This window comes from Chelonoidis abingdonii, chromosome 8 (genome assembly GCF_003597395.2).
Source record: "Chelonoidis abingdonii isolate Lonesome George chromosome 8, CheloAbing_2.0, whole genome shotgun sequence".
Classification (NCBI taxonomy): domain Eukaryota; kingdom Metazoa; phylum Chordata; order Testudines; family Testudinidae; genus Chelonoidis; species Chelonoidis abingdonii.
Window position 1 is genome coordinate 97,932,952 of NC_133776.1, and position 72,089 is coordinate 98,005,040.

A 72,089-nucleotide genomic window follows, 5' to 3' on the forward strand; every position below is an offset into this window, starting at 1 on the left:
AGTAACATGCAATAGGATGAGATAATTTCCATCTAATGTTATGATACCATATACAGAACAAAGCACTGTTGTAAGGACTCACAAAAGACACTTTCATTCTCAAAGAAAAAACTGCAAACAGTTATTGAATGAGACAGTTCAATGTTATTGTAGCCTGGAAAATTTCATTGAATTATATCTAACGAAATCTTATGCCCACAACTAAACGTGATGAGGAATAAGATCAATGGTGCAGAGATAATAAAGACATATTCTGATTTTAAGTTGAATGGATTGTAAAAATGCATTGAGATCAGTTTTAGATTCAGTTTACTAAAATAATTGAGGCCAGAGTCTGTTGGAGAAAGTTTCCTGTCATATGTAGAAGGGGGAAATGAAACAACTGGTGAAATGTACAGAAATGGTTGGTCAAGGGTGACTGAATGCATGGTTTCTTAGAATTAGTCATAAGGGAGGAGGCAGAATACTGACACACAGATTGCATCCCTATGGGTACGTCTACACTACCCGGATCGGCACGTAGCAATCGATCTATTGGAGATCGATTTATGGTGTGTAGTGTAGACATGATAAATTGATCCCCGATTGCTCTCCCATCGACTGCTGAACTCCAGCTTGGTGAGAGGCGGAAGCAAAGTCAACAGGGGAGCAGAGGCCATCAGTCCAGCATTGCGAGGATGTGAAGTAAGTGATTCTAAGTTGATCTAAGATACGTCGACTTCAGCTACTCTATTCTCATCGTTGAAGCTGCGTATCTTAGATCAATCCCCTGAACCCCCAGTGTAGACCAGGCCTTAGGCAAGAGATGACTTTCATAGCTGGCAGATGAGTGGTTTGGATTTGGATTTCTTTCACCCTCTCTTTCCTTTTTTTTCACTTCTGATCAAAGGACTCATTGATTTTTGCCTAGGTCGCAGAAAGGAAACACCTCTAAAAATGAGAAAGAAAAACATTCTTTTATACAAATAAATAACCAAGAAGTACAGCATGGTGAGGGGAATACTTAAAAACTGATGGCCGTAATTTTTTCAAGGACACGATTTTGCAAATGTTACTCTGGTAAGTAGTCACTGAAGTCAGTAGGACTCCTCAAGTGAGGAAGGATTGCCAGTGTGAGTCCACACTTTGGACTCTGCTCCAAATTCTGCTCTCAGTTTCCCAATGAATTATGCCATCTAGGTTGGGTTTTCAATGGTAGCTAGGCTGATTACATGCAGGGACATAGGAGTGGGAAGGAAAGCTCTATTAATGCATACTATATCAGTAGGTCTCTGCAGACCTAACAAGTGGACCAAAAAGTTTGTGAATTGCTTATTGTCATTAATCATTAATAATTACCAATAACCATTATGAACATTTATTTAAGTAGTACCATAGATGGTCATGGGACTTTGCAGGAGAATAGAACTCAGAAGCTACTGCCCCAAGGAGCTTATATTAATTAAATCTAAGAACAAAGCAAAACAGCTAAACACATTGATGGGAAGAGAAGATTGCTTTGGAAAGCATTATTTACCTAGGGAGAGCAGATTCTGGGTGTATCTACACTGCAATCAAAGATGTGACTGCAGCACCACTAGCAATGCTCAAGTTTGCTTTGGTCTAACTAGCTCGAATTAAAATAGCAGTGAAGTGGTGGCAGTACAGGCAGCAACATAGGTTGCACAAGCCTGCTTTGGGCCCTGGGTATGTTCTCAAGCTATTAGACCCACTCAACCTGGTGTAAATGACTGCACAAGGTAAAGAGCATTTTGGCCCTTGTGACTTCTATTCCCATCTCTAGCACAGATTTATTGTATGATCTTGGACCCTCTTTGTCTCCTTTCTCCAATCTCTACCAAGAAGATAAGAAATTCTTGCCTACCTCACAGGGATATTGTGAGACATAAACCATCCATATTTGTAAAGTGCCTGAGTTCCCTGAAGTGTCTATAAAATGGTAATTGCAAAGTCATATTTTATTATCTACTAAGTATTGTTTACATTATATAGTCTTCTATTTTATTATATAAACAGCTGTATCCCTGCCCTTGCTGACTCACAGAACAAGATATGCAGTCATAAGAACAGCCATACTGGGTCAGACCAAAGGTCCATCTAGCCCACTGTCCTGTCTTCCAACAACGGCCAATGCCAGGTGCTTCAGAGCAGAGGGAATGGAATCATCAAGGGAGCCATCTGCTGTTGCTCATTTCCAGCTTCCAGCAAACAGAGGCTAGGGACACCATCCTTCCCCTTCCTGGCTAATAGCCATTGATGGACCTATCCGCCATGAATTTATTGAGTTCTTTTTTGAATCCTGTTATAGTCTTGGCTTTCACAACATCCTCTAGCAAAGAGTTCCACAGGTTGACTGTGCATTGTGTGAAGAAATACTTCTTTTTGTTTGTTTTAAACTTGCTGCCTATTCCTATCTGTGAAAGGAACTGTTTTTCTGTGATGAACATTGCTTCTATTATACCCAGTAATTAAGTCTAGTTCCTTCAGAATGCTGTTGGTACTAGGCATAGGATCTGCTCTGCTAGGGATGCTCAAACTGTAGCCTCTTGCAAAAGTAAAAAGGTAAAGAAAACTTTTAAATGGAAGCCATTTGTAATGGCCTCTCTAAGATGGCTAGCACATCTGATCCAGTAAAGTAGTCCTATCTTCCTATGTTCTGTTGCATAAAATATTGGAAAAATTACTCCATAAACTTTGTAGGGGATGGTTGACTTTTGTTCCATAAAATGTGATCTGCTTCTATGATGCTAATAATAATATTAATAATGTAACACAACAACTGGACAACATAATTCTTCCCATTAGTATAATTCTCAGAAATTACAAGACTTCAAAATAACATTCTATGCTTAGTGCAATCCCTGGTAGAGGAATAGACGTGTGATTTTTTTTCCCAAAAAAATTTCTAGAAATTATCCATGTTCATGATTTACTGGTAGAAAAGAAACCCCATCTTTTTCTGCCCATGAATGTCTAGTGAAATGATTGTGCAAGAAATGAGTCCAGAAAGTGTCTGAGTGTAATGTAAAATACAGTATGGGCCTGGTCCAGTTCCCACTGAAATTTGTGGGAAGTGGATTAGGGTCCTATAGGATTTTGTACTTTGGTTTGCACCATCTGTGTGGTCATTAGTTCACATATATGCTATTGTGCGTAGCATCGGGATTCAAAATCAGTACTCTTCACTCTAAGAACACAGTTGTCCAATAAAGGAACAACAGCCCCATGCCATTGACCCATTATAAAAGAGGAGATCCATTATATTTCTACACAGGGAAAATCACAAGTGAACACATCACACTTCCAAAAGGGCATTCTCTTGGTAGTCCATCGATCCGATGATGACAAATTTGTGCAGATCATCTATTGTTGGTCTCATGGTGTGCCCTCTGATGACTATACAAGCCAATTCTAGAGGGGCACATTTTGCTGCAGATGGTGCATGGGAAGTTCGCGTTCAGTGGACTGCTGGTGCTCGTTCGCGTGCCTCTTGTAGATGCCTGTAGCGGTCTTCCTCAAAGGCGATGCAGGTATTCCTGGCTGTTGCACGCCACTGTGTTCTGTCACTGGTGGCATCCTCAAGGTCCTTAGGTTTGATACTGCTGTGCTGCAGATTGGCTCACCATACGGAAGCTGGTGGGGGATTCTGTTGGCATTAATAACAAACCAAATAAGACATAACAGTGACACTTTGTGACAATTCCCAGTGACATGAAGGAACATAATTACGTTATCACTTGCGAGCCCTGAAGAGACAGTGAGGTACCAGTGTATGAAGTATAAAGAAAATGCATTCATTAAAACTGTCATATAAAGGACTACAATTGCCATGGCACTGTTGTATTTTGAACATCTTGCTTTTTGAAATAGTACAAATGTTTTTAGTGACCTCTCTTTAGGGGAAGTTCCCTGTTCAATTATCGTTTCTTTGATTTCCAAGGAAATTCAAAATAATCTTCCCAAGGGACTTAAAAGGGAAAGAATGGGATAGCTGTAATTTTTAGATAGCATAGAAAGTCATTATTATGGACATTGTCTCACATTTATATAGCACTTTCCCCCCAGAGGCTCCATACCTGCTTTATAAACTGATACAAGAATACACACACTTGCACGCGCAAGTGCACACACACACATGCACACTTACATAAAGCTATTGTCCATCACTTGTAAGGAGCCAGATAGGGTGTGAAAATCCGCAGCTCTTCAACAGTACACAGTAACATTATTCTTCTATGGTTTAGAACAAGAAGTGAAAGATGCCAACTGAATCTGCCATGTAGATTCAGTTAATCAAAATGTAACTATGCAAAGTTTGAATTTGACCATGACAGCAGGCTCACAACTCCTACTTTTAAAAAAACATGGAGGGATATTTCTCAACTAATAGAGGTCAGAACATTTAGTTTTATATCTTATTTGAGGTGGCACCTCCAGCAGTGCAGCCTCATAAATCCCCTGTTGGGGCATTGGCTTAGTACTGACTCCATGGTAACAATGCGGGAACAATGACCCCACTTAGCTTGTGAGATCTCAGAGCAACAGGAAGTGATACGTCTTCAGGTGAGAAAAACAGAAGCCTGTCAGCGAGAACAGGAAGGATGTCAGGCTTAGTATTAATTTACATACATGTTTTCCCTGGATCCACATGCAGAGCTTCCATTGATGTCAATGGGAATTCTATATAGAAGAAGGGAAGGAGAGGCCCCTTTGTGTCTTCAATGTTTTAGCAGTCACAAAACCAGTACTTGTGTGATACCTGTAGCAAATGCAGTTCAAAATAAAGCAGCATCCTTTCTTTACCCAGCTAGTACTGTACTGTAGGATGGATGGATGGATTTGCTATATGGACTTGAAGAAGAGTTGCTTCAGGGCCCAGTCACGGAAGACAAAGGGTTGTGAAGGTGAAAGGCAGCTAGTGAAGCAGCACACACAGAAGAGAGTGAATTCAAGTTCTTTCTATTTGCTTGTGACTGAAGCTCGTAATTAATCTGGTGTTCAGTCTTTGACCATAGATGCCCACTCCCTAAAGCACTCAAGAGTGCCTCTCTGTAGCTCAGCACAGTACTCAAGTTGGGGATGGGAATGTAAGTAGTTATGTCAAAAAATCCCCTCTTTTCACGTCACTCCAGCCAGTAGAAAGAGGTGAAATGTTGGGAACAAATTGGGACATTCCACCACTTTGTGGGATTGGGGGAAATCTACCAACACTTTGCCCCCCAATTTGAACACTGGTTCAACAAGAACTCCTCTTAGTTAAGTCACATCATTATTAAGGTTGTGATGGACCTGCTGAAATAAACTATCAGAGTCTTCTATGTTCTTGGGGCCAGGTTCTCAAAAGTATTTAGAGGTCTAACTTCCATTGACTTTCTTCCTAAACTGAGGTTCTGTGACTTTTTCTGATCTCACTCCACTACAAATCAAGTATGCTGTAACTGTACTGAAGTCAATGGTGTTACATTGGCAGAAACGAGAGGTAAGCAGAGAATCAAGCCAGTTGTCCTAAACTGCCTCCCTCATTCAATTCAACTGAGCTAAAAGAGGCTCTGGTTCCATAGAAAAAGCCATCTAGCATGGAGTAGGGGAAAAGAAAGTCAGAAAGAGAATGACTGATATGGAAGAACTCATAAAGCTTCAGTGAGTCACATAATTAAGAAGGTGATCTACCTGAAAGGCAATCAGAAACCAGTAATAAAACCTTCCGGAGGCCAGATAGAAAGTGAAGATTAGCGATCTGCTGAACAGATGATATAGATTTTTTGATTGTAGTTTAATAAATGGATGGCTATATTTTCATCCACTTTATACAAGTGAAATAATAGGTTCAGGGCAACCTTTGCCTTCAAAGGCAATAATTTTGCTTAGTGAAAAACAAAGGCATAAACCATAAATCCATGCAGATCCTACAGAAACATCCAGCTCTGAACAAATGCAAGTGAAATTCTTAAACAAATAAAAAGCCAACAGTTTTTATTTTAAAAAACCTGAGAACAGAATATCAAACGAGAGAGGCCAAGAACATGAAGAAATGTTCACTGCTACGGGTGAGCAGGCTAGCTTGGAAAAACAACAACTGCTCAGACTTCCTTTGGCACATGTTCAGACTTGTAAGATGGTTAGTGCGTGCCAACAACTCCCATTGACTTGAGTGGAAATTGAAGATGCTCTGCACTTTGCGGGATTGAGCCTTTAATGTCTAGCTTCATCTCCTTTTCCCCACCCAGCTCCTTCCTATCTGCTATGACAAGTCTGTCTGCACAATGGGAATGCACTTGGTCCCCTTTTACTTCCAAGGTTTTAAGTGGACTCTTGCAGAATTAAACTGGCAGTTCTAATATATTTTGGGCCTTCTGCGGTCTCCAGAACTGGGAATTTTTCTCCCTAAATACATATATTTGGAGCATTTGGTTGCTTCAGGTATTAGCTGTCTGAGTTACCTGTGAGTACTGAGGTATTTCAACATACACTCATGTGCAGTACCTCATATCCAGACGCTATTGTATTGCTGTTATGAATAATTCTACCAGCATTTCATTTCCAGGGGACAGCTGATTGGTTCCATTTCTGCCCTCCAAAAACTCATCATGTCAAAATATCCTTCCAGAGGCTCTAAGAATATATGGAGATATATCATCTCATAGAACTAGAAGGGACCTTAAAAGGTCATTGAATCCAGTCCCCTACCTTCACCATCAGGACCAAGTACTGTCCCTGAGAGAGTTTTTGTTTTTTTTTTTAACTGCAGATCCCTAAATGGCCTTGTTAAGGGTTGAATTTACAACCAGGAGTTTAGCAGGCCAGTGCTCAAACCGCTGAGCTAGCCTTCCCCCCTTTAGTAGAACTATGCTGAATTAGGGCCAGATTCTCAGCTGGTTTATCCCTCTGTAAGAGGAACAAGGAAATAGTAACACATTCCACCACTTCAATATACTGGATTTTGTAACAGACTTACCTATAGCAACATGGGTGGTTGTTGTAACTCATTTTTGGTAGCTTAAGTTACAGCATTGCACTTGAACGTAAAGCAGGATAGATTCTCATTGTAAAAATCATTAAGAGACAAAAGAAATCTCTCTCTTTGGGAAATTATTTCCATAATATACAGGAAAATGCACAAATTTTAGAAATATCTGTTCTCTATATGCAGTTAAATTATTTATACAGTATATAATTGATATCTTGGGCAATTTTGGTAAAGAGGCTTAGCTTCTAATCTGTCTTTAAAGATAAGTGATCACAGGCCTGCAATGCAAATTTGAGATTTTGTTTTTTTGTTTGCACATTAATATTGGGCACTTTTCACTTTAGATGAGTGTTAAAAAAACAGCTAGACATCCGGAGATCCCTGTAGGCTAATGATTACATTATCAATGTAAGGAAATTCTTTAATGCGATGCTGGTAGAATTATTCGTAACAGCAATACAATAGTGTCTGGATATGAGGTACTGCACATGAGTGTATGTTGAAATACCTCAGTACTCACAGGTAACTCAGACAGCTAATACCTGGAACAATCAAATGCTCCAAATACATGTAGTTAGGGAGAAGTTCTGGAGACCAAAGAAGGCCCAAAATATAGTAGAACTGCCAGTTCAATTCTGCAAGAGTCCAGGGATCAGTGGAGGAGTCAAACAGACTTCAGAATCTCCTGTGCCCCATGGCAGCTCACTCTGTGGATATATGTTGGGAAGAAGCTGTGGAAGATTAATGGAGCATCGTGGTTGTGTCTCAACTGCTTGGAGGACTAAGGAAAGATCACAGTCGGCAGCCACACAATGCACAAAAGGGAAAAATTGTTTCCAGGTTGCGGAGCAAGGATTCTGTGCGACTCTCCCACATTGTGCATTGGTCCCTACGCAAAGCTCATTTACTTGGGTTGAGAATTTCATGCCGTGTTACTAAAACACACACACAATTATTCCGTCTGGTGAACATACTTCACTCGTTGAATCCTACAATTAGGAGGAACAAAGAAGCCCCCAGACCTTCAGCCATCTTTAAAATCGAGTCTCTTTCAGATTCTGAAATGTTTGCATGAATATTTTTGCTCTTCCAGTTTCTAGCTGAGTCTCAAAGGAGAAGTGTCAGATATCTTTCAAGGAAATCTTTCCATGAGGTTTCCAGACTTAATGTCCAGATGAGGGGCCCTGGTGGTTTAGATCAGCAGCAGATGTGCATTCCAATTTCTTGACGGCTTATATGAATTGTGTCTGACCTTTGAACCTTTTTAAAGTTCATTTTTATTATTATTAATCCTGTTTAATAATTAGTGGCAAAGGACTAAGAATGGGGGTCCCATTGCGCTAGGCACTGTACAAACACAGGTAGTAGATAGTCCCTGCATTTGTCATTGTGGTATTAATAACCAGTTAACTATAGTACCCAACCCACCCATATTCACTGGATTATATAATAGTTGCTTGTTTTTCCCCATTTTCTGATCATTTGAGGATAGCACTGGTTAAGCTGGACAGGAACAGGAGCATTGTACGTCCTTTTGTTAATATAGATCCATGCTTGCTCCTCTGCTCTGAGTGCACACACCCAGCTATAGGGCCTATTCTGCCCTAGAGTCACAGTGCTGTCTATTCTTACACGTGCTTTGTGAACTGCAGTTTGTATGCAGTCATACACTGTTGCACATCTAATTCCTAATCGACTTGCTGAGCTTATATTCCACAGGTTGCAATGTGTCATGTATTTGATTTTACAATTGTGATTTTCTTTGTTTAAACCTCGTAGACCTCCCTGAACTGTGAATTAGTCACTCAGTGGCAATGTTCCACTGATTAAGCCAAAAAGGTATAAAAGCAAAGCACTTGATAACTGAAGCTATTGGAACAGCTAACAGTCAGACACATGGAAGAGTGATGACCCTGTGTCCGTTTGTATTAATTTCTACATTATTAATAGTTCCACTTTCTTGGAAGAGACATTTGCAAAAGTAAATGTTTCCACAGCAAACATATGTTTCCTGATATAGAAGCACAAATCTGATGAGGAACACATGAATTACCGAGGCTTATATAGAATACATGAATTAAAAAAGACTACGGTCAGTTAACCTAAACAAGGAGAGGATATTTTTCTCCAGTTTGTCGATGTAAAAAGATTATATTGAAACATAAAGAAGATTTTGTCTCCAGATACAGTTAGCTAGTATAAGTAACTAACAGGTGAAGCTGTCCACATTTTGGCAGTCTTTGTCTGAAGAGTGTTGATGTTTATTTTTCTTGTAGTTGTCATTGTTTCACATCTCCTGCGTCTTCTTTGAGGTTCAGATTCAAACACAATGGAAAACTAAGCCTAGAATTACAGATTTGTATTTAATCTCAGGTCAAAACTCTCAACTTTCCTGAGTTTTCACCCAAATTGTTTTAGCTGCCTTAGGCTCCTTTAAGCCATTCCCATGTATATTCACTTGAGATGTGATGCAACCCCATTTCACTGTTGTTCCCATCTTGTATTGCCTTTAAATACGCTCAGTTGAAGCTTTTCAGATGTTTCTGAACATCCTTGTATTTTTCTGTACAAATTGGATCTAGTAAAAACTGCATTTGCTTTTGATGCAATATATACCTTATTTTGAACAAAATATGTTTTTCAGGTGCATAGCAACTGACCTTTTGTGTCATGTATTCATGCACTGGAGACAACTCTGCCTTTTTCACCAATCCACAGTTGTAAGTAGCTGCACTTTTTCTGTTCAATTCCTGCTCTGTGGAGACCATAAAACATGACTTGTCACAATTTCCCCCCTGATTTCTGTGAGGCTGCCAATTTGATAGTTCATTCTGAGTTCAAGAAAGCAAGTAATATCAGTGGTTGGGGATTCTGTCTGTTCCAGTACTATGTCATAAATTGTGCCTTGGTCAGTACACGGGAAGGATACCATTCATTAAGAGAGCTCTTTGTTTTTCACTTGCTCAACCAAACCGTCTTAACAACAAAGAAGTCTTTCTCTCACTAATCAAGGGTGGTGTGGTAAACGTCTGTCTCAAATCTGGACTTAGAGTTCAACATCTGAGTGTTTACCTGAACCTCCCCCAAGCTCACTACCAGCTTGGATTTTACTTCGCTGCCACCAGATAAGATTTAGGCTCTTATCAGCACTGGGTTCTCCAAATTCCTTGGGGGACCCCCTTCTCTGGCCTCCCCAACTTTCCCTGGGAGGACCCCCAGACCCAGACCCCTGGTCTCCCTACTCCATCCCCCAGCTTCCCCCCCTTCCTGGGTGAGCCTGGCGCATGCTATACTTAACTCCTTGAATGCAAAACCAAGAGAGCTATTTACCCTCTCCGAGGCTAGGCATTCAAAGCTAGTCCCAGCTAACACACCAGGAGATTCACCCCTCCCTGGTCTCGTAGCAGGAACTAAGAGAAAAACCTCAAACACAGAGAACAGAGTTGATTCTTTCTCTCTTTCCCCGGAGCCTTTTTCTGCCCTGGGAACAATAGGAAAGTCAAAACAGAATGTAATGCTTCCCTCCCCCTCTCTGTCTTCCCGTGAGGGAGACAGATACCTGGTACAAAAATTTCTATCCTTTGCCTCACTAGGAAAGAAAACTCCACAAGTTTAAAAAGAGCTTATATAAAAAGAAAGAAAATACAAAACAATAATACTGCATTAAGAGATCAATACAGTCTCTTGCTTATAGAAAATATGAATAAACAGTCTGATTTAAAAGATAGCCCCTTTAAACCAGTCCAGCACAGTACAGCACACATGTAAATACAACACAAAGCATATAACAGCCTATTTGCCTTGTTGCCTTTGTACTCACACTTGTAGGAGAATATTAGAAAGAAATAGAAGTTAGCAGGAAAGCTGTTTCCTCCATAGCCGGAGAAACAAAAGACCCAGAGTCACAATTCCTGCCCCTGACTTTTAAAAATCCAGTTCTCTGATTGTCCTCTGGTCAGGTGTTTGGTTCCCTTTGTTCACCCTTTACAGGTAAAAGAAAATTAACTCTTACCTTACCTGTCTCCTTATGACAGGTGGTTCTGGGCATCATACGTGTAAACAAGTCAACAAGATTAAAGCAAACAGTTCTTTATCACCTCTTTCACTCAGTCAGCTCAGTAAAATTTTTATAAAGTTTGATTAAATTGGCCTGGATTTCAGACTTGTATCAAAACCCCAAATCAGGTGAGTTACGGCTGATGTCAGGGATTTTAACACAAATATTGCACAGCATTGCAAACAGAACATAATTTTTCAGATATTGCTTCTCTGTCACATCGAATCTTTAACCGTGTCCAAATATCTTCAATTTATTTGTATGTATTTTAGATCCACAGTATGTGCAGTACATCTCTGAAGGTGATGGGTTCTCTCTAAGATTGTCTTTCATGAGGCCCTGAGGTTCCCACTGTTTTCCCTTAGATGACAATGACCTCTTCTTTTAGACTAATCTTTCTTCCAATCAAGCATGTCTAGATGAAACTCCCTTCAATGGACATTGAGATGTTCGCTAAAAATGGAATGAGGTGCTGTCTTAGCTACGATGAGATGGGAACTGGAATAACATGGTAGAACACCATCAGTCAATGGGATACATAAATTAGCTTTATGTCTAAGGAAGGCATATTATCAAACCATACAGCATTACGCTTAGGGCCCAATCCTGCAAAGTGCTAAGCATTGTGGAGAGGGGCTGGATAGCTTCAAATCTCATTAAAATCAATAAGCGCTGGAGGCACTCAGTTCTGCTTGGAAATACTTAGCATGTTACAAAATTGAGCCCATATGGGCATGAGTTATCTCTTTATATTGGCACAGTTAGTGCAATTATAGTACTGTGTACAAGCTGTATTGATTAACTCAAATACATAAATAAATGGGAGACGCATAGTGGCGTTTTATTCGTTGTGTCCTTTGTTTAACTCTTAAACACCAATATTAATATATTTATTTTCAACCGGGCTTTGAGCTGACAATCTCAAACAAATCTTTCAGCTAAACAGTTGTCAAATTCTAGGGGAATTCTGATTTTCCTGGACAGGCAGAAGTTAAGACTTTCTGCTCACTCAAAAGAAATGACATGTTGTGGTGAATTGACCATTGGCTTGTTACAAAACAATACTCGCTAATGGTGATTTGTCATTGTGGTGAACCCATGGAAATCATTAGCAGGGAACTTTTTATTAAAATGCTGTTTCTGCAGTATTAAAGGAATATCTGTTCTGATCCTTGCTGCCAATGGAGTCTACAATGGACAGGAGCAGACCTGGTATTATTTTGCCAGGACGATTCTACGCTGCACTGCATTTCTGTCCCTGTCAAAAGGACAGTGCTGAAATTTATACACCCTTTCTTTTCATCTGGACTTTCTGTGGTGTCCTTTGATATTCTTACAGAGGAACATCTCCTCTTTGCAATATTTTGACTGCATGTGAATAGTTTATCAAGGGTGCCTTCCCAGTACCCAGTAGTATAATGCCTCAGTTGGAGGCCACAAATAAAGGCCAATATTGCTTGAAGTGTGTGTAATTTTTCTTTTTTTGACTCTTCTTCTCTCCTAGCCACCTATGCATCTTAACGGAGGCTTTTTGCTTGCTGTGGAGAAATTGTGCAGTATTCACAAGCTTTTTGTGTGTCTTGTTATCTGTTTACTTATTTACATGCTTTTCTTATGTTGAGGCTCAAGGACATTTTTTTTTTCACTGTGTTTGAATGCCTTTGCGGTTGCTGATCATTTTGGCATTCTGCTATTCCATTTCTGGCAAGGTTTCAGTGTGTGTGTTTTTTGCAAGGGTAAGTAAAGTTACAATGCAGTTATATAACAAGAAATAAAAGTTAATTTAGTTTTTTGGCTTGGCTTTGCAGATATCAGATTTAATAGTCAAATGCCGAAAATGTAGCCTGGAATATTATGAAATAGCTGAATTAAATCAATGGACACAAATGACAGTAGTGGTTTGTGGATTACACATTCTGTTATGGTTATTTTCTAGTTCTAGCTCTGTGGCATTTTTATATTTTCTATATAGGAACCTAATTCAAATGATCATAAAAAACAAGACACCAGAATCACATAGATAGATGATGGAAAGGACTATGAGGTCATCCATTCTATTCTATTCTCCTGCCACGGCCACCTGGAGGGAGCAAGTGGGGCAATTTGCCCCAGGCCCCGAGCCCCACAGGGGCCTCACGAGCCCTGGCCCAACAGCAGTCCGGGTCCTCAATGGCATTTCGGCGGTGGGGTGGGGTATCCTTCAGTGCTGCCGAAGATGCGGAGTGACTGAAGGGCCCCCGCCGCCGAAACGCCACCGAAGACCCAGACCGCTGCTGGATGAGTACAAGAGCCGCAGCTCCCCCGCTTTTCCCCAGGCCCCCTGAATACTCTGGTGGCCCTGTCTCCTGCCAAGCTAGCATGGTTCCCTACAGGAGGTATATTTTTCAGTCTTTGGTCCAGTCTTACTTTCTAACAGGCCCAACCAACAGGACTTCCCAGTTCCACAGGCTAATAGATCTCAAGGGGTTTTCCTTAATTTCATCCTACTACTTCTAGTTATATATCCTCTTTCAACCCCTCAAAAACAACCTCTTAGCTGTCCTTTAATGTTGGTAGACCAAAAGTTTTCATGGTCCCCAGCCATGTTATATTTAGCTTCATTTATTTACATGCATTAATCTTTATCTCCACTCCTTTATTTGTATTAACTTATTTTTGTGCCTCTTCTCAGAACACACTTGAGTTTTGTGCTAAGGTGCCCAGAAATATGTGTAATAATCTATGCAGGACTTTATATAGCCTCCGTCATTGTAGCACATTCACCTGATCATGGGTAAAAAGACTGTTTCCTCTGAGCTATGCCTCAGGCATGCAAACCAAAATGTACTGGCTTCTTGTTTGGCTATCACATCACAAATTCATATCTAATTTACTGTTCACTTTTATCCCCCAATCTCTTGCAGCATTGCAGGTTTCCTCATAATTTAAAAACAGGAAAAAAATATTCAGGAAAAATATTTTTGATTTGTGTTTTCCTATTTTTGTTTTTTGTTTGATTGCTTTTTCTAAAATTGGAAATTTGGGAACCTTTCAATAGCTCTGGAAAATTTAGAAAACTTTCAATAATTGGTGGGGAAAAATGGGATGGAGAATTGGTGGTCAGATTTGTATTGGGGTTTTTTTTTCTTCTTCTTCTCCCTGGTTTTCTTGTTTGTTTTATTTTGTTTCATGAAAATTTTGAATTCCTGTGAAGTTTTTCATCAACATTTCAGAATAGGAGTCCTTTTAGCCAGCTCTTTGTATGCTTATCTGGATTTCTTCCTTTGCTTGACTGTATTTTGGTATTGGTTATTTTCCAAAGATGTGTTAATCTGCTTTTTTCCAAATTGATCTCATTTTGTTATTTCTTGCTCCTTTTTTAATCTCTCCACCTTCCTTTGTATTATGAGTCTCTCATAAAGCCCGCGACTGAGAACCACAACCCTGGGGTTCTAGTCCCAGTTTAGGTACACATTTGTGTGACTTTGGGCAAATCATTTTTCGGTGTTACAGTTTGAATGTTTGTTAGGGCTCGATCCTGTTCCCATTGAAGGGACAACAAAACTACCTACCTCAGCAGCAGCACTGAGAGTTTTAAAGTGCTTTGAGAATCTGATACAGAAACCATCACCATTTAGCTTTATAACCAGGAATTAGGGACTTTGTAAATATGCATTACCAGAAGCACAACATTTTTTCCTTTTATTCCCTGAGGGAGATGGATGCTTCTTTCCCCAACACAATCCAGACAGTAGTGCTTGTACTTTGCTGGTTTAATCGTAACTGCTGAAGTTTCATGGTTGTGCACACTGGCTAAAACTACTAACTAAATGAAGTGAAGTAATATGCAAATTATCTTCCACAAAAATTAAATACAGAACCTTAATGCACCTGAGGCCAAGATGTTGATTGAAGTGTATATAGCAATTTCACAACACAAATAATAACAACAAAGTAGTAATATCCTGTTCTTTTAAAGGGCATGGAGAAGCTGCTTTCCATGATAATATGGTCTTGTCTTTTGTCAAGACAATGTTTGAGAGCTGCACAATTTTCTGACTTTTGATAAGGAAATAGAGTACTATGGAGAGAGAAAAGGAGACAGACAGAAAAACTGTATCTGAAGTACATCCAAATCTGTTAATAGTGAAGAAGTGAAGATTGGTAGCTATATCTGACACTTGCAATTATCTGAGCGCCAGAAGTATACAAAAAGGTCAGCCAAGAGGCTGCCTGGCATACAAACCCACTAGGGTAGTGCTATAGCTAGGGAACGCAGACTGAAATCTTGGCCCTATGGGAGTTTTGACGTGGGCATCAGTGGAGCAAGGTTTCACCCTCCATTTTTTTAATAACTTCTTGAATATATGTTTAACCCTCTGGCCCAGTGCATGTGATCAGATGTCCCTGGAGTGGCTGGTCCCAATGACTAGCTAGCTGATCACCATCATCCAGTTTAGAAAGCTATCTTTCGGCTCCAGTGGTAGAGGTCTGTGTTTTTAATTCTGAATGCCTTAGGTTTAATCCCCACTACAAGTACCACGTGGCATTGGCAGCCAAAATGACCCCAAAATGACTCCACAGGTGGAACCTGAAGTTGTCTAACTTTGAAACTCAATGATAGATTGGCCCAGTAAGTATGACTATGACTCTCCAGCATCTCTTCCCATAGTATAGTGATTATACATTCTACTGCTAGACCACAGCTAAATGTGGTTATCCTTTGCTTCCGGTGGTAGGGACCTGTTGCAATCCGACAGAAATGGACCTTTCAGGCATCGACACACTTTTTGATGAGAATAATAGAGCTGTTCTTATCATGAGGAAGGGATTTTGCATTAATATCATAGGAAAATAAGGAAGGTCAGACATAAAATGGGGACCAGACTGCATGAGCAGTGAGACTAACCCAAGCGGCATGAGTGCACACTACAAAATAAATAGGGTGAATTACATTGTTGCCTGGGACGTGTCAAAATTCTCCAGTTTCTAAATGATATGGCCATTGGTCGAAATACAAGGATCTTGACTACATGTAGTGTTAGCTTGCTACCATCAATTCTTTTGCTTTTCACTAAACACAGAGGAAAACAGGATAGTGATTTTAAAGGCTCCATGCAGAATGGATGATTAGGGGGCTCCTATATGACCTTTCACCCCTAGCACACAAGTTGGAATATTATCCTAAAGATTATTGGCTTATGTGAAAGGATCTGGAGGCCTCCCGAGAAAAACAGTCACTATCACAGTTGATACTAGTGATACTAAATATCACTCTTCCTGATAGCTTCAACAAGGGCCAACCATGTAATGGACGTAGAGAATGAAATACCTTCTATTGGCTAGTGGCTGTGGGTCAGTCCTCAGCTGGTGTACATAGGCATAGAGCCACTGAATCTAGAACTCTTCCTCCAGGCTAGGGGCTGGGTCACTTTAACCGGGCAGTGTGCAGCACCCCACAGTGGCATTATTCATGCTGTACCTGTGTAGTCTTTCTGTGGCTAGAGACCCTCGGGGCTGTTGTATGGATTGCGATGGAATGTATGGACCAAAGGTATTCACATGGCCCTAACTGACTAACATGAAGCATTTTTAATCAAGGTTTGGTACACAGAGACCTCAGCCTATGTAATACCATGGCAAACACACTGTTAAACTTCCTGTAACGTTTTTTTTTAATGATGCAGGATAAGAAGGAAAAATATTTAAAATGTAAAGTATTAAGAAAGGCTTTGTTTTAACACCATTTTTGTTCCTTTTCCAGTTTTCTGAAGTCTTTAGGGGGAAAAAAAGCTTTGTTTCACCATCTCATTGATGGTATTTTAGACAGCAAGAACTGTCCTTTTGGGGACAAGAGAAGAAGTGAGTGGAGATGGGTAGGAGCAGTTCTTGCTGTTGTTGTTTAAGTCCAAGGTCATTTCCTAAAAAGACAAAACAGGACAAATGCACACTGAAGGGGAGAGAAAAGAACAGCAAAGGCGGAAAATGCAGCTTCCATCTTTGGTAGTGACCCTGACTTGCAACCTCACTGCTGGAAAAATGCCCAGCACATGGTCTTATCAGCCACGCCAAGACCTGGAAAATGTGTACCAGCTTTGGGCTGTTTAGGGCATTTCTTCTAGCTGCTTCTTTCTAGTGACAGGCCGTATTGGAAAATATATAGTCTAGGCTAGCTAAGCCATATTTATTAGACAGACGTCAAAAAGGAGTGAGATGGGAAAGAGAAGAAATAAGATCAGGAAGGGAAAAGCCTCACATCCCAGATAGTGGGTGGGTTCAGCTGGAGCTGGTAGTGATGGCAATGCATTTTGGCTTTCCGACTCTGGCCCAGTCTGGCTAAACTATCTCTCAGGAAGAGGCTGAGAAAGGCTCCGCATCCCCAGAGATGGTGGGGTATCAGCCACGACGGTGAAGCTCACTCCAGTAGTCAATTTCTCTCCTTGAAAGTCTCCTTTTTTAAGGACCCCAAAAGGGAGTGGCAGTGGAATAGCCCGTCTCCATCATTGGTTTGGCCTGTTAGTGGACAAAATAATTTTCGGTCCCATGCTATTCTCGTTCACTGGGCATGTTCGTATCCATTTTATCAGCAGGCCTTTTTATTTGTATTAATTCAATCTTTCTGTCTCCCTTCAGCAAATTTTCACTTCAACGTTTATTATTATGGGTTACTGGGACAATTTCTGAACTGTCACTCACTTTTTACAGCTGAGCTCACAATTAGGGTAAATTTGTAGGCTCAATTATCACAATGGTGCTAACAGTGGTACCTCTGGCAAGAAATAAGAAGGAAAAAGGTAGGCTGGTCTGAAAATGCAGGTTGCTATATTCTGTAAATACTCAGATCCAGTAGTGTTTGTGCAGTGTACCTGATCACTGTTTACTGCCCATGCTACATTACTTTATACTAACAATATTTTTTTATTTTACTGCAGTCCTGCGATTTTCCTTCTCGGGAGCAGGGCTATGAGGCTAGCCATTAGGCAAAGTATTGTATTCTGAGGAGAACTTGAAGGCACCCACATTCTGAAAGGAATAAATAGCCTGCTGGGAATTCTTCTTAGCAATAAGTGGAGGTGTTTGCACAGTGTTAGTGTAACTTAATTTGTGCAGTAATATTACAATCAGTGCTCTACAGCCTTTTAAGCCAGACTCAGGCAGGAAATAGCTGCAAATCTCACGTGAATAAATGCTAGAACTACTCTGTACACTCCACAAAAATGGAAGTGGAGAGAAGGCTTTATGTCAAGTTTTTGAAAATACAGAAATGTCTGCCTAACATCTCCCTTAGAAATCCCCTCAGTGTAACAACCTATTCCTCTTTCCATCCTCAACAAGATACCATAAAAGCTCCTAATTTTTTCCATTGGAGGAGCATGCTAGCTCCCACTGAAATCAATGGTATCCATAAGTGTACTCCAGGAGGCAAAACTGAGCCCTCCATGAAAAGTTCTGTATAACAGTTAGATGATATTATTATATTATTTAATTTATTTAGTCTTTGGAAAAGCTAATTAGTTACACTTAATATAGTGCATTAAATATATAAATAGGACTTCTGTTTGGGGGATTTATTAATTTCATTTTTGATGTTGTTTAGCACTTTTTGAGTTTTCTGTAGATGTCCAAAAATCAGGCGTTTGGGGGCATTCTCTTGGTATAGGCTGTAATAAATAATCTATATGCTATAGATTACATACATTTGTAATAGTCCCTTGTGCTCTTTAACATAGTACCACTGATTTCATTTTTTTTTAAATCAGCAGTGTTTTATTGGTTAAAACTGACAGTCAGAAGCCCTATATCGTATCTATAAAGCACTCTATAAATAGCATTATCTGCATTAGTACTGGGTACCTAGCAAAGCAATCCCTACAGTAAAGGTTGCCTAAAGCATTTCTGTTCTAAAGGGTCTCTTTTCTGCTCATTATAACTTTGCCAAACTTTTATCTTTCTGGGTGTGTTCTCTGGGCAAGGATGAACCTTCCCCCCCCCCACCCCCACCCCAAGGTGGGAGTATATCTGTATGGATGGAGGAGGGAGATTCAGAGGCAATTTGAATAAAACAGCTCAGCCATATTTGCATGCGCGGAAAGTAAAAAGACTAGATTTTTGCCTTAAAAAAATTCTTGACTCTTTTAGTGTTGCTCTCCTAGCACTTCAATGTTTTGGTGCAGAAACCTGGGATTTGGCCTAGAAGTAGTCCCCTCGATTAGATATAAACTTTTCTTGTGGCTTGGTAAAATCTTTTGATTTGATTAGTTTATGAGAGTTTTTTTAAAAAACATACTCCATGCATTCACAGTAACAATCACCCCATTTTCTATAGACACTGTGTGTGTGCGTATATGTGTGTGTATGTATGTATCATATTTAGTGGAATTTCTTGTTCTGGAGGATGAGTGTGGAATGTATGTGATTAGCTGCATCTGAATAACACAAGAGACAGTATAATCCTAGAGGACAATTTTATCAGAACTATGGACTCTTGCATAATACGCCTTGTTGTGACACTGACTCCTTTTTTGACCTGGGTCAAATCACTTAGATTGCAACATTCAAACTTGAATACCCACCATTTGGAAACCATAAACAGGCTCTTAAATAAGTGTCCTGATTTTCAACCTGAACACCTACTGCCCCCTCTGACTTGTGTCTTGTTGATTTCCACACCCTTATGACTAGAAGTCATGTTGGCTACTTGACTGGAAGGAAGCTTGCAGTGACCTTAGGGTCATCGGTGGTAGCCTGGGCTATAAGGAAGGGTCCTGTGGCTATAGTTTCTATGGATCCCAAGGACCAGGTATGGGGTGAAAGTGACAAACCCATGGTCATTACAAAACAAAAACAAAAAAACACTCTCAACCCTAATGTCCTGTCTGAAGCACTTAGGTTTTCAAGGATATCTTGGTAAGGAGCTGAGCTAGAAGCTGATGTGTCAAAACAATGAAAGCGAAGATTAGCTAAATCTTTAGTTGCCAGAATCAGTGTCCATGACCCCCAGGGCCAGCACTGCTTTCAAGGTGATTTAACTTGGTCTCATGCTTTCTGTGTTGATAAGAACCATAATCTCTTCCTCTGAGATACTTTAATGGATGATCTCCTGAAATATATGCCTAAATAATTATCTGTCTGGGAGACGCTTTTGCATGGTGATTCACCATTCAACATCACTATAAAGGATTTGCTCTAAATTTTGAGATATTCATTAGCATTAGAATATCAAATACACTATATGCCACCAGCAAGGCAGTCCACTTGATGTGCAACAGTAATTCTATAGTGTCAAGGGAAAATAGTCACAGGAACTCCATTGTTTTCAGTTCAGAGCAAAGACAGGGCATAGAGTTTGTAGCATCTTGAACTTAGCCCAAATGGAGGAATTTTCTTTTGCTAAATGTCTGCAAGTGAAGCTAAAAATGTTGCGAATATCAGAAATGAGCAGATCACATGATAATGCCCCATTTTTTGCAGAACCTCCATGAAAAGGAACAGGCAAGCACATCAGTTGCGAAAGACAATATTCTTACTATTTTAATCATTGCAGTGGGAGAGAAGATAGGTTGGTGACGGCAGTAGCTCTTAGAAAATGAATTATTGGTTCCTATGCAGAATAGCATGGAAGAAAAAAGGTTAAAAAAAAAAAAAAATGACCAGAATGCTGAGGTGATCTCTGGCTTGCAGAGACATCTGAAGCCAGATAACCAGCCTTTACACATGCTTTGTAATGGATTTCTTTTAAGAGACAAAAATGTAGCAGGTTAAAATTAGAAGGAAAAAAAACATCTCTTGCAACAAACAAAAGCAGAGCTTAGTATAAAGTGAGACCCCCAGGAATCAAAAAAAGAAAAAACTATCACAATGGCGAGATGCTCCTGTAATGAGGGAATATAATTATTTGCAGATAACTTCACTCACTGGTGGTCAATGGCTTCCTAACAGAGCTGGGTGAAAATGTTTAATCAAAACTGAAAACCGGGTTTTCAGTTCAACACAAGTTATCTGCTGAAAGTGTCTGCTGAAAATTTCAACTTTCGTCACAAAACTGAAATCCCCAAACATTTCGTTTTTCAGCCCCAAACATTTGCTTTTTGGCTACAATATAGGGTTTGGGGTTTTCATTTTTCTATGACAAATCTACATTTTCTGCAGAAAAAAAAATCCTTGCATCCTGCTACTTAGGACCTGATCTAAAGCATTCCCATTGATTTCAGTATTAATTTTTGAGGGTCTTTTGTTGATGCACTCTTTGGATTAATCACAGTCACTGTGGATTTTTGATATCCAGCATTTCTCTATTCGAGCTACACTGGTTAATGTGACTGGTCACATACCATCCTCCCCAATCCCTGACTGGATCAGCGTAACTCTTGTATTCTGAAGGAGGGCTTGAGTAAGTCATTGCAGGCTTTGAATCACTCAGGGGGAGGAGTTAAGGCATATCATAGTGGGAGGTGGAGGTTTAGGGAATGATAGCAAATAAACCAGGTTAGGGAATGTTAGACAATGTTAAATGTTGGGTGCCTTTTGTTCCTTACAGAACAGTCACATATGGAGGTATGGTGGGATCCAAACATCTGCGTTTACTAAATGCAAGGCTTAGCTACACATAGATGCTGCTGTTCTTGTTGGCTTCTGGAACACAGAACACAGTTAGCTCCGCTAGGGGCTCACAAGTGTTCACAGGGATACTACCCTATTCCTACACATTACATTAAGCCTTTCCCTTTCTGAGACAAAGGTGTCACTGAAAAAATGAGCACTTGTAAAATAGGCTGGCTGGATGCAAAGCTTAATTTTACTTTTCTTGTGTCATATTCACACATAGCAGTTGCGTGAGCATGCTCAGTCAAAGCTTGTCTGTGTGTGCGCTTGGCGTTCCCATGCTGCTATGAAAAAAATGCAACACATGCTAGGTTTAATCCAATTTTACCCCATGCCTTTGGTTTGGCTTGATCAGTAACTCAAATGACATCAGCAATACACAACACTCAGCTTACTCTGTCTCTGACTGCTGCTAGTGTTTCCCTCCTAAAGCCACAATTTCCTCTGCTCAAAGGGCCCCACCCATCTCTTCCAAATCTAGGGCGGTGCCCATGAACCCACCTGTCACACTGAGTCAGCAGCTATCAGCTAGCGGCTTTATCCATGACTGTCGATAGTGGGTCAACACAAGCACGGACTCTGTCACAAACAAGCTCATTTCGCTGTCTCCATGCCAGGGTTCTGGGTGGGGGCTGGGGAATCCTGACACTATTCCCATATCAGAGAAAACTGTCCTCCCACCTCACTTCCTCCTTCCCTTCAGCTCACACACCTCTCCTCTCCTTCAGCTGTCTCTATCCTCCTACCCTTCCATTTCTCTTTGCCTTCATCTCTGTTAATGTGTATGGTGTGTATATACATGTAAGTTGTTAATGAATACACAAGGTGCCAATAGGTGGCGCTCAAGAATATGCAACAATTTCTGGGTTTTGTAGGACTGACACAACTTCTTGTTGTGTGCACTGTAAGCGGCTTCCTCTCTTGCAGCTCTTTAAAGCTGCTCCTAACACTCTCCAGCTTCCCTTTTTGCTATACAGACCTCTGCCTCATTTCACCACTCTCATTTCAATAGCTCCCTTCCTCCTAATAAAAGGACTCCTGTTGTCATAAACATAGAGGATCAGATTTACCTCCACTGAAGATCTGGCCCATAGACCTCAACACTGAAGTACATTAATGATTTAAAAAAAAATCTGAAACATTTGGATTAATAGCCATGCAGTGAGCTACTGTAGTCTGCAGCACTGATCATAGCTCTGCACACTCGTGTGACACTCAAATTGCACTACAATTAATGCTATTATCAGTCTGTTCCAAGGAAGCTCTTTGAAGCACGCAATCCCGGTGATTTGTAACAAGTATCTATTTACCGTGCAGATTGTTCTCGGTCCTTATTATGCTCCTTGGTATAGATAATCAAGCCTTTGTTCTCTAGCTGCCAGTCCTATAAGGAAATTGGTAGGGCAGGTGGTTTCTTTTACATGAGAGAAATTGTACGATGGAGGTGCTAGAAGAGAGAGGCAGCAATGGGAATGCTGCAGGGGTCTCAGTGCCTTGTTTATTTAGAAATCTCATGATGTTCTTTAGTAATCGTGGCTCATCAAGGGAAGTATGAGCCTGAGTAACATGCCACAGCATCACCACCTTCTAACCAGGTGAGGACACCTCTCATCTCTCTCTGTACTCCTACACTCTGCATGTGGTCCAAGTTACAGCCATTGCACCTTCCTCAGCTTGGAGACCTTTCTCCCTCTATCACTTCTCGCTAGAGGAAGTAAGGTCCACTTTTAGTCCAAGTCTCCCGAGATTGCTGACTGCGGAGGACAGAGGATGCATCATCCTGAGACCTGTGTCCATGAGCCACCTAGCGGGCATGATCAGCCACGATTCGTTGTTCTGTACAACATGCCTTCCGAACTACAAGTCATTATGCTGCACTTTCCCCACTTGCCGCCACCAGAGTATGTCTGCTGGTAACCATTCTCCTCTGCATGTTGCATAGCAAAACATCACCGCCACTGTTGCATTAAATGGCTGGATCTTATCCTATGTGAAACATCTACCCAGTAATCTCCTTTATTCCCTGTACTTTCTCATGAGCAAAATGTCTGGCCCAGGGGTCATCACGCTTATGTGTTATTATGGTGGTGACATCGGCTCTTCAGTGGCGATTATTCTTATATCTGTTAATTATCCTGTGTATGGCAGGAAATATTTTAAATAATAATGTCTTAATTAAGCTACTGAGAATTTGAGAGCATAGATTCCTCTCCACTACCACACCATAAAGGTTTCCGGTTTCTGTGAGGTATACCAGCCAGTGTAGTCCATCTTAAATATACTATACTATAGCTTTAAGAATCCTCTACTATAGGGAAAATATGCCTCTAATTCCTCCCCCACCACCTATCTGTCATGTGTATTTAGACCTAAACTCTTTGCAGCAGGAATTGTCTTTCAATATGCATTTCTACAGTGCCTAACACAGTGGGGACCAAGATATCAGTGCGGGCCTATAGATCCTACTGTACTACACAGAAAAATGATAAAAGTCATTTTTATCCCCTTTGTCCATGGAGGTTGAAATAGGACTTCATGTTAATCAGAGTTTATTTAAAATGTTTGTGGCAAAACCCAAAACTGTGTGACGTTTGGTTGGCTTTGGGTTTCATCCAATCTTGGAACTCTCACCAGCCCTATTGAAAAGCTTGCTAAGGTTACAACAGCTTCCAGGGGAACCTGGTGAAATCATATCCAGTGAATGGTTCTTTTGAACCCCAAACTCAAAGCAAACCATAAGCAGTGCCAGATACCTGGATTGAAACTGCAGACAATGCTCATACAAACGGATGTGGAAGTTGTGCACCAGGTTTCGGAAAGCTGAAATCATTAGTTATAAAACCCATCCGAATCTGCCATTTCTCTGCATGAGCCCATAATGAAATCCAGCACTGTTATTGCTGTAGTGGCATAATATTCTACGTAAGGAAAAGCTTTGTTTAGGCTTTCTTTAATGTATTTATTGCCATAGTCCTATGTCAGGGGTAGGCAACCTGTGGCACGAGTGCCGAAGGTGGCACACGAGCTGGTTTTCAGTGGCACTCACGCTGCCTGGGTCCTGATCACCGGTCTGGGGGGTTCTGCATTTAAAGCTAATTTTAAATTAAGCTTCTTAAACATTTTAAAAACCTTACTTACTTTACATACAACAATAGTTAGTTATATATTATAGACTTATCGAAAGAGACCTTCTAAAAATGTTAAAATGTATTACTGACACGCGGAACCTTAAATTAGAGTAAATAAATGAAAACTGGGCACACCACTTCTGAAATAGGGTGACCAAAATGAGATGAAGACAATATCAGGACGCATGTGGAGGGGGGAATCCGCCGGCAGAGCAAAAAAAAACAAACAAAAAACCAGTGGTGCCGGCAGAGCGAAATATCGGGACAAATTGCATCCTGACTGAAGATTGGTCGGGACATGAGACAACCACCCAAATATCGGGACGGTCCCGATTTTATTGGGACATCTGGTCACGCTACTTCTGAAAGGTTGCTGACCCCTGTCCTATATGGAACAGAAGTGGCAAATAGACTGCCACCTGGTGGCTGAAGGAGATATTTACATACGAATTAAAAGGAATAGGCTTGATTCTCCTCTAACTCCCTTGATTTGATTGGGGTCAAATCAGGAGCGGTGCCAGGGTTTTTGGCGCCCTAGGCGGGGGTCCTTCCGCGCTCTCGGTCGTTGATGGCAATTCTTCAGCGGAGGCGGGGGGTCTTTCCACGCTCCCGGTCTTCGGGGCACTTCGGCGGCAAGTCCCGGAGTGAGTGAAGGACCCGTCGCAGAATTGCCACTGAAGACCCGGAGTGGGGAAGGCCTCCCCCACCGCCGAATTGCCGCTGAGGGCAGCAAAATGCCGCCACCCCCAAATCCTGGCGCCCTAGGAGACCGCATAGGTCGCCTAAATGGAAGTGCCGGTCCTGGCTCAAATACATCAAACTGAATACACATAGAGCTAGAGTGCATGTTAACCCCTTCCATTATGCAGGAACAATCCCTATTGGGAATGAAACTAAGAACTGTGTCAAGCCCTGACAGAATATGTTGAATCAGAGCCCTACTTATGTAATGGTAGGTGTGCAGCTTGTACTGTCTCAGCATACGTGCACATATTGCTGTATTGATATGAGACTGTTTCCAGCTGTGTGTCATTTTCTCCCTTGCTGCATGATGTTTTAGATGGCGGGTAATTAATTGCAACACTCTGGATGCTGAGAACGTCAGTCACAAGCTATGTTAGGGCGAACCTGCATGTTAATGAACATACCAAATGGTTTATTTCTAATTCAGTTTGGGGAAGGACGTGGTGACAGTGATGTCTGTCTCTTATTAGCCAATAACAAAGGTAAGGCATGTTACCATGCACCTTGCTCATACAGCCAAAAATTAGCAGAACAGGAATGGATTGTCATAGGGCGACATCCATACTCTTTATACGTACCGACACATCTCTGTCGTCACTAAATCCTTGAGTGTATGATTACATTATAGGCTGAAATCTGATCCCATGCAAGTAAACCCTTTGAAGTTAGTTGCTGGCCAGTATGAATAGTGAATACAGGACCAATGTCATCAGGTGCTAAATGAAACATCTAGCAAACACTGCTCCCTCCAAAACAAAACACTGTGCAAACAAAAATATCCTCAGCTTATCAGAGCTATCCAGCTACTTTGTTGCTGTTGTAGATTTGCTTTTAAATGAAAAGTGAAAATATATGCTAGAGCTTTGTGCATTTTATATGATTTTACACTGCAAAGTATTTAGCCTGAATGACAGCTGGGTGACACAAAGCATTCTCCAGTGCCAGATCATCTCCTTCTACGGCTATGCGGAAGGAAACTCCTCTGGTGGAGTTTCATCTGAAGTATTCTTCGGGGACAGGACAGGGAGTTTGCCCCCATTCTCTTCTCTTGCCCCAAAGTAAGAAGCAAGAGCTTGGACCCCAAACTGCTTATGAGCACATAGGCTGTGGACCCACGCTAGCTCCTCGATCTCTTTTAAAATGGGCTTCGTAGCACATAAGGAACTCTGATTTGATTGATTGTAGGGCCACGAGTGCTTCCCCCTTTCAGTACACAGATCTGGACTCAGAGAGAGCATCTCTGCAGCATCCCAGGAAAATGGAAACAGCCATGAAGACATCTAAAGCCACAGTCCCTATTCACATGGATCTGGAGGCAATTATCAGAGCTCTACTTCCTAATATGAATGTGGCAACTGTGCACTTGAATGATAAGTTGCAGATAGTTGTGCACTTGAATGATAAGTTACTCTCCTCTAAATCTAAAGTAACTCTACTGCCAAATAAGTTGTTACTCTGGATTTACACAGAGAGAAGAATCTGGACAAACAAGCCCTCTTGAATCAAGCATAAAGAGCTTGTCTAATGGCTCAGAATACCAGCACCAGTGAGCTGTTCTGCAGATTTCTGATTCCAGTGGTCATATTAACAAGTGGATTTAAAATAGGGGGCTACATTAATAGATCCTTGGTGGACTTTAAAAGTCCAGGACACTTACTCATCTTCATAAGGCTTGTGAGACATTGGCCAAACACTGCACTCAGTTTCACTGGTGCAACTCCATTAACAGCAAAGGAGTGGACAGAATTGCCCTTCAATGATTCATCAAATAACGGATTTGCAAAATATTTCAAATCGATTCTTTGATGATCAATCAGTCAGCTGTGGGTGCTGGGCCAATGTTAACTTAGAACAGAGGCTGGAGGGGTATCCTAGTGGTTTGAGCCTTTGCCTGCTAAACCCAGAGTTGTGAATTCAGTCCTTGAGGGGGCCACTTAGGGATCTGGGGAAAAAGCAGTACTTGGTCCTGCTAGTGAAGACAGAGAGCTGGCCTCAATGACCTTTCAGGGTCCCTTCCAGCTCTATGAGATAGATGTGTCTACATATGTTATTCCCTTCCCTTTCAGATCTAAATCTGCTGTCTCCACCTAGGCTTCCAAGTACATTAAAACCAATTATAATTATTATTTTTTATTTAATTAGTCCCTTTTTACAAGCTCCCAGCTAATTAACAGTGTTTGCCCTGTTTGAAAAGATTTCACTACTTCACACCAAGCAGAAGCTAAGAAATCATAGCAGGTTTCCCAGCAGTCACACAAATCTCCTATTTGCTTTAGCAATGAAGATAATTAAAAGATACAATACTATTGTCTTACTCTTCAATCAAGCTGGCGAAGCATAATGCACAACATATGTATACATCTCTTTAAAAAAATTGTTTTTTTAAATATTTCTCACTTGCAGCATATAGAAGAAGCTGTATCTAAAATTGTTAGTCTAAACTGAAGGGAACCAGCATTTTTTCCCCACAAAATATTTTTCCCAATAAACTGTATCCCCCTTTCGCCTTGTAGGGAGTTAACCGCTCTCATCCAGATCTCAGAGTCTTTCCGTTGATATTGAAGTGAGCAGGAATGGGCTTAATAACAGCAGGTCATACATATTCCTTTAGTGGGAATTACATGCATGCAGCAAGTGGAGACCAGGGTAAATTTTACAAGAGTGCCAAGACCATTTTCAAAAAAGGCTTCAGGTCTGTCTACTCAGCAATCCTGGGGTGTGACCACATCTTGGGGTGACATGCCTGAGCTAGTGTTAATCTATTAGCTTGGGGCCATAGCAGTATAGACTTCAGCGTGGGCTGGTTGCCTGAATAACCAGGGGTTCCAGGCAGCTTTGTCCAGCCTGCACTGGTAGCCATTTTGCCACAACTTCACTCCTCGGGTTTGTCTTCACAAGCTGCAATTATACCTCGTGATGGCAATGTAGACATACTATTGGGCAGTTAGTAGTCATGTTCAAAGAGGACAATGTTAACAGGAAGTAGAAACCTTTTAGTTTGTGCCCACAGCATCCACACAGGGGGGAGTTACAGTGAAGCACTTTGGTGCCCACTTCTATTCACACCCCATCGTTCAAACTGCAAGATAGACAAGCCCTTAGTCTTATTGAAAATCAATGAGATTTAGGCTTCTAATGCCCATAGGCATTTTTGAAAATCTTGCCTTAGGTCTCATAGTATATGTAAGGTCCCTAGTTTTCAGATTTTACTGATTTTTACTGAAAATTTCCCGGATTTTACAAAAGCTATTACTCAATTTTTACAGGGTTTTTATGCCTAAATTTTGGAGCACTCAGGTGCATGGAAATACTGATTATGTTAAGAAAATCCAATGCATTACATTAGGCAAATGTGTTTATGTTAATAATAAGTTAGTCCAAGTGTAAATCCAGAGCTGCCTGTTAACGTAAGGCAATGTAGTGGAAGAGACACAGACACACACACCTGTGAGCATAGGTGTTCATACCGTTTATTAAATACACCACAGCATGAAACTTCTTTTACTTTCAATACTATTACTTTTCTCTATTTATTGTTTTTTTCTGTCCTCCTGTCCGACAGTAGTAACCCTGATATTTACCCAGAAAACACTTCAGTCATTTTTGCACTGATTTTCACCCTTTTAAAAAAATTAATGAACACTGATAAACTCCTGGGGAATTGTAAACAAAATAAAAACAGAAAACCAAGGGCTTTGAGTATACGTCAGTGTTAAACTGCCATCCAACATTATGACCAACAGCCTATGCGCTAGATTTAGGAGAAAGAAATCAATAATATCCATCCCTAATATTAAATGTAACTGAAGGACGACAGACAGACATGGTAAGTGAGTAATATATTTCACTGGACCAACTCCCATTGGTGGAATGTGCAAGCTTCAAGGTGACCTGCAGAAGACCCCTGAGATGTAGCTCAATGGCTTCTACCTTCCACTAGCAGAAGATGGTCCAATAAAAGATATTCCCTCACCTACCTTGTCTCTTTCATATCCGGGGACCAACACAGCTACAACAACATTGAAGCACACAACAACTTTGTCTACACATAGAGGGTTAAGTGACTATATAGCAATTACAAAGCCCCAGATTAGAGATGTTGCTACAGGTTACCAGTACTGTAGTAGCTCAGTGGGGGGGAAGTAATCTTTGCAGAGGTGCTAGAAATTAAACCGAAGGCTAGCATGTATATATACTGAGTCTATCAAGAATCCTGAATGATCAACACCTAAGAAGGGAACCAGATGATTTTTTGGCGTGTTATTCTGTTCTCACTCACATCCGTGTAACTGAAGAATAACTCCACTGATGTCAATGTGGATGTGCAGCTGAAGAGGAGAGCCATACCCACTGTGTCTCAGTTCCGTTGTTCTCCATAGAGAGCTGAAATTCTGATAACTAGAGATGGGGCTTAACACTGGCACAAACCCATTCTTCATTTAGGAAAAGTTTGGCTCCAGAGTCAGGGTTTGTGTCTTGGCAAGTCTGCCCACAGGCCAAAAGAGAGTGCAGGAGTTGAACACAACTAAACTTGGAGGAACTTTAACTTAGGATCCACATTCAGGTCCAAATTTTGCAATGCAAAGTCATCTATAATTATCACTTTTAAAGAGTGGCTAGGCTACCAGTTTCTCCACCATGAAATGGTTCTTGTCCTTTATTGGGGCTTGAACCTACATCTTGTTCCTAATAATGGAAGTTTTAACATTAAGGAAACAAAATTGGACTCTGTGTTTCAACTTGTTAACAATAAGGACCTAGTTCAGCAAAGAGAACTATCTGGCAATGACTCTGCACAGCCTCTGGGTTGTCTTCGATTAACATATACGTAATAATAGGGGATTGCAGCTTTGTCATGGAGAAGAGAATTGGGCCTAATGAATGTTCTTATCAGTTGCTGGTCTGTGTGTCTTTGCCTCTGTATGCTTCAGACAAATGAGCTGGAGAGTAATACAACAAAGGTGCTGAAATGAAATCTAAGAAGTGTGAGTCCAATGTGTTCCAAAGAGAAGCACTGAGTCATGACGGTTTTTCAAACTACAGTCCTTTTACTTTGCCACTTGAAATGTTCTAAAGTAATTTGCAATGAATTGTGATAGGATAGGATTTAGGAGTAAGGCAAATCCCCATGTAGTCCTATAGAGGGAGCTGTGGTCTAAGCAAAAAGCCAGGGGCCTTTGAGTTAGACTCTCCACTCTGCCGCTTAAGTCCTGATCCAAAGCTCCTTTACATCCAGGGGTATCTTTCAGTTTACTTTGGATCAGGCATTAGCTCCTGTGTCTCAGTTTTTTCATCTATATAATGGGCTAGTAATAGCTATTTAACTATTTCTATAGGGAATTTTAAGGATTCCTTAAAGTTTGTAGAGAAAAATGCTACCAGTTGGGATTACTGAGATATGTATTATTTATTTGATTGTGTCTATTATCAAAGCTGGTTGAAATTTTTCAAAATTTGAAATTTTGACAATGTTCTTGTTGAAATTTCAAACAACGAAAAAAGGGTACCAAAATTGCACAAAATGTTCTTGATTTTTTCCCATTCTTTCAATCAGATCTGTTTAAACATAAAAAGAAGTAAACTTAATAAAGCCAAGAGAAAGTCGAGTTCTCCATTTACAAATGATAGCTCAATTCTACCCTAGGCTAGGAAAAAGATACCATATAGCCAGTGTGTCCATGACTCAGAGAAATAGTCTGGGCTAAATGTTCTTGCAGAAAAAAAATTCTCACTTTTACTTCCTTTGTACTGTATTTCTGCCATACTCAGCATAGGGGCATCAGCTCTGTGCAGCACTAACTATGGCTGGAAATTAGATCCTTGAAAGGATTTTTAAAAAATATATAATTATTTTTAATTAATAATAACTCAATAGGGAAATAGCATGAAATGATTAAGTGCTGGGTCGTCACTTTTCACATGATAAAGCTGTCACACAATCCAGCAGGGACCCCAAGCTGATTGTTGACTGAACGAAGATGGAAAGATTTGGTCCTAAATCTGATTGATGCATTTGGAGTGTATTGTTTCCTATTGCAAGTCGGCATGATTATGCTATGCTATGTCTTCTGAGTTCTAAAAAAAAGTCCGCCTTCCCAGATGGCTATTCATTAAATGTGTTGAACTGAGACAGTATCCTGCCAAAATATATATATAAAAAAGAAGTAATAAAACTTTAGTGGGTTGTTGCCAAGTAGGATGTGACAAAAGCACTTAAGAACGGGAGCAAAAGAGATGAGTGATCTTACTGTATCTACATATAAGGGCAGATTTTTAATGACCTGATCCTAAGCACATTGAAGTCAATGAGTCCATCCTTTTAAATGTCCAATTAAACGTGTGTGCAAAAATGGGCATAATTAATGGATGGTACAAAATTGCACCCATAATTGCACCCACAAACTTTGAGGCCAAGCTAAGATCTGTTTAAAAATGTGTGGAGCAGTTTCATTGGCACAGCATGTCGACTGAGACTGGGGTTATATTCCTGTTTGTGTGTGTGCATCTGTATACATAATCAAAGTCTTCCCTCAGTTATGCTCTTCCAAGCCCTTTGTAGGTTTTAAGCAGGTTGAACGGGGTATAATTGAAAAAAAGAATTTACCGCCAAAATGTTAGAGGTATATTTCCTTTCTGACATTATATTTCATTGTCAGCCTATCAAAACTAATAAACAGTTTGCAGAATAGTAAAAAATCAAACTGCTCTTTTTAAGCTCCAAACCTATTGGTGAAGACTGACCACTGCATGCCCTGAAGAGTTTTGTTCTTTATCTAGTTTGGGAGAGGAACAATGTCATGTGGCATTGGTTGACTGGTTTTGGCTAATTCAGTTAATGGTTGTTGTGCAGGGAATGTAAGTTTAAAAGTTGGCACAAGCATTGAAGATTGGAGCTCATGTCATAAACAAGATGCAGAAACCAGGGCAAACTTAAAATAAATACATAAGCAGATCCAATTCCCATCAAAGTCAATGGAAGGAAGCCATTGACTTCAATGGGAAATGCATTGGGCCCTGATTGCATGCTGATGTCTTGAACATCAAATTTTAGCCCCAAAGTGTTGGTTGTTAATTTACAGAACAGGCCAGGAGTCTGATTTCGGTAGGGTATTTTGGTAAGGTTTCATTCTTATGCTTTGCCATAGAGGTTGTTCTAACCCAATGAAAGCCACAGCATTGGCAACATGACTGCTGATGTGGGGTGAGGGATAGCTCAGTGGTTTGAGCATTGCGAGGCTAAACCCCAGGTTGTGAGTTCAATCTTTGAGAGTGCTGTTTAGGGATCTGGGGCAAAAATCTGTCTGGGGATTAATGCTGCTTTGAGCAGGGGGGGGTGGACTAGATGACTTTTGAGGGCCCTTCCAACCCTGATATTCTATAAAAACTTCTAATACAAAAATTCCTGGAAGGAGGGAAAATTGCAAACTGAGGGAAGTAACAACAATATCAGTATGTTCTCAGAGCAAATTGACAGAGAGAGCGAAAAAAGGAGAGTAAGGTCGCTTGGTGTCTACAGACAACAATCAGAAGGCATCACTAACAGACTCAGAGGATCCCAAGGCAAAGTAACAGTACAATCTGTAAATCTACAGCCTGTTTTGGCCTACTGAAGCAGTGCAAATAATGGAAAGTGATGCTTTCTTTTTATCTCCAGTAAAATTATTGGAGGATAACATTTTTCTTTCTCTTTTTTTCATATATATATAAAATGATTTTTTCAGTGCTCCACAATTATGGCATATTTGTGTATTATCCAGACAGAATGGAGAGAAAGGGTATTTATGACATTTCATCCAAGTGCTTTCTATTTTCAAATAATATGCTTTCTCTCCCTCTTTCTCTCTGAATTCTTCATATAAAGCATCTTAAAATAGATGACAGGTTCATTATTGGTGTCATTATTGTCAGCCTCTGTCAGCACCATTACAGGATAAAGGCCTCCAGGAGCATCACTCATGGTCTTCTAGCCAAATTCCGTGTTTCTCTACTGATCCCATATGTGCTTCTCCTTTGCCTCCTAGCTAAGACCACATTCCTTTTGCTGATCTTGCCAGACATTAGTATCTGTTCTCAAGATATTTCTGTCTGTGACCCCTCCTAAGGGGCATGTGGTCATTGCCATGATATGTCTGTCTTTTCCCCCTCTGTCATCCTCATTACTTTATTTTCTTGTCAAGCCCATTGATTTAATTTATTATTTCATAAAAATAATCCTCACTAATTTTATATCCAGATTTGTCTGGTGGGTTATAATTTTTAATATCATATCTAGAAGAAGACCCAAGGCTTTCAACTTGATGTCCTTACCAGACGCACAGACCGGTTGTGATTAAGTGACAGATTACGCTTTGCCATGTCTTTGGTTCTTCTGAATACGCTCCTCCTTGATGGAGGTAGCTCAGTTCCTGACAAGACAAGAAATCTTCTGTACATTCAATGATGTCCCCATTATGCAAGCCTCAGTTAAGACTCTGTAATTGAAGTCACTGTAGACTTTCTGTTCACTCCTTCCCCCAAACAGTGAACAGGAGTAAATGTTTCTTCTGAAGATTACTTGTGATTAAGATAAGGCAGGACAAGATGTTTTTCTTTTTAAATGTTAAAAGGCTGAGAGCCCTTTTCCAAGTAAGGAAATCCAGACATTCCACTCCCAGGGAACTCAGAAACTCTACTGGTGAAAGACGTCTGTGCAACTTTACTCAAGTAGACGTCCTCAAGTCTGCAGGAGGAGAGTTCCTCTCTTTTCCTTAGTGAGGACCTTGACTTAAATGCAATCACTCTGGATTTATGCTGGCGTAAATTAGCGCAGAATTTGGCCTTATCTGTTAATCAAGTGATCATTCATTTTCTATACCACCCATCTAAGTTCCATTCTTAGACACAGGACTAGCCTATTAATAGAAACCCAGTAGTTTTTGGATCTCCATTAGCACATTATTCTACTAGAGAACAACAGCATTGTTTCACATCTTTGGGATTCCCTCTTCTCTGATACCTGCTGTAAACCAATTTGCTTTTGAAAGGCTTTTTTCCCACAAGCAATCTACAGTGACTGGACCAGATTTTCAGCTGTTGTAAGTCAGACTTGCTCTGCTGAAGCCAGTTCACACCAGATGAGGTGTGACTGGCCTACAGACATTAGAAAAGAGTGCCTCCTGTTATCCTATCATAACTCACTTCTTCATATTATAATGAGCTTCTGCTTCCTTCCAAAATATTCTGGATCATGGTGATACTCTCGTTTCCAGTGGTCTACAGGCCATGGGAAAGCCATTCTGGCAAGCAACCCTGCTTTTTTAAAAGCAATAATTAAAAAAAAAAAGCCTGTCAGGCTCATGAGCCTACAGAGGCCTTAATTGAAATTAATAGAATATGTGAAAGTAGAGGAATTTAGGGCATCTGAAAAAGAAAACCCTAGGAGCAATAAGAGAGGAGATGAAAGTGTAGTAATGAGCAAGTAGTCAGTGCAATATCTTAATTTTGCTGCAAACGTTTTTCCCGAATATATCAAGTCCCCCTTAACAAAGCAACAAATCTAAGGCATATGCACATGGATGACCATATCTATCATATTCCAGTGTTTTGTTTGGTTAGCCAGTTAACCAGCAGCAGAGAAATTGCAGGAGTGAATCTCACAGTTTACAGAGAGGGAGAATATCAATGGGCCCAAGAACCTTACAAGTACGTAGGCCTCTAACCTCCTTTTTAGGTTCCTAAGTCCAACATTTAAGTGTCACTGACATTTTCACAGCTACTGCTAAGCTGCTGCCTAACCCTGCAGATGCCTAAGTCCCCTAGGTGCCAAAGTTTCTACTGGCCAGCATTTCCAAAGCATCTGAACTGCTGCTGGCACTCCATTGCCAACGAGTTGCTCAGAGCTCTAGCTAAAGCCCTGGAGACCTGGAAGCAAGATTCTCAATCAAGGCAGAAGAATGCCTAGCTCATCATTAGGACCCAATGGTGGGGGTATGTTTTGGACACACTCAAGACTTGATACCTGTCAGACCCTGCAACAGGAGGGCCAGATGCAGGCTCCCAGTGGAGGAATGGACAGTATAGCACATGCACAAAAGACAAATGGGGGTACTGACCAGGGTGAGAGAGAGCAAAGTATCCCCATGCACAAACAGCAGAGAGAGTTTCAGCTGCTAGGACTGCTTAAGTGGCTGGCCTGGCCTGGCCTGGCCGGGAGAAGGTTCATGGCAGAAGAACCCGAGTGGAAGGAGGTGTCTATCTTTGCCTTTCAGCCAAGCACATCAGCTCAGCCATTTGCGATATCATAGAATGATAGAAGATTAGGGTTGGAAGAGACCTCAGGAGGTCATCTGATGATCCCTTCCTTAGGCATATGTCTGCATTGTAGCTGGAAAAGTGCTTCCTTGCACTAGCAGACAGACATACATGACCTCGAGTAAGGGCACTGACTCGGGCTTACCACCCAAGGGCATTCAGGTGATTTTGTACTCAGGCAGCTGGTCCTAGCTGCTGACTATGCTATCCCTTAGCTACACTGTTACCTTCAGCATGCTAGCGCAAGCACAGCTAGTCCAGGTCTGTCTAGCTGCATTAGAAAGAGTATCTTAGGTACCTAAGCCTCTCCCTTCATCATTTCAACCTGACTAGGTTAGAGGGCTCTCTGCTTAGCCTGTAACCTATGTAACTTTAATCCCGGTTTGCAGGATAGGCCCCTTAATATGGAATATAATAGGTAAGTTATTTGTATTTGTAAATTATTTGTAGCTGTCATAAACAGATAGCTAAGGGTTAATGTTTCTTTTACCTGTAAAGGGTTAACAAAGGGAACCAAACACCTGACCAGAGGACCAATCAGGAAACCGGATTTTTCAAAGTGAGGGAGGGAACTTCTGGGTGTGTTTTGTCTTTGTTCTCCCTGTTTGTTTTCTCTCGGCTATGAGGGAAGAGCTTTTTTTTTTCTATCTCCAAGCTTCTTTCTACCCTTCTGTTCCCAAGTTGTGAGTACAAAAGGAAAAGCAATAGGTTTATATTGTATTTTGTATTTACATGTGTGGAGTTGCTGGAATGTTTAAATTGGATATCTTTTTGAATAAGGCTGATTATTCATATTTTCTTTTAAGCAATAGCCCTGTGTTATGTCATCTTGATGCAGTGATCATGTCATGTGTTTTTTCTTTCTTTTTTATATAAAGCTTTCTTTTTAAAACTTGTTGGATTTTCTTTTCCTAGTTAAGGCAAGGGGATAGGAATCTCTGTGCCAGGAGTACTGGCTCTCTCAGGGAAAGACTGGGAGGGGGGAGAAGAAGGAGGGGGGAAGGGTAATCGTCCTCTCTGTTTTGTGTTTCAAGGGATTGAAGCAGGGAAATCTCCTAGTATCCCCAGGGCGGGAAAATCTGGGAGGAAGTAAAGAGCAGGAAGGGAAGTGGGTTATTTCCCTTGGTTGGAGGCTCAGGGCATCTGAGTCTTGGGGGTCCCCCAGGGAAAGGTTTGGGGAGACCAGAGAGTTTATCAGGTACTCAGAATCCTGGTTGGTGGCAGCAAGATAAGATCCAAGCTGGTAATTAAGCTTGGAGGTTCATGCTAAGCACCCAGATTTTGGACGCTAAAGTCCAGATTTGGGACAGAGACTTATTACAGTAGCTCCTAAAGACCCCAACACAGCAGAGAAGACAACAGTCTAAAAGATCAGACAAAACAATCAGAGACAAACAAAAAAACAACTTGCCAAATGTACAGGATGATTTCTCCTTTCCCTGTCATCCTGCCATGTCCAGCTGCCAGTGACAATTCCTCCACTGTAGTATTTCTATAATAGATCTTGGCTTCAGGAGCATTAATTTAGCTATGTGTGCTTTTCTAGCTTGGAATTCATCCATGCTTTTCTTCGGGAGGCGTTAGTTTACTGCTCAGTTCCCCCAGGTACCCTGAATGTGGCAATAACTGAGCAAATGTTGGATACATCGTATGTCTGTGACTATGCTTTTGTTGCTGTGACACATCCTCGTACAGTCATACCTACAGTGAATTCTGTGACTGTCAGCTGTCTTTTTTGGGATTTCACACTCTTTATTATCTTTGCCTTTTGACCAAGCATGGCTTCAGCTCCTGGCCTCTGACAGTGAGTTGGCGAGATGAGTGACACCTGGGTTACTGAATGTACGCAAAGAAAATGTGTAAATATTTGCACTGTCAAGGTGGTTTTGGCATCTCCAGTTTAGTGCAATCAAATGCCTGCTCAGGGTGCCTTGACTGTGCAGGTAGGCTAAAGTACTGCCAGGGACAAGGACCCATGTGGACTGGGTTTACAGAAAGCCCACTAACAGAAGCATTCCCTCTTTATACAACTTTAAAGATAACAACTTGTTGTGAATGACGGATGAATTGAAAAAACAAAAAAAACACCTTTCCCAGTGCTCAGAGAATACGGGCGGCAATGTATTCGCAGCTGATGTTTGCTTTCCCGTAGCAGGTGGTAGGTTACTTGTTGCAGCTTGAAGAGGGGTCCTGGATAAACTGAAGTAAACTAGCTGGAAATGATATGGAACCGTGCACAGCCATATCTTTGACAGCATTTCTGCCACTTTGTCTGGCACAGCGCTTGGTTGCAGTGGTTCTGTCTTCGGTGTATTACAGACTCACACTGTTTCCTATCACACTGTATCTTTAAAAGTTGCACATGCAGAGAGTAACTCTAATACATTTTTTTTTTCCCAAGGAGGCTTATGCTCTTTCTCTCTCTCTTTCTCCTCTGGCAAACAGTTCAACTAAACACATGTAAAAGGAGGACCAACAGGTGGAATTACTGATTCCTACTTCACTTAGACAGGACATGTCCTGTCAGCTGCAGAATCATTACTAGTCAGTGTTGTGCAGTCAGTGTTGTGTTTGGCTGTTTACTGAGGGTTGCAATTGTTATCTGGTAGCAGAGGGATGGTGTAGCCTTATTAAATATAAATTGTTTTACCAGGGAAACTCCAGGAGCAGACAGAGGACGCAACAACTTGTGCTTTCTATGTCAAAATGTTGCTAACCAGTCCCTTTTAGTATTAAAATTAAACAATTCCCCCCTCTCCTCCGCCACACACAACCACAAGGTTTAATTGTAGCTCCTTCTCTAAATTTCTTCAAGGCAGGAAATGTGTCTAAAATGGTGTGTAAACTCACATTGCTAAAAATAATTTTAATGACTTAAGGCCTGAACCAAATACCATTGAAATTCCCATTGACTTCTATAAGTTTTGGACCACAACCACAGGTCCCACTGCTGTCATTGCAGTTGCCAGTTACAATAAAATGGGCTAGATCACAGCTGGTAGTGAGTGGGTGTGGGAACAGGTCCAAGGGTCCCCTTATGAACCCCATGTGGGCGAAGATAGTCACAATCCTTGTTGTTGCAGTCTCTGATTTCAAAACTCTGTGTACACAGAGAGAGACAGAGGCATAGTTGTGTAGTAGTGTCTTACTACAGCACAATGCCCAAAGTACCCCACATTTACAAATTAAATAGAATGTCTCTAAGAAAAAGAAGCGTAGGGTGCTCAGATCACCCTTTCCTCCAGTTCTCAAGAACCCATTCTGCAAAAAACCCTCCGCACAGAGCTCACGTTGATTTCAATGAGCATTGTGTGTGGGAAGCAGGATCAGGCACTGAAGGGTCAGTGACACATGAGCTTGCCATGAATGTTGGATTCAGCATTTCCACTGGCTCTGCATTTAGAGGACTTTGTTAAAGGAGTGCTTTTCTGATAGTAGATTTTGAATGCCCATAAAGTCTTGCACTTCTATTTCCTTTATTTCTACCTACCTCTAAATACGGGTGGATGGGAGATTATGGACATGGTGTCTGTGAAGACCTAAATGAAATCAGTGTAAACTTCTGTATGATTTTTGCTGAGATTTGAGACAAGTTGCCTTAGCCAAAAACAACCAATCAGCTTGTGATCCCAGGAACTCATAATTAGATTCAGTTGACATCTGTTGATATGGTAATTGCATCATTGATCAATACCACCCTGTATGCATCTCCAAGTACATAGAGTAGAATCAGCAAAGAGTCCTGTGGCATCTTATAGACTAACAGACATATGCATCCAACAAAGTGGGTATTAACCCACGAAAGCTCATGCTCCAATACATCTGTTAGTCTATAAGGTGCCACAGGACTCTTTGCTGCTTTTATAGATCCAGACTAAAACGGCAACCCCTCTCATAGAGTAGAATATCTCACATTTCCCTGTTTGACCACCTTTCTCTTTTCCGTGAACAGTTCTTACTATTCTAGCTGTTAAAATGGTTCTGATGCTAAACTTAAAAAAAGGAAATGTTTATTCTGGACATTGCCAGAAAATTCTTACCAATAAAGACTCTCTTGAATAGAGGGGAGAAAAATAACTACAGGTGGTATAGAAATACCATCAGTTCAGATATCTGAGAACAGGGTAGACAAAACAATAATGGGAATGATCAGTACTCCGGAGTTATCTTGTAAAGTGCAGTGATTCAGACCAGATAACCCAAGTTGCCCTTTCGCTCTCTTCTATCTATAGGCCAAGGTCTACCATCAATCTGTATGGAGAATTTCCATCGATGACAATAGCAATTCTGCACATACCTCAAGGGAAAATATGACCCAGCATAAGATGGAACCTTTTTATGCAAATTATATCTTAAGTGTGCTACTATCTTAGATCTTGATCTTGAATTCATGCTCTGGTTTTACTTTTCAAAATTAGAACAGTTTTTTATGGGGTTTTTTTAATACCAAAAGGTACAATTCTTAATATATAAATGTTGGAATAAGTCTCAACAGATCTGACATTATATACTTTAGTGACAGCTCAGAAATCACTTTAAAAAGATTTTGAGCTTTCTTTTTTCTTTTCTTTTGCTATACTGTAGAAAGAGTGCTAAAATATATTAAATCCTTCTCTACCAACAAATTCGTATTGCACAAGTTTTGTTCTGACACATGATTTACAATAGCACAATATAAACCACTGTCAATAGCAGTTTATAATGCAAACAACATAAGTAATTTAGCTGTGAAGTCTGTGTTGTTTTTTTAATTCCCTTTAGTTAGATGCTTATTCATTTCATGCTTTAACAGTTTGAAGCTTGCTTCTTTGTTGTATAGGTCTGAAGTTTTCTTTAGATGTCTAGCCATTTGAATGGCAGTGGAGTCGTGGCATACTAAAAAATGCCTGATTCAATTTGACCTATTAAAGAAGCAAAGAATTAGTCTAACATCTGGTTTAAAATGATAGATAAAACAAAACCAACACCTTGATCCTCACACCTATACTTCTGCATATGAAGCTACTTTAGGTAGCTTTTTCAGTCTGGTATTACCTTGTTTTACTGACTGCATTCTATTGCAGTCCTGAGTTCCCCATCTTGAAAATGTATTTGGAGAAAGAATTTGGGAAAATCAGGCCAAACTATGCACAGCCCCTTTTGAACTGGGCCCTTTATATACATGTATTCCCTTTTATGAGCATAGTGCTGTGTTAATGGTTCAATAATTAAAGGAGTTTTCATTTTAAAGACTTCAGTTTTTAATTGGGTGAATATTAACCACAGATTACTTCATATCTGTTGTGATATGCAAATCATTGATGTCAGCTGCATTTGTGTTCAGGTATCAAGCTATCTGCTTAATGCAAAATAACATTCTACAATTGTTTCAATTAGATACAGTCAGCCTTCAGAGCATACTGTTTGTTTCATTTCCATAAATGAAGAAATTTTGTTGCTCACTTAAAATCTCTGATTTTTACCACCCAGAATGCTCACTCACACCTGGAATGTGTGTGATATTTACATATAGTTTTCTCTCTCCTACTGAATCATGTTACCCTTTGGAGCAAAGGAAAACCAGTTCAACTCTCTTGAAAAGATCACGTTTGGTGAACTGATTCCTCTGCTTTGTAGAGCTGTGTCACATTGTTTGTGGTATTCTTTACCGCTTTAAATGATATTAAAAAATGTAAAGTAAATGAGAGTTCTTAATTAGCAGAATCTGATTTGCACAAGTGCATAGCATCAGAGGGAGACTATTTTCATCATACTGCAGCTGTTACCTAGGCAGGGGAAGAATTTCACCCAACTACAAAGAATGAGCTATCCAAATATCTGTGTTGTCTCAGGAAAGGGTAGGCTGGTGTTTCCTTGGAGCAATGTTGTTTCATAACTGTCTTCACATTAACTGTATCCACTGTTACCATTGCTGCCCACCCGATTTCAACCTCTAGGTTGTTTAAAGGGGGAGTGAGATTAAATTGTCAGGGACGATGCAGGGGGGAGACTTTGTCTATTTTATTTATTCCTTTGCAAAATGTGATGCTGGTTGGTGTTGAGCTGGAGTGATGCCCACTTTGGGGCTAGCTTGGAGATGCAGAATAGCCCACACAGGACAGCAGAGGCCACCCGAAGCCCCATCAATACCTGGGCAGGTTGCTTTCCCAGCCCCTAACCCCTTGCAGCACAGGCAGGTAGGGGGAGGTGGAATGACGCTGCCTCCGAACTCGGCTCCAAAGCGGCACCGTTCAGGGTCGCTGGATTTGTTTTACTCTGAGCGCTGTTTTCTCCATCTCCTCGGTCTGCGAGGGGGGCATCTCTGAGCGAAAGGTGCAGTATCCTGCAAGCCCAGCCCGAGAGGGGAGCTGGGGGGAGGGGTGCAGCTATGCATTTGTGTGTTGGTTGGTTTGTTGGCTTGAGTCGTTCGTGTTCCGTGGCACAGTGATCTCTTAGATCCACATCTCGCTCTACTTCGTTTCCTCTGGTTTTCCCGTCCCTCTGAGCAGCGCCCAAGTGTGTGTCTGTGTGTGTCTCTGCATGTAAGGGATGGGTGAGAGCTCTGTGTGCGTGTGTGTGTGATGGAGGGGGAAATCTCAGTGGTTGTGTGGAAGGGGAAATCTGTGTGTGTGTACAGGATAATGTGTGTGTGTATATCTTAGGGCTAGTCTGTGTCACTGAGTGTATTTCCGTTGCTTTGGCTCTGTAGGGGTAATAACCGCTGTGTGTGTGTGTAGGGCGGGGGAAACCTCACTGTGTGTGTCTCTCCCTGTGTTGCTCGTGTGTGTGTGTGTGTGTGTGTAGTGTCTCCCTCCCCGCGTGTGTGTGCGCGGAGCACCAGAAGTCCAGATCACGTAGAGACAATCTCAGAAACTGCAGAGCAGATAGCGGCGCAGCCGGAGATGGAGCCGGATGGCAAAGGTAAGGAAGGAAGGTGCCGCTCCGCCCTGTCTGGGCGATCTGCCGCCGGACACAACGTGGCTCCCAGGGCGAGCGGGAATTTGCTTTTTCGGTGTGTGGCTTTTATTGGATTTATTTCGGAGGCTTCCCACTGGGGGAGCCGGCTGAGGGCTTCCTCCGGCAGCCTGACCCGGCCCGAGCGCCTCTCCCTGCGAGCCGGCGCCGGCTTCCCGGAGCCCCGGGGTCAGTGGCACCAAGTTCCCCGGCGCTCGCTCGCTCGCTGCCCGGCTTTTCCGCCCGCTTCCCCGCGGGGCCGGGCTGGGGGCGAGCCCTGGGCCGCGGGGGAAGGGGACTCTGCAGAGATGCCCTGAGGGGGGATTGTGCATTGTTGCAAAAGGGGGCTGGCTCGGGGGGGTGGGGGGAGCCGCGTCCGCTCCCCCCACCATCCCCCCCCAGCCTGCAGCCGCGGGGACAGGGCGCCCACGACCGGCGCTGGAGCCGGCACCAGTCGAGCCGCTCGGCTGCGGCCACCGTGTTGCGGCAAAACATTGCGGAGTCGCCCTCCTCTCCCTCTCCCTCCCCCGGCGTAGGTACCGCCCGGGGCTCGCTGCTGGGGGGAGCCCAGGGTACCAGCGCGGGCGGGGGCGGAGACCCGCATGGACCGGGCGCTGCGGACCAGCCGCGGGCTGGGGGCGGGGGGGGGGGGGGGGGGGGGCGTGCGAAGGCTTCGGAAAGCGACAGCACGTGGGGATCGGCTCTGCCCGCTGGATTCCCATCCCCACCCCTGGCCCAGCGCCCTCCCAGTCCCCTGCCCCCCTTCTTTCCAGCTCCCTCTTCCTTCCTACCTTCCCCTCCCGCTCCTTCTGTCCTGCCCCCGCCTCCCTCGTGTCCTTCTGCCCTCCTTTCTGTGCCCCCTCGGCCCTCCTCTGCCTTCCCTTGCAGCTCGACCCCTCCTCGGGCTCTTCCTGCTCCCCCCTTCCCTGCAGTGGCTCCAGGCCGCCCCAGCTCGCTTCCTCCCAACCGGGGGGACTCAGCTGGAGCTGATTTAAAACATCCCCACCAGCCCCTAACCCCGAGAAAAGACACGGGCTCCCGATCTCCGAGTGAAAAATGGCAGCTAAACATGGCCTGGCTACGGGAGAGGGGCTCTTGCAAGCTACCTTCATGCCAGGGAGCAGGGCACGTGAGATCAGTTTCTGCCATAAAAGTTGCTCTAAGGTTTTGATGATGTCACGCTGGCGGATTACGACTTTGTTTTGCACTGCCAATCAGGGGATTGTTAGTGGGAATGGGACTGCATATCTGTGGATGGTCCTTACACATTCCTCCATCGTTAACACAGAGCTGATCATCCTGGTGTGTGGATAATGCATTGTCTCTCTATGGCCGCTACAGAGTATGTTACTTGCAATACGTTTAATAAGCACAGTAGGGATATTTCTGTGTGCGTTCGCTCACTCCCCACGTAGTGAGAGTTATAGATGTAGATATAGCTATAACCTTGTATAGAGGCACTGCTCTTTTCCCCCACATCCTTATTTTATCTATTGTATTATCTCAACCCGCATATGTGTAACATACCTAACATCAAAATGTGTTTAACATCCTTGACATATATGGCAATATATGTACGGTAACAGAATTTTGGATAGTTCATATGAGTAAAAATTTAAACCTGTTTTGCTTATTTTACTTTGTTGTTTATGCATGTTTCTCAGGTATAGGAGATATGTTATAGCCCCACATTTATTTGTGTGTGTGTCTACATAGGTTCACATTCTGTAATTATTTTGTGGGGTTGTTAAAAAAACAACAACCTTTCATTGTACTTTATATTTAGTGTTTATACTTTATCTGTAATACTAGTCAGTTACAGTAGCTCAGTAGAGTACAATATTAACCCAAATGACTTTTTGGAATAATGACAACTGAAAAAATATTTTCTTTTCTTTTTTTTTTTTATTTCTTTCTTCTTTAGATTCTGTATCTTTATTCAGGAGCATAAGGTTGCTTGCTGATCACAAGAAGATGTTGCTGTGGCTCGTGCTGGTTTTGTCAGCCCCAGTTTCTTCTACAAATGCAGATCCTGACATCTCGGTGGGAATTTGCAGTGTTTGCTCGTGTGTGTCAGTTGAGAATGTACTGTATGTCAATTGCGAGAAGGTTGCAGTCTACCGACCAAATCAGCTCAAACCACCTTGGTCTAATTTTTACCATCTTAATTTTCAGAACAACCTCCTGATTGTTCTATATCCAAATACATTTCTTAATTTCACACATGCAGTGTCCCTGCAACTGGGTAACAATAAATTGCAGAACATTGAGGGAGGAGCATTCCTTGGGCTCAGTGCATTAAAACAGTTGCACTTGAACAACAATGAATTAAAGATTCTCCGAGCTGACACTTTCCTTGGCATAGAGAACTTGGAGTATCTCCAAGCTGACTACAATTTAATCAAGTATATTGAACGGGGAGCCTTCAATAAGCTTCACAAGCTGAAAGTCCTCATCCTTAATGACAATCTGATTTCGTTCCTGCCCGATAATATTTTTCGATTCGCTTCTCTAACCCATCTGGATATACGAGGGAATCGAATACAGAAGCTTCCCTACATTGGAGTTCTGGAACACATTGGTCGAGTTGTCGAACTGCAGCTGGAAGATAACCCTTGGAATTGTACCTGTGATTTGTTGCCTTTGAAAGCCTGGCTGGAGAATATGCCCTATAACATTTACATTGGAGAAGCTATCTGTGAAACGCCCAGCGACTTGTATGGAAGGCTTTTAAAGGAAACCAATAAGCAAGAATTATGCTCCATGGGGACTGGGAGTGATTTTGATGTGCGCATTCTGCCTCCATCCCAGTTGGAGCCTGGTTACAGCACGCCTAATGGCCACACTACGCAAACGTCAATGCACAGATTAGTCACAAAGCCTCCGAAAACTACAAATCCTTCCAAGATCTCGGGGATAGTAGCAGGAAAAGCGCTCTCTAATCGCAATCTCAGTCAAATTGTATCTTACCAGACCAGGGTTCCTCCTCTAACTCCTTGCCCAAGCCCATGTCTCTGCAAAACTCATCCTTCTGATTTGGGATTAAGTGTAAACTGCCAAGAAAGAAATATAGAATCATTGGCCGAACTCGTACCAAAACCTTTCAGTGCCAAGAAACTGCATGTAAATGGCAATTATATTAAGGATGTGGACACCTCAGATTTCATTGACTTTGAAGGGCTGGATTTACTACATTTAGGCAGCAATCAGATTGCAGTAATCAAAGGGGCGGTTTTCCGCAACCTTACAAATTTACGGAGATTGTATCTTAATGGCAATCAGATAGAGCAGCTGAGTCCAGAAATGTTTGCTGGCCTCCACAATTTGCAATATCTGTATTTGGAATACAACGTTATCAAAGAAATTTTAGCAGGCACCTTTGACTTAATGCCAAATTTGCAGTTGCTCTACTTGAACAACAATCTTCTTAGAAGTCTGCCGGCTTACATTTTTGCTGGTGCTCCACTGGCTAGACTGAATCTGAGGAACAATCATTTCATGTATCTACCTGTAAGTGGCGTTCTTGATCAGCTAAAATCTCTTACACAAATTGATTTGGAAGGTAATCCATGGGACTGCACGTGTGATATGGTTGCTTTAAAGCTATGGCTTGAAAAACTAAATGAAGGAATTGTGGTAAAGGAATTAAAATGTGAAACACCTGTTCAGTTTGCTAACATTGAACTGAAGTCTCTCAAAAATGAGATCTTATGTCCTAAACTTTTAAACAAGCCATCTGCTCTGTTCACTAGTCCTGTGCCTGTTGTCACTTTCACTACACCGTTGGGTCCAATTCGAAGTCCTCCTGGTGGCCCAGTTCCGTTGTCCATCCTAATCTTAAGCATACTAGTTGTGCTTATTTTAACAGTGTTTGTTGCTTTTTGCCTTCTTGTCTTTGTGCTTCGGCGCAACAAGAAACCAACAGTAAAGCACGAAGGAATTGGGAGTCAAGAGTGCAGTTCCATGCAACTGCAACTAAGAAAGCATGACCACAAATCAAACAAAAAAGATGGACTAGGCGCAGAGGCCTTCATTCCTCAAACCATTGAGCAGATGAGCAAAAGTCACACTTGTGGCTTAAAAGAATCCGAAACAGGCTTCACATTTGCTGATCCACAAGGGCAAAAAGTCATTCTGAGAAATATCACCGACAAGGAAAAGGATTTATTGCATGTGGATACCAGAAAAAGACTGAGCACAATTGATGAACTGGATGAGTTGTTTCCTGGGAGGGATTCCAATGTATTTATTCAGAATTTTCTTGAAAGTAAAAAAGAATACAACAGCATAGGGGTCAGTGGCTTTGAAATACGTTATCCAGAGAAACAACAAGACAAAAAAATCAAGAAGTCATTAATAGGTGGTAATCATAGTAAAATTGTAGTAGAGCAAAGAAAGAGTGAATATTTTGAACTGAAAGCTAAACTTCAAGGTTCACCTGACTACCTACAAGTCCTTGAAGAACAAACAGCTTTGAATAAAATATAGGTCATGCAAACTTATTTCTTACAGAGGACATTTATTTAATGATAAAAGTGCCTTTTGTTGACTTCTGACTTCCGAATACTATATTATATTGGTAGGCATAGAGACAGGTATATCCAAGGGTATCTGTCTGTAGCTGCATATGATTTGTCAAGTAGAGGAGAATTTCCTTAATAGATTTTACTACATAAAGCTGATACCCTCTGGAATCCTGTAGGGATACTGCAAACTCTATTGCCAAAGGGATGCTTTAGACACATATTACACTGAATTTAACCTCAAAAGGCATATATGTTTTGTACCTTAAATGCAAAACCTTTGTCTCCTTGTGATTTGTAAGAGCAAACACAAGAAAACTGGTACCAGTGTTTGTACCTCAGCTGGGTCCTTCATTTTGCACGTGGATTAAGTTGGTGGAACTGGAGTAATCCTTTGATTTGTGGTGTTGTAAAGGCACTGTTTAAAGATTATCTGAAAAGTAAAAAGCATGCAAAGAGAGAACATTCAATAGTATGTGTAAATCGGTTACATTTATGGCCTGCATCTTGAAACCACTGGACTTATAATGTTAAATTGTGCAAATATTTGTTTAAAATATACCATGCATAAATACCTATAAAATAAATTTGACCCTTGAAGTACACCTGTCTATACATAAAATTAAAAAAAAAGAAAAAAAAAGAAAAAAAAGTGCAACCTGACTTCTGCAGCATTTGTAGTGATATGAAGAAAATACTTGATATTCATGCAGACTCTTATGTAAGACTCAAATCCAGTTAAGACTAGAGTTCCTTCTCAGTTATGTGAAACTCCTACAACCCCAAAAGGTTGACCAGACTTTTCAAAGTGCTTACTGTGTGAGCGTAGCAGAAATTATTTTTGTAAGATAATTCATATTTATGAAATACTTTGTATACTAAATAGGAAAATATGTACTCCATAATATGTATTTAATATGCCTGACTTGTTTTCCTGATCACAATGCATTAATAATTCAGTATAAATTAAAAACAGAACAATATACCAGACAAAAACTGGTGATAAATTGTATAGAATTATCCGGGATCCCATGATCAGGTATAATAATAAATAATAATAATAATAATAAAAAAACGTTCTGTACTATTCTTGTGAAAATAGTATATTATTATCTTATTTCAGATTTGTTACCAATGGTGCATTTTAAAATAGAGTCATTAGTTTTTTAGTATTGTGTCTCAGGCAATTATTTGCCATCAGTTGTCTTGCTTTTCAGGGTTCTGCAGCTTAATCTAAATAGTTTTCACTACAAGTATTTACAGGCATTAATGAATAAGGGTAATAGTTTAATTGTATATGCGTCAATTTTTTGTCCCTGTTATCTGTTTGACTGCTATCAGTCAGCTAATGAATCATAACAGGACACCATATGGCAATCATGTGTCTATCAAAGCCAGATTGTAAAATATATTTAATGGTCTTGGTTTAGTTCAGAGTGTTTTGTAGTCCACATCTATAAAGAATAGAAACTTGCCTTTGTGAAAGCTGAATCTCAATTGATAGCAACAAACGGTCAAGATAGAAAACACCCCCTTTTTCTCACTGATGGTAACTTAAGATCATAGTAGGCATGTATTGGTAAAGCATCATACAGAAAATCTGTTCTCCACGCCTGATTCAGAGACCATTCAAGACAATAGGGGCTTCTCCACTGATGTCAATGGACTTTGGATCAGTACCTTGCTGCCATAAATTCTCCCCCTCCCCCGCATGCCTTTTAAAATCAATACATAAGTCTATCAAGTTGCAATAGAAAATAAACATTAATGTTGTCATTAATTCCAAGTGGCAGCTATTACAACAAAGCCCGATAGCACTACTATGGTTAAGGCTGTGTCAGCATTTTCCAGTCTAAACCTCTAATTTCAGGGCTTTATAACACTGCTGTAAAATTTTATTCTGGGATGATCCTTGGCATAACGCCCGGAATATTTTTTTAACAAAGTTTTTTAAAAGCATCAGCGTGTCTTTATTTTAAAGAGAGAGAGAGAAGAAAGAAAGTGAGAGATATTTTCTACTTGTAATTTCAAAAGTTTTTTTTTTCTCTTTGTTTTCTAATTTCTCCATGCTACAAAATGTATGAGGGACTTTAGACATTTTTTAAATAAATAAACAATGGAGTGGTTCATCTTTGAAAAAGCTGCTATTACACATGCGCACTAACTTATTTAATACAAAATGTCAGAGGGATTTTCTGGATATGGTTACTATGCATGCATGTATCCCTGGCCTAAAAGATTCCTAATTGTCTGCTGACCCAAATCACTGCACAGGCTCTGAGAAAAGTGTTTTAGTTTATTGTGTCAAGAACCTATGGATTAAGGAATCTTAACAATGTACTGAAATGCTAGACCATAAAGACACCATCAGCAATCTGAGGTTGCTGCCTTCCACTCCGTACTGCACAGCTTTGAGAATGCGTCAAGGGTCACTGAGATTTGCCAAGGCAGAGAGCATTTGACACACTTCAAGCCTCATCAGAGCCTCTGTCTCATATCCTTCTGTTGCAAGAGGTGCGTTAAAAAGAATACACGACTATTTAATAAATAAATGCTACATTGTGAGTGTTGTTAAAAGGTGATATATTTGTGGTTGATATTGATCAGAGTTAACGGAACAACAGTTAAGGTTGATATGCCTCCCTCAACTACGTTAATTGGGTCCAGTCCTCCCCTCTTCTGCCTGGGGAAATCTCCCATTGACTGTTTAAGAGAAGAGTAACTTTGCCATTATGCCCACATTGGACAGATCTGGCAACTCTTTTAGGTCCCCCTCCAGCAAAGCATTTACTCACATGCCCAACTTTAATCATGTACTCATGAGTTTAAAGGTGAGCACAGGCTTTAGCATGTTGCTGGATCAGGGCCTGAATGCATGGTAGCGTTGGCATTGACTTAAATGGGAGCAGGTGGAGGAGAATTGTGTATTACATAGTTCGTCCCTGCAGTAGAACCCTTATTCATGATGGTGATCACTTGGCTCCCATGAGTTGCCTGACTGAATTCAACAGGGTCAATGGAATGTATACTCACCAGTGTCAGTAAGGGTTGCTCAGTCTGGGCATATTGTGTAAGTCTCTTAATAGTGTTTTACATACATGGTGCAATACCTAGGCATGGCAGTGTGAGTAAAAAATAAATAAATAAATAAATTGCAGAAGTGGGCAAACCACTATATTTCTTTGATGCTGTTGATTTAAATGACAACCTGAATGTTAGTTTATTTCCTCCAGTATTAAGGGACAGTGTATGTGTCTGGATAACAGTTTAGTGGAATGGTCATTCCAATCTAACGCTAGTCTAGCCAGGAAAGGCACTCTTCCATGTGGCTAAACAGACCAGGCCAGCCTTTGCATTATATTGATTTGAGTGGCCATATTGTTACCGTGGCTGCAATGACATACATGCAGCACTAAAGCAGTGAAGGTGTTAACATAATTTATTGTGTTCTTTGCATTATAAATCAAGTTTACATTTTTAATGAAATCAATAAAGTGTAATCATTTATTTGAAAGAGAAAAACTTTGTGCAATTTTCTCAGAAAACAGTTATTATAATGCAGCAATTTGAGTCCAGACATCAATTGACATTTTGCATTTAGTTTTCCAGACTGAGAGTAAATAAATCGAAAGATAATCCAAAAGGTAATATTTAAAGCCATAAGGGTATACATTATTAAAGGCATGGCCTTGTGAATAATGTTAACAAATGTCTCAGAGTTAACAAACACATCTAGAAATTGATGGTGGCATACTAGCTATAATATATTTTGCATGATTTGTACATTGCTATTGTATGAAATGAGCACAGTGGGATATTTTATTTTTTATTTTTTGTTTTACTCAATTTTATTTTGCATCCAAAGAGTTGGGAAGGAAATATAACAAGAATGTATTGATAATCGCTCTATTTTGAAATAAAGCAAAGAAAGCAAAATGTATTGTTTTTACCCTGCCTTGATCATTCTTATTTTTAGATTAGTTTATAAAGAAAATAGAGTTAACTTTATAGTATCCAGTATAATGTAAAACTCAGAAAAAATGTTTCAGTGACCTTTGTTTGCTTTCAACAACATCAAAATATTAGGCAGAATTTATTTAAAAGATTTGTATGGAAATATTAATAAAATTGTTTGGTACAATCATATTTCTGAAACTAGACTTTGTTAAATGTCTTTAATAGTCTCTTTGAGTTTGTTTTCAGAAGAGATAAAAACTGTAAAGTAATTAGACATTATTTTATATTCATAGATATTAGGGCAAATATTTTAAAATATTTATGAAAGTTTATCCCACTATCCAGTGTTTAGATCAAATCTACTTGCCTTACTCACCCAAATGGTCTCATTGGAGTCAAATGGGACTATTTGCATTAGTAGCATGAGCAGAGCATAGCCTCTAGTCAGTTTCTGATCTCTTCCACATTGAAATGCCTGGAAGTACAATCATACAATGTCAAGGACATTTGTCTTGACCCTGATCCCTTCTCATTAATCAGTTTGTATAAGACAGTTTTACAAAGGATCAAAATTAATTTATGTTTAATGAATTCCCTCCAAATATCCATCCACCTGCCTTTATTATAGCTTAGAAGCATTTGTAGCTGAAAGTCAAGAAAAGACCATCAGGTAGCTTAAGCTCCAAATTTAGATTTTTATATTAAAAATGTTTTACAAATCTTAAATAAAAATCTTCATGAGCAACTAGATTAAACATTGCCCTGCGGTCCTAGATTAAACATGCAGCATGGCAGCCAAATATGGGAACCAGAGTGAAATACAGACTAAGAAATCAGTACTTAACGCTGATTTTTTTTCTTTTCATTGCGGAAGAGCAGTGAAACCTAGAAAGTGACCCAAAAGCACTAGTCGTGAAAAGTATAGGCCCAGTCATGCAACCAATGGAAGTTCCTGCTGATTAATAACTTGAAGATTAAGCCCTAAAGTAGTTTTTGAAAATTATTTCATTTGCAGTTATGACGGTGTTATTAATAACATAGATACATACATTTGTTTTCTAAAAATACAGGCTTGTTAACTTGATGGTGTATCGTTTGTATGCCTTGCATTGGCTGTACTGTATTTTTAACTGCAATGCAAATTTCCTAAACACATTTTGCAGTGACTGATACTGTGCTGAAAAATAAAAATACAAAGGCAACTTTCAGGGATAAAATCTTCTCACAGATACACTAGTGTTAATGTAGTGTATCTCCACTGACTTACTGGAGTTTCTCCAGATTTACCTTGGTGAGCATGACAGCCAAAACTGGTTCTGTAATTGTAAAAGCTGGACCCATTGAAGTCAGGAGGGAGTTTGGTCATTGCTTTTAGTTGGAACGTGTTCAGTCCCTAGAGTAAAGACAACATGATCTTGCTTCTGCTGCCATTAAGTCAGTGTGAAGCTAAGATTAACTTAATTAAGAGTGGTATTTAATCTAGTATGGGCTTGATCGAATGCCGACTGAAGACAGTGGCAAAACTCTTACTGATTTATGTGCTGTGAGACATTATATAATAATATGGATACCCAAACATGTTAGTTTGCTGTTTTGAATCCCTACATTTAGTATATACAAAATTGCCTTTCCTATAATAGCATTTTTCTCAGGATAGCTACAGTACAAACATGTATTTGGAGGGTAGTAGATATTTAATAATAATAGAACCCCAAACAACTAAAAATTATTCAAGTGATGGTCCTGGATTAGATAAAAATGTTATGGATACCAGTAACCCTTTCATCCTAAGCCCACTCCTCCTGAGATGAATAAGGGTCTTATGTAAAGATCTTTATTAATGATTTTTTTCATAGCCATTAATAATATTTAACCCTGTTTTAGATATTGGCTGAAAGCTGTGCATTTTGAGTACTTTACTATGTATAAAATATCAGTCCTTATTCACTGACTCCTGTGCTATGCTGTATTGATTTTTCAATCACTTTATATAAAGTGTGTCCTAAGTTAACACTGAGTAATTTCTCCAAGACACAAAAATATACAGGGCAAGGACAAAGCAGCTCATTTTTTTTGTTTGAGACCATTTGTATTGAATATGAGTCGTTCAGATATAAATAGGCCAATCCCAACCAGCTTCCATGGAGACACTACAGTTTACACTTCCTGAGCATCTGGCCTATGGTCTCTATTTATCCAAAAATAATGGGTGATTTAAGTGGAGCTTTGCCAGCCTCTTGCACCAAAACAAAGAAATATCCCTAAATGGCTGTCCAAGGGAGTTTCATTGCGTTACTGAATCTTATGTGTTGTCCAGAAAGTTGTGTCCTCCTACTTCTCAGGGTACCCTTCCACTAAACCATCTCAGTTTTTATCTTGTATCTATTCAGTTCTGTACCATTCAGTGTTTGTCTAGACAATTTCTAAAGAGCCACAGGCCCAGGTTTCACCCACCATCAGCTGGAAAAAATAAGACAAGTTGTAGTAGACTTGCCTCTCGGTAGTTTCAGAGACCTGTCAGATAATGGATGGTGCAAAAAATGGTGAAAACCAAGCTATGAAAAGGAGATGATATTAGCTTCCCTTATGGAAGATTCAGATTGCGCCTGTGAAGCCCAAACTGTCCTAAGTTCATGACTTTCGGGCACTATGGATGTTAGGCAGAGCCAAAGTGACAGTTCAAGATCCTCCACAGATTTTTTATTTGGAAGGGGATTTGTACTGAAGAAGGAGAAGAAGTGATCCAGCACTTCGAGGCTGCCAAGTCAAACTAGGGACTAAATCACATCCATGTGCATCTATTTATACGATTTACACCTAAGTTTGGTGCCATTTGTAGGTCAGGAGTGCTGGGCAAATGTTTATGCTAATATTGCCTTTCTGCATCATATTCATTTCTGTATGTGGATATTATTTGTATTTGAGTACCAGGGTAAATTTTGTTTGCCAAAATTTTGGAGAGAATGTATTTTTTAGGTCTATTCACACTCAGACCTGGATGTGAACCAAAGCCCTATAAATATATCTCCATGGGGAGAGTAACAAAAAGCATAGCTTTCTGACAGGTTTTGCAAATCACTCAATGCGAGAAACTGCAGGAAACAATGTACTGAACAGCAGATTTCCTTGCTTCCTTGAAGGAATTCATAGACTGAGAGTCCCTATCTGCATGGTATTTTTCTTGTCTATTGTCTACAAACCACAGACACAAGATCCAAAGTTGCTGGTGGTTATTTTGCTGATTTGTACCCAAAAATAATTTTGGAGAAAAAACAACCCCAGCCCCCTCCCCACCAAACCGCCTCCCACACACACACCCTCATCTATAACGTTCTTTAAATAAAAACAAAACATTTCAGATTTACATTTTCCAATAAGAAAATAGAAAAATACACAGGTTTGAAGAATGGCTACACTGGTCAGTAATTACCTATATTTAGAAAGTATTTTGTTAACAGAGGGAAAAAACAGGTAGTGGATAGTGCTTATAGGTTTCATGCCTTTTCACTTCATGGGCTAAATTCTGCCCTTTGCTGCAATAGGGCAGCGCCCCATAAACCAGTCCAATTCCATGGGAGCAATTGAGTGTGGTATGTATCTGCATACGTAGGTCCTCATCGTCTCTCTTCATTTTGCCTTGAAATGAAATGTGAAGTGCTGAGCATTCTCACCTTCCGTTGACTTTAGTGGGAGTTGACAGCATTCAGCATCTCTCAGGATTGGTCCCTAGGGCCAGATTCTGCAACTGGGGTGAGCGGTATCAGTGAAATCTCTGGGATTGCTTGTGTGAGTAATAGAGTAGACCTCAGTAACCTTACTAGAGATTTTTTCAGGATCAGGCCCATTGTAAAGACGTGTACTACCCCTTTATTGGCCAGGCTGGAGCCAAGAACCAAGATAGCCTGGGGTAATTAAGGAGGGGCGGGGCTACTTACATGGATTAAACGGTATTCAGTTGTAGTGAGTTCTCTCAGGGTCCAGGAGACTAGCCTGACCAGACTCAGTGACTTTGTTTTGTAGACTTTAAACTGAACATCTCTGAACCTGGGTGCTAAGGCAAGGGTTATATAAACTTTTGTTACAATTGCTCCTTCCCTGAGCATTACTGCCTGTTTGTTTTGGCTTCTCATGCATTGATGCCCAGTTGGAGGAAATTGAAGTGGGGCACATTTGCAGTGCCACGCTGAGCTGCAAAGGGGTCAGAGAGGATGTGCCTTTTACACCCACAATGAATGGAAATAATCATTTTAAATACTCACTGGGGCATGGATTCCTTCATAATTTTTGGCTTACTCAACAGCATGTTGCCTTGGATTGTGATAAATTAGCATCATAAGGGCCTGGTTTTTCAGTCATCCTTCTTCAAGTGACATTTCTGATGTGGAGGTGTCGATCAACACATTCTATCTTTTACAGCCACAGGAAAGTTGGAAAACTTTCATTCTCCTTTGGAAACCCGTGGTGATGGGTTCTGATGTTTCTCTCTTTCTCCCTCTTCCTGATTTTCCTGAGATCTTGTCTGATTGCATGAGTGCTGGAATTGGACTGTTCGACAACTGGTGAGCAGTGTATGCAGCAAAAGAGGTTATTTTCTTATAGAGGCTCTCAAGTAACTGTGATCTTTTTTACATTAATCCTCCCTTTCACCGCATTGTTTGTAGTTCTGGTTATCCAGCTAATTTTTTAAGGTAGGCAGGCATTACCATTGGGAATAGTCCTGCTGAAGTCAGTCAGAGTACACGTTGGGGAAAGAGCTACAGTACGGAGCCCAAGAGTAAACAGTATATGGCCAATAGATATTCTCTCAACACACAATGCCTTAAAAAGTACATATAGAGCAACCACGTCATGAGTAATCTACATTTCAAGACCTCTTTTGATTTAATGGCAATGTCCTTTAAATCAAAAGGAAATACAGCACAGCGAGTAGTTTGAATGAGCTGGTATTTAACTGATGAGTAATGCATTTATCCTGCAGTCTTTCTGCAGGCAAACCTTCCGTTTATGCAAGGGAAGTTTTGTCTTCTGGGTAGGCTCCCCAAGGTCAGAGGAGTTTGTAGTGACTGGAGTTACGATGGTGTTATACAGTGGCATAAGTATGCTTTTGTGATGTCCTCATGAGAATTGCCTGCTCCAGTGGTCAGAGAAATTGACACCAGGAACTCAAAGGTTCTAAGCCTGAGCTCTCACAAATGCGCTCCCTGCTATTTGTGCAAGACATTTAAATGCTCTTCCTCAATGTCCCCATCTGAAAACAAGGCTAGTGAGGCTTACACATTTAAAAGCTGCGCTTGGGAGAATTCATTCAGGTTTGTAATGCAAGATGAAAGCAGTATGTAAATTATGAGTATTATCTGCATACAAACTATTTCATAGGAGGAATACCAGGGGCACAGGAGTTGTGGGAGCAGGAGCACAGCAGAAACCGTTCAGCAGGTCTTCGGGGCTGGCACCTTCTAACCCTGCATAATACCTGAATATACAGTCCAGCTACCTGAGTTATACACTAAGGGGAAAAACCTGCCTCCTTAGGTTCAATCCAACTATACAAAATGTTGGGGGAAAGGGTTTCCTCTTGTAACTGTTAGCTTTGGTTTTTTGCAGTGCAGCTGCTATCAAATCCTGGTGCTTGTGACTGTTTGCAGGAGATACGATTTGTGTTTTCTGTTTGCTAAGCTGTATACAATGTGCAGTTTGAACTATATGAAAAAAATGTTAATGATTCTGTGAGCTATTTATTGTCCATTCTGCAATATCGTAAACAAAGTGAAAATGTAATACCTGTCCATCTTTGGTAAGCGTCATTTGCAGGTATACAGGTACATGTTTTGATCGCAAATCCTGATCAACAGATTCCTGGATAATATGCAATTGCAGTGTTTCCTATTCTCCATAACACAAGGCATTCCATGTGTTTATCTGGCTGTTACATATCTTTTTTCTGAGATATAATGCTGTGATTCTCAATAATATGTTTAGGGAGAAGGCTTTGGCTTTTTTTTCTTTAATGTAGCAGTGATATTTTATATTTCCAGCTCATAACGAGCAATGAACAATTCTGTGCAGGAAAAATCCACTTTGTATAATGCACTGAAGATGGCACTGTAGTAACAAGTTCACACAGTAAATGATAGGATATGCCCATGTTTGTTGCTGGGATTTGTGGCTTGTAATTTATTTATTTAGCTCAGCAAATATAATGCCAAAGGTCAGCTTAATGTAGCAGCACCTGACACTGATACAGTTTTAATTATAGTAGCAGTGTTTCCATTATTTAGATCTATTGCAAGGGGACTACAACTCAGCTATAAATATGTGGCATGACTTGTAGCTGATCATACAATATCTTACTAGGAAGGTGGGTTTTTTTAATCTGTTTTTTCCCCTATCCTCTTATCCTGCATTGAGATCTACAGGTGCGGAAGCCTATCCCCATGAAGCCCTATTGACACGAGTGGATCTCTGCATTGGTGCAAGAGATGCACACATACACATCTGATTACAGGATCAGGACCTACAAAATTGCCATATTTGTGTCAATTATCCAAAATACCTAGAATTTAGCTAGCTCTGGCTTCTTGTTTCAGTCATATAAATACATTAAAAAGATTCAGTTTAAAAAAAAATGAATGGGAGAAGATGTTAGACTCCGTAATTTGGTGAAATGGCATATGAGATTTAAAGGAGGAAATATAAGTCAATACTAAACTAATGAGAACTGGTAGGACCATAGGCCAAATCATGAGGTCTTTAGTCATGTCTATACCATCCCTTAGTCAACATTCTTGCTCAGGTCAGATGGGAGTTTTGCCTGGATTAGGACTGTGTGAACACTGAGCAATTGGACCCAGGTGCAGTAATTATTTTTCATAGCTCCTTTCTCTGCACATCTCCAAGCATAGCTATAATGGAGAACTATTTTCTTTTGGGGCCCAATCACCCTCACCTTACTCTTGTGAGGTCATTAGGGCTGCTTGTATGAGCCAGGCAAGCAGGGTTTAACTTTTTATTTTTTTGAGAAATAATCCAAGATTAAAAACCTCATTTCCACAACAGACAGTAACTGTCCCGAAGGATCTCATATGGTCTGTCAGGAAGCCAATTCTATGCCTGTTTAAAAACACCCTGCTTACATGCTAGACTGCAAAAAGGAAGTCTCTCCTGTCAGTCAGTGCTCATGCACTTCGGTGATGGATTGTTCTTTTCTTTTTCTACAGGCTATTGTAGGATCAACCAGCTGGCACATTGCTTTAAAGTGCTATGCAGGCAGCCCAGATTTGATTTCCAGTTATGGGACCTGCTCCACCAGTCACTGAAGTCAGTAGGAGTCTTTCCATTCATTTTCTTGTGTTTTTCCATCAGGCCTTTATGGTTATTTCTTGTGCTGACAAGGACTGTTGCAGAAGCAGCCCCCGGACTGGTGGGAGGGAATGAAAACAGTATTTTGCGTCACTTGGCATGACTCCTCTGATCAATTAATGAGCAGTGTGAGCCTCCCAGGATAGTCATAGCTAGTGTTCCTTAGTGGGAAGAATGATAGACAGGCAGGGCGTGAGGAGAGATGTTACAGAAGAGATTTGCAGAGGAGATACAAGCACAGAAGTACTCCGTTGGAAAGCTGAACAGAGCTTTACTGCAATAAGACAGTACTAGTGTCTCCTTAACTCCCCTAGCTAGGGCTCTCGGTCCCTGCACAGAGCTCTTCCCAACTGGATTAGCCTTGATCCCTCTTTGGATTGGCCATCTCTTCAGGCTCAATAGTTCAACCAATGAAGATGTAAAGGCCCCAGTCTTGTTGAAGGGCCCTGTCTTCTCTACCCCCTCGCTAGCCTTCAATGTAGCCTTGTTCCCAGCTCAGCTTTCCCTAGCCCATGCATTCTCATACTTCCCAGAGTCCCTTTGCTGGCATGCCTAAAGAACAGCTCCCCCGGTGGTGTAGTCTGGAACTAGACCTCCCCTTTTGTCTTCTCCATTGAACAAAAATATCCATGTTGCTGTGTTTTAAACACTGTTCCAGGATACAACTAGCATGATCTGCTACATAAAAAAACTCCTTTGCCAAAAATATGGGCTCATTCTAATCTGGCCCCAGTGGAACAGGACCTATCACTCTAGCACAGTGGTTCTCAAACTTTTGTACTGGTGACTCCTTTCAGATAGCAAGCCTCTGAGTGTGACCCTCCCCCCCAAACTAAAAACACTTTTTTAATATATTTAACACCATTATAAATGCTGGATGCAACACAGGGTTGGGGTGGAGGCTGACAGCTTGTGACCCCCCAAGTAATAACCTTGCAACCCCCTCAGGGGTCCTGACCTCCAATTTGAGAACCCATGCTCTAGTATCTAACCTCCATACTCTCACTCTCACAGAACAAAAACAAAATTAAAGTCTACTTAAATTTCCCTCCAAATGGGGCCCGAGTCTGACCTTACGCCAGGTAAATCAGGAGTTAACGGAACTGCTCCGAAGGAAAAACTGATGTGAGATCAAAAGCAGACCTGCACAACCTTTAACCCCTTCCAAACTCTGGCAAAATTTTCATTTATTCCAGTCAGCATTTCTTAATGCAGCTTACATACAAAATGTGTCACAGACACAAATGATGTTTACAAAATGAATGAGATAATACTGCACAATGAAGACAGTAAACTAGCTAAGCATGCGCTGGGGTATCAGAGGTTTGAGGCAGAATTTGAGCCATTTGTGATGCTTGCTTGCATGTAGGAAAGGCTGTTCCACAGCATGGGAATAGAAGGGAGGCTGCAGGATCGGGGGAATTGAGTTTACGGTGGAATGGCGAGCCAGTGGGTCAAGGAGACAGGGTAGATGGAACTTTGACAAAAACAGCCACTCTAATTTATACTGTATGAGGGGACAGTGCCATTTCATCAGACTGGTTCCACCATCTCTTCTGCTTGCGGGCCCGCTCCAGAAGGAGAAATGGTGGCTCCATTACCTGGGCTCCCCAGATTACTGAGCCACTCCTCTAAAGTGGGGAGCTGGGTCTGGTACTGTTGTACACATACGCATATGCATGTATGTGCAGATCTGTGTGTCTTTTCCACTGCATTGTTTTACTTTAACAGACAGCCTCGCATTTTCACTTAGACCAGCTTATTAACATGACCACACTGACTAACGTAATCTATTGGGTTTTCTTAACATCATCAGCATTTTCATGTACTTGAGTGGTCCAAAATTCAGAAGAAAAGTGGTAAAAACCGAATAACAATTGTTTGTGAAACAAAGGAAGTTTTTGGTGAAAAACAGTAAAATCCAAAAACAAGGTCCTTTTTGCAGCATCTGCACTGATGTAAACTTTCCAAGCCTTCTGTGAGGCCCTACTTGACACCTTTAATATTTAATTCTGTACTAATTAACTAATGAAAATGCTGCTGGTTGAGGGATGCGTCGTCTATAAGGACCTGTTTGAAAGAACTGGCATATTTCTCCCTCTTCCCCTCTCTCTCTCTCTGAAAGGTCTTTATAACCAGCTAGCTGAAGGTAAAACTTCTTATGAAAAAAAAATTAATCTCATGCAAATGTATCATCTCATTTGAGTGAAAGATAGATACCAAACTGTCAGAGTATGTGTCATACTAAAGCAATTGTTATGATTATATTTAAACTGCCAAAAACCCCATCAACTCACAGACCAAACTCCCTCCCCCAACCCAAATCTGTCCCACCAACACTGTCTCTGATGGGGGTTGAGACAAAGAGACAGGGGATTGTAATTAGTGGACGCAGAAAGGGGAAGTGACCCCCCTCTGCAGCATTATTAATGTCTCCACTGGAAGCTGAAGAATTCCCTGGACAGAGCTGGGGCTTTTCTGATGGCGAGGGGTGAGAGGAGGTGAGGATAGCAGAACAAACACTTTCATGCATCATCCCCTTCTGGCCCTTATTCAGCAAAGCACTTAAGCACATTGTGACCGGGGTCCTAGTGGGGACCAGCTATGGTCACTCAATTAGGGTGAACTGCAAAGAATGACAATCCCCATAAAGCTAATGGATATTCCAAAACTTAGATTTACCAAGCCAGCATAAAACAGCTTCTTTATTACCTTACTGGTTACTCAGAAGTCCAAACAACACAGTTTCCTTAAAGTGATCCAGCCTCAGGCCTCCATCCAGGTGCCCATATCAAATATGATGGAATTTTTTGTAAATCTTAGTTCATCATATAAAAGAAAAGGTTCTATCAGTCCCAAAGGTTCAGACGCATTACCCCACAGGTTAATGAATGTTTCAGATCTTACCCAAATACAGCCAATTCATAGTAACTAAATTAAACTCTATTAAAAAACAAAAGAGAGACTATGGTTTAAAGATCAATATAGATACTGACATGAGTTCAATTAATTTAGGTGGTAGTGAAATCAAAGCAGGTCCACTGTGCAGGCTGTAGAAGGGTTGGAGTGTGCATGTCTCATCAAGTGTAGATATGAACTAGCTTATACTGCCAGATAAAAACTAAGCGAAAATGTAGTTAAGGCTAAGTACAGCTCCATTACTTATGGATAAAACCAAACCATTATAGGGCTGTAGAAATTATCACAAACATAAGTCAATACAGACAACAGAAGTAATGGATTTAGCAGGATTCCCTGCTTTAAGTGGAAAAACTCAGCTCAACCTTAACTACAGAACTGCAGCCAACACTTCCATAATATTATAGCCGGATCTTCAGCTTGTATCAAGTGGCGGAGCTTAGTTGACATCACTGGCTGATTTACACAAGATGAGGATCTGGACGCCATTGTGTAATTGGAGGCCTTGTATATTTAATGGGCTTCAGCCCCAATCTAACGTGTCTACCAAAATAAATTGTACTGGCATCTCAAGGAGGTAATCAGGTATTATAGAGGTGGGATGTAGATGGACTTAGATGAGGAGATACTTTTCTGTCCTTTTTTCTATTTTAGTGCTGCACATACATACTGGACCAAAAGAGTTTGAACCAACCACATAATTTGTTACACAGTCACTAATTCCTCTTGGGGCCTTATCCAAAGGCCACTGAAGTCAACTGGAGTTTCATCTTTGCAATTAGCAGGCTATGGGTCAGGCCTTTGGTGTTTACTGCTGCTGCTAGATAAGCCAGCTCTGAAGAATCATAGAATCATAGAATCTCAGGGTTGGAAGGGACTTCAGGAGGTCACCTAGTCCAACTCCCTTCTCAAAGCAGGACCAATCCCAAAGCAGGATACAAAACTCAAAATCTTTTTACATCTGTGTAACCAAGGCTTCGTAAACGTGAATAAGACCTAGTGTTTACATTGTCTAGCGCAGTGTTTTGAGAAATGGAAATCACAGTACTGGGAGTACTAGATCTGCAAGACACAAAAATAAAACTGCAAATTTCATTCTTCATTTATGAAATTTTGCACTTGCTGTCAGGGCCATGATATGCTTTGATGGCTTGGGCTTGCTTGGTTGAAATTCATGTTTAATGTCAGTACAGGGGCAACAAAGCGAAAACAACACTGGTGTACAATCATTTTTCAGTACCTGCTTTTTTCTTAATCATTGCTGGAAATAGGTTGAAAACTTTGTTAAAAGAGTAATCTCAGAAATGCAGGCAATAACTACTAGAGGTTTCTTTATTATAGACTCTTACTCCCAAAATACTACTTTAAAGCAAAATAAGCATCTATCACTCCCGCAACCTCCTATTTGAACAAAAGTCTTAGAATTCCCATATACAAGATAAGCTTTTCTGAGTCCTTCATATTCAGCACTAGATTTTCTAGCCTTTTTCCCTCCAGCACTGTCAAACAGAACTACTAATTTGGGGATCAACACAATAATAACCTTGCCCTTGTTTCTTTTTGAATTCAAGCTGATGATGTCATAATTTTTACTCACCATGTTAAAGTCTTAATTATTCCATTTAAAAACAAAACTTAGCAAAAAATGTGCAGCCAGGGCGCTAGACATCCTTGAGAAAAATTACCCCGCCCTTCTGCCCCCTTCGCGCCCCCCGCCCCCCACACACACACACGTTGATCAGAGCAGCAGCATTTTTCCTCATTCCATCACTTTCCCACTCGGCAAAGCCCCACCAGCCCTGCAGTGTAAAATAATGTAGTGTCCAATTTGTTGTTGTACAAAAAGCTGGCTGAAAACTTGTTGCCATTTTAAAAAAATGAAAAATGCCTCCTCAATGAAAATTTCCTTTTGTCAAAGATATTCAGGTTTGTGTTTAAAATCAAAAGTTACGTGTTCTTGTAGTTGTTTTTGTTCTCAACAGCTATAAACTGAAATCCAAATTAATGTCAGTTTGCAGTTACTGGAAAAGACAATGTCATTTTTCAGTTGCGGAAAACCAAAACAAATCTTAAGCTTTTCTTTTTGGACAAAAACTAAAAATATTTTGTGGGTAAAAATGATGAAAGGGGAATGTTTTGTATTCAAAATATTTTGCAGGAAAAAAATCAGTTTGTAGTTCCATCTTTGTATATATAGAGCAACTGTGTTGACTTCAAGAATCTGGCAAGCAAACAGCTGAAAATGCTGTATTTTCTATGTATTGTGGGTGTGACAAATATGGTAATTTCCTCACAGTACCCTTGGAAAACCTTATTGAATTAAGTTTAAGTGTGTTTGGATTCCATTGTATTAAATAAAAAATTAAATATTATCATGGGCCTGGATGATCGATGTGGCAGACATGTGAAGTGGATTTCCTAGGAAAAATCTAGGAGATGAATGGAAATTTCTCTCTGCCCTGACCCCTGCCTCTGATTATGTATGCAAAAGCCAAGCCCTTTGAAGCTATGCTTTGTAGACAGGGCGATTGTCTGATGATTACCTGTTTCTCAGGTCTCAAGATCAAAGGCCCAGACTGTATGAAGGAGGAGCACTCAGATTCCTGGGTGCCCTTGTTCTGAGTTAACAGCTGATATGAACTTGTAAGCACAGAAAAACCCCTTGTTGGGCTTGCTCATCTGCCAGCGCCCTTGTTAGATGTGGGGATGAACTCTACTAATCTTATTAGAATGTCTGTAGGTTCTTGTATTGTTTGTTCTGTAGTGTTTCCCCGTTAAGACTAAATGCACATGTTTAGAAAGTGCTGTGGGGTAACTGCTAACTAGGGGTAATTTCTCTGGCTATAGCCTCCAAGGAGAAAGCAAAGCAAGCTCTCTTAGGCAGTGTGACTCAGGGAACTCAAGTGTACGCAGCGAACTGTGGGGAAAAAACAGTCAGGAGGGAGAGAGACTGCACCCATGAGAGGTGATGGCTAGGGAGCCGGGAGCCTAGAAAGGGTGCCCTTGCTGGACCACAGAGGGGAAATGCAGATGCAATTGCTTTGAAATGTGACAGTGGGAACTTTGTATTCAGGGAAACAAAAATATCCTCAGTTTTAATCCCAACTAAAGCAAAACTCACCCTCAGCATAGGCCTAACTCGACTGTTATTGAAGTCAGTATTAAAATTCCCTTTGACTTCACTGACAGAAGAGACAGGTGAACAATGAGTGATTTTGAAAATCTTACCTTAACATGGTGTGTCCACATTCAGTGGGAAATATACCTGAAGAAGGACTGAATAAATATTGAATGAGGACATCCTGAGGAGAGCAAAAGGGGAAGAGCATGGAACCCTCATATTAATGCATCAGAACCGATCCTTGCAATCATAACTTGTGTCTATTTTCCCTATCCGTGTTCAGAACTTTGCATCATGTGTTTTCTGAAAATCTACTTTGATCCTGAGCAGGGACCTGATCCTGCAGCTACTGAAGTCAATGGCTTCCAGCCATTCAACAGGAGGACAATCAGCCCCAAATATTTGGCTTCCAGCCATTTCAGTGGAAGCAGAAGCAGGCTCATTTCTGCTCCTGCTAAGCTCACTGGAAACCAGTGGTTTCAGTTTCTGTAGGCTCAGCTTTTTTCTCTCCCCCCGTTCTCCTCTGTGCTTTGTGTGCCATTTTACATTCTGTTTAATCAGGCTTGTTTTAGGTCTGATTTTTTTTTGAGCCAATCACATGATTTTGGGGGGAGGGAGCTGACACAATGTTTGAATGCTGGGAGTTGGCAACACTGGAAAAGTTTAAAACCTGGAGGTTTATGAGCCATATTTAGCTATACCAGCTGTCCATGTTTACATGCAGGAGGGACATTGAAAACAGCCATCCGTTGCTGGATTTCCATGGGCGCATCTATGATAACTCTTAACCAGGAAACCCATGTAGAATGAGAGGAGGTGAAGATGAAATTTGGCTGAATACTTCCACAGGTCCATGTTGCTATGGAAACAATTGCCTTTGTCTTCACTGTCCATTTCATCTGTAGATGTTTAGAAGATCCAAGGCTTAGGTTTATTAGTAGGAACTGAAGAGTATGGCTACACGATGGGGTTACCGCAGCACAGCGGCAGCTATGCCACTGCAGCACAGATGCTTCCTATATTGATGGAAGGGTTTTTTTTCTCCACATCAGTGTAGGTTAAACCACCTTCCTAAACAGCCATAGGTAGGTCAGTGGAAGAATTTTTCCATTGACCTCACTGTATCTACTCTGGGGGTTAGGTTGGCTTCACTACAGGACTTGGAGGTATGGATTTTTCATACTCCACATGATGTAGCTCATTTTAAGTGTAGACCACGGCTAAAACTAAGCAGATCAGTTAAACTTCTGTACTATGAGAACAATGCAAACAAAAACAAACATTTTTTTTTAAATGACCAGCTTGTTTAATGGGCAGCATGTAGGTACCTCACCAGTACCTTGCTGAAAAGGAGCCTCGCAGAAAGAAGAAAAAACAAAACAAAACTGGTAGATACAGAATTGTACGCTTACATTCAAGTTGCTCACAACCTTCCAGTGCTGTCTTTTACCCACACAAGGAGTCAATCAGTATAAAATACTCACCACTCTCAGAATGCACTCTGGGAATATGTTGGTTTTACAATTGTTTGGTACATTAATAATGCGCAAGCTTTGACAAGTAGATTCTTCCATTTAAACCACATTTTCTTTCACTGGCTGCTGGTTGTTTATATGAACAACCTTCTGACTGTTACCTAGGCAAACAACACAGAAATGAATTTTATTAGATATAGAGTCAAGGATATGGACACTGTTTTAACTCTGTGTGTGTGTCTCTCTGTGTGTGTAAAAAGTAAAGCTTGCAAAGTTTAGATGGTTGTTTTCATTATAAGAGGAAAAAGACACAATCAAGGGGGGAAATATTTTTTATTTGGGCTTACCCCCTTCCTGTTAGTTTCTGTTCATGTTCAGTAGGTGGTGGATTGTACTGAAAAGAAATCAAACTGTTCTGCATGGAAACAGATGTGAAAAAATTCCAGTACGGTCAGCAGGCGAATGTAAAAAGGGCAAGCACTTTTATTGTCTCCACAGAAAAACACATTTATCTTTTTTTTTTAATGCTATCATCCTTGAAAATGAGTATTTTAATATGAAGCCTATGTGGCCCTTTCTGTATAATAAACTGTACCAGGAGCATATTTTGTGCTCAGCTGCACATGAACTGACCAGAATGGAAGTGATATAGGTGTTAACTGATGACACCATTTGGCCCAGTATGTTTAATTTTACCCTGGACACATCTGTTGAACATGCAAGTGAAGCAAAATAGGTTAAAATGAAGTGCTGTATGAACCACGTATGTGGATGAGACATTGTAATTCAGGCCTAAACTTGTCCATTTCCCCCACTGTACTTGTACTCATGAGAGACACATTTAAAACTATTTTTTATTTTAATTACACATTAGTAGTGTAGTCAAGTCACAAAATTCAGAACCAAACGGGGCTAAGCAGATGAATTTCCTCAAAGTTTGGGCCTTTCAGATTTGATGGCCCAGGTCAGTCTTATACAGGGCGAAGCCCAAAGTTCAAATTACGTTCTACGTTCCAGGAAAGGTAGGAAGTTCAGCTCTTATCTTGCAGCTCAGGCTCATCTCTAACACAACAGGATTAGATGGGTAACTGTGGCCATTTTGCTCATGTTTGCAGTGACCTGAAGATTTAGCAGTGGAAAGCATATTTCCCAGTGCATACGAAGGGTGAACTTGGGTGTTCTTGCACTTTCCTTTGCAGATTTGAATGTGTATCACCTGTTACCAAATGGACTTTGGCTTCATGATGAATTTGAAAAAAAATGATATAAGCATTGGTCGAGCAGCGTTTTCTCATCCTTAATTTTTATAATATCGCAACAGCTCTCCTGGGACAGCCACGGCTGCAACAACACTGCATACATTGTTTTCAAACTCTGGCATTCTAAGAAGATTTTACAGCTACAGACTAGCACAGAATATTGGCTTCTAGAATGTAGACTCAATAGCAAGATTTGTACTGGGCATAGGATTAGGTCTTTGGTGGCCAAAGAAATCATGAGACTATGGGCATAAAGTGAAGCCTAAGAAACAGTAATCATAAGTAATTAAAAGACTGTCTCCAGAATGGTAGCTCTGTAGTGTATCTTCTCCTCAGCCTTCTTGACTCCTGATTGCTTGAAAGTTAAGCTATCTCTGAGTGGCTTGAAGGGAAAGTCTATGAGGTATGATTTTATTTTTATCAGGTTAGACTATATACTAGGTACAAATGAAAAAACATTGAGCTGAGACAAATATTACAGTTGAAGATGGTTGAATTTACATTTTTCAAGGTGTTTTACTCTGGTCCTCTCCTCTCCCCCATTCACAATTCTCAGTTTGTTTTCAGTTTTGTTTTTTTACAGATTTATTTGCTATTCATTATTGTTCAACCGACAATTTATGTGAATAAGTGGCAATCAACTGGTAGCTGGAAGTGTGTCACCTGGAGTGTTCAGTCGCTGCTCTGTAGCCACATGATATTGTTTCTGCAGTATGGCTGGAGGATGTCCTTTTTTTTTTTTTTTTTTTTACAGAGGAGACTTATGAACCATGAATATGCTCCCCCTGCCCCCCCCCCAAAAAAGCAAAATTTTCCTCTTGTTCAAAAAATGAAGAACAGTCACCCCCAGATACTACTGTGAACAAAAGCCTGCTTACACAATTGCTAATAAATAGTGAATATACTGGGACACCACTGTCACTGAGCCAAATTATCATTCAGAGTTCACCAGCCATATTTGACTAGCTCTCATTACAATAACTATGGTACCTCTCAGATCACATCTGGCCATGTTAAATTAGACCTACTAGTTTTTTTCAGCTGGCATAATTCAGCACAAATTATTTCATTAACATCTGTATGAAATGGCAGTATGTTTTACTTTTTTCTTGGTGTTCTAAGGAATAAATCCTCAAAACACAAACATTAGCCATGTGTGCAAAGTAGCCTTTTACTCCAGAAGACCCAAGCTATATAGTTGTAGCAAGGCAAGGACATAAGTGAGCAAATATTTAGGATCCACAGCTGATAATTTCATTCTCCTTCCACACTATCCGATGCAGCGCAGTAGAAGAATATTACAGCATGCAACGTCTGTGTATCCAGTTATGTTTTGCACAGAATAGTTCTTGATTTTCACTTAGAAATGGGCTTAGCTAGAGAATGATAAGTCAGATGTTAATGAAGGTTTAATGCCCTCCAAGAAATTAACAAAGAAGCTCTGTCAGAGATGTAGATCTGGTACGTGCTAATCTTACTGAGCAACAGAACACATTGTTTTAAGTGTAAGGTTATATGTACAAAGTCCCAGCTACCCTTACAAATCCTGCATCCACATACAGGGGGAAAAAGTACTGCATGCTTTTAATATATTTATTGTGCATTAAAACCTGTCAGATGAAGAAATTACATTTAAACACTAAAAAGTAATTCAATTTATCTACCGTCTCTTTATAAAAGTAGCCTGTGGGCTTTACAATGAAGCAAATGGAGACTAAAACTTTAAAAATGAGGGAGAATTAACAGCTGAAGCCCAGTGTAATTCTTAGTCTGAGGCAAAGAAACAAATCCAGTCACCTTTGCTCCTGTGAATAGGACTTTTAAATCAATAGGGCTATTTAAAGAGTAAGCCCCTGACTCACAAACACTTCTGTGCATGCTTAGATTTCAATATACAACCAGTCCCACTGATGTCAGTGGAACTGCTCATGTGCTTAAAGTTGAGCATGTGCATAAGAATTTGCAAATAAGGGCCAGCGGTGATATGTAGTGTAAGGGGGCAGGAGATGGCGCTTAGCCAATGAGAATTTTTGCACTTCAAACATTCAAAAACAAAACAAAACAAACCATAAACAATTCTTTTGGCACTGTGGATTGGAAGAGGAAGATATTTGTTTATTTGCCTTCTGACCTACCCGCCCCTGAAGAATTCAGGGTGTTCTGCAAATATGTTGCCCATTGAAAAGCACAGACTGGAGAGCAAATTGCTATTTTTGTTTTATGCCTGAATAATTTCTTTGTAAGATGAACATATGAATAATTAACGTTGTGTATTTGGCATGGAGCTATGTCTGGGTCTCAGTGTTGCTGTGCGTTTATTAATTATTAATGTTATTTGTATTGTGAGAGCCCCACTCACAGATTAGAACCCCAGTGAAGACAAAAAGCCAGAGGACTCCTGTGCCTACACAACCTCACTGAGATAATCCATTGCAGATACCGGGCCTCAATACGTTTAGTTAGTATCATGATTTTACTGCATACCAGGCATCATCAGGTGGTTGTCTTACACTTTCAGTTTCCTTTTTCTTAACATGCGAGCAAATGCTCAGTCTTGGGAAGACATGCTCTGTGGTTGTTTATTCTCTCTCTTTTTTTTTCTTTGTCATGCCGAGTTTGGTGATGATGCGGTGGCTGGGGGACAGAAAGCAGCAGGAGTTTACTGGCTGCCTTGGTCTCTCAATGGTCCAACTCTTGAGGCAGACCTGCTCCTCTGGAAATGGTGCTGGATTGCAATTTCTGAAAGAAGGGATAGCCTGAATGCTGTTTGACCATCTCTGTTCCAGGTCTGGCATATATGTATAAATAAAATAAGTTACACTCAGACTATACTCAAGTTTTGCATCATTGGTTTCTTGTCCACTGAGAAGCTAATCTGCAAGGTCCCAAACATCTGCTTCTGCTCTGCAGAGAGATTATATTGATGTCTTAATGGGGTTCTGTTGTTGGAAGTGGGGGCAACAGTATGATACAGTACAAAATATCTGTTGCAGTTATAATGAAATATAAATTCTATTGTAGACGAGGGCCACTTAGGGATTTGGGGATTGGTCCTGCTTTGAGCAGAGGGTTGGACTAGATGATCTCTTTAGGTCCCTTCCAACCCTAATAATTTCTGATTCTATGTCTTTTATTTTCACAGTGAGGCATCTGGCACACATTTGGGCACTGTGAAATAATAATAATTAAGAATAGTAAAAATGACTTACAGTGGCAGAACAGCCAAAAAAGATTGAGAAAATGTAATCTCTGTTTCTTTACAGTGCAGAAAGGATTCTCAGATGTGTCTGTTGAAGCAGCAGAACACCCATCAAAAATCTGTAACATAAAATCTCTACACTTGTACTCTGTTTTTTTGCTGTTTGTTTGATCGTTACAAATATTTCCAATACAAATCTTCAGTTTTGGGTTATTCTTATCTTATCTCAGCATTTTTTCATCATGATCAATCCTATCACATTAGCTTCAGTCATCACAGTAGGAAAGTCAAAGTTGTACATAGACCCAAAATGTGTAATTGATATGATTCCTGGGAGTTGATATCAATATTATTGTTAATTTTTCAAGTAAGATTTTGTGGTATACTATCTCAAATGCTTTATTAAAACACAGCCATATTACTTCTATTCCATTCTCTTAATCCTCTTATTTGATTAAAAATAAAAGGCAAGCGAGTTTATCTGGCTTGATATAAACCCATGCTGTTTATTGCTCTTTCAGAGATTTTAAGTCTCCCACTCTGCAGTGCCCACAGGAAAGCAGCTTTTATATTTTTGAATTAAGAAATCTTAAGCACTTCAACTTGGGAGAGCAGTGCTGCTCAAGTGACAGTTTTTGGCTCTGCCCCAAATCTTGATCTGTACTGAATCTTTCCATTTTCAATTTAGGCAACATTACAACTATTTTTGGATAGGCAGATTAAATTGCTTTGAGGTATGCATTCATACAGCTGTAGTAAATTCTCCAGATACTCACTCAGTAACCTTTTCGTTCCAGTGAAAAGAAGGAAGGCTGGGAAACGGCTGTGAATATATATCAAGTGGAAAGTGAAATATAAACTAATATATTCTTTAATTTAGATAGAGTGTATTTACTTCCTTGTATGGTATTTGTTTGGGAAGTTGGAAGTGTGTGTGAATGAATTCTGTAACACATGGGTATGATTCTATTTGCCAATGAGTGTGAAAGAAAGCATACGGATTTCTCTGTGTTAATGGAAAAATCAAAGGTTTCCTCTAGCACAGCATTTCTCAAACTGGGGTCTGCAGACCCGAGCTCGAAGGGGTCTGTGGGCCCTGCTGATCAACTGGCCCCCTCCCTTTATTTCCTGGAGGCTACTGATGGCAAACAAAGAGAATTTAAGCGCTAAAAGTCTGGCGGTGCAGCAGGGGTAAGGCAGGCTCCCTGCCTGCCCTGGCTCCGTGCCACTCCTGGAAGTGGCCAGCATTTCCCTGTGGCCACAGGGGTGGGGGTGCAGGTGGGAGGGGCAGGAGGTCTCCGCACGCTGCCCCCATCCGGAGCGCCGACTCCGCTTAGAGTCTTGCAGCATTGACATTATATATGGTGATAAGAGAAATATGCCCATCATCACCATTAATTAACAGTCTTTGGGCCAACTCTGTTGAAATTCATGGAGTTATATCCTCTGATCTTAGCAGGGAATTTATCCTGGTATATGTGATGGCTGATTTTCCCACTCTCACCCCATTTTTACATAAACATCTCAAACCCCCTTTTTCAAACATCTGCTCTTCATTGCTGCATCTTCTGGTGCGA

The 72,089-nt window shown here is 40.7% G+C and overlaps 1 protein-coding gene across 1 annotated transcript; it reads left to right on the forward strand.

Moving 5' to 3' along the window:
* The first annotated feature begins 42,393 nt into the window (after positions 1-42,393).
* Positions 42,394-51,325, forward strand: SLITRK4 (SLIT and NTRK like family member 4). The gene is made up of 2 exons (XM_032800116.2): positions 42,394-42,667; positions 44,625-51,325. The coding sequence occupies exons 1-2, from the start codon at positions 42,649-42,651 to the stop codon at positions 47,186-47,188; spliced, it is 2,583 nt and encodes an 860-aa protein (XP_032656007.1). The 5' UTR covers positions 42,394-42,648; the 3' UTR covers positions 47,189-51,325.
* The last annotated feature ends 20,764 nt before the right edge of the window (positions 51,326-72,089 follow it).